The sequence below is a fragment of the Lathyrus oleraceus genome, chromosome 5, assembly GCF_024323335.1.
Source record: "Lathyrus oleraceus cultivar Zhongwan6 chromosome 5, CAAS_Psat_ZW6_1.0, whole genome shotgun sequence".
NCBI classification, from domain to species: domain Eukaryota; kingdom Viridiplantae; phylum Streptophyta; class Magnoliopsida; order Fabales; family Fabaceae; genus Lathyrus; species Lathyrus oleraceus.
The window spans coordinates 500,734,439-500,806,527 of NC_066583.1; the positions used below are offsets into that span (position 1 = coordinate 500,734,439).

At 34.1% G+C, this 72,089-nt stretch overlaps 2 protein-coding genes, 2 long non-coding RNA genes and 1 other non-coding gene across 7 annotated transcripts; 2 read left to right on the forward strand and 3 right to left on the reverse strand.

The window, feature by feature from the left end:
- The first annotated feature begins 5,616 nt into the window (after positions 1-5,616).
- Positions 5,617-5,723, forward strand: LOC127088897 (small nucleolar RNA R71). Its single transcript, XR_007790702.1, has one exon. It is a non-coding gene; the product is annotated as a small nucleolar RNA R71 (small nucleolar RNA).
- Positions 5,724-17,134: 11,411 nt separating this feature from the next.
- Positions 17,135-19,544, reverse strand: LOC127085758 (uncharacterized). The gene is made up of 2 exons (XR_007789259.1): positions 19,222-19,544; positions 17,135-18,688 (listed from the first exon to the last, which is right to left on the reverse strand). It is a non-coding gene; the product is annotated as an uncharacterized LOC127085758 (long non-coding RNA).
- Positions 19,545-23,515: 3,971 nt separating this feature from the next.
- Positions 23,516-26,960, reverse strand: LOC127085759 (G-type lectin S-receptor-like serine/threonine-protein kinase At4g27290). Of its 3 annotated transcripts, none has more exons than XM_051026282.1 (8): positions 26,703-26,952; positions 25,433-26,572; positions 25,221-25,343; positions 24,971-25,125; positions 24,677-24,887; positions 24,344-24,581; positions 24,110-24,260; positions 23,516-24,027 (listed from the first exon to the last, which is right to left on the reverse strand). In XM_051026282.1, the coding sequence occupies exons 2-8, from the start codon at positions 26,226-26,228 to the stop codon at positions 23,728-23,730; spliced, it is 1,974 nt and encodes a 657-aa protein (XP_050882239.1). In that variant the 5' UTR covers positions 26,229-26,572; positions 26,703-26,952; the 3' UTR covers positions 23,516-23,727. The 3 variants fall into 3 exon arrangements, with proteins under 3 accessions (XP_050882239.1, XP_050882240.1, XP_050882238.1); XM_051026283.1 differs by having other exon boundaries at positions 26,682-26,952; XM_051026281.1 differs by having other exon boundaries at positions 25,433-26,960.
- A 2,572-nt stretch (positions 26,961-29,532) lies between these two features.
- On the reverse strand, positions 29,533-29,949 carry LOC127081610 (secreted RxLR effector protein 161-like). The gene has a single exon (XM_051021854.1). It carries the CDS (start codon positions 29,947-29,949, stop codon positions 29,533-29,535), a length of 417 nt encoding a protein of 138 aa, XP_050877811.1.
- Positions 29,950-58,352: 28,403 nt separating this feature from the next.
- LOC127085760 (uncharacterized) lies at positions 58,353-59,093 on the forward strand. Its single transcript, XR_007789260.1, has 3 exons — positions 58,353-58,484; positions 58,730-58,794; positions 59,003-59,093. It is a non-coding gene; the product is annotated as an uncharacterized LOC127085760 (long non-coding RNA).
- Positions 59,094-72,089: the final 12,996 nt, after the last annotated feature.

Genomic DNA, 72,089 nt, shown 5'->3' on the forward strand with positions numbered 1-72,089 from the left:
TTTACTGGACGGTTCTGAGAAGCACAGAATATGATGAAAAGTTCATCACGTGAAACTGAAGTGCTGTTTGGCTTCTCTCCAAATAAGGTGTGGGTCAGGATCCCATGGAAGTAACGGAAAGCCGGGTTATGAATGTTTCCAGAGAGAAACTCATGGTCCTCGGGCTCATCATTCCCAGTCAAACTACCCCAAAAGTGTTCAAGTTCTCTATACTCAAAAAGTTCTTCCTGGCTTACTGTGAATGTGTCAAAGGAGGTAGGGAAACCCAAAAGGTTGGTAAAGTCTCTAATATTAAATTGGTACTCCATGTTGAACATTCTGAACTGGATAAAACCTCTGCTAATTCCTTTTCCATGGCTGGGTAGATAGATTAATGAGCTAAGGAATTCTAGTGTTAGTCTCCGGTAGGTGGCGAAATGTCTTAAGATAGGGGATGTCTCCCATCCTATCTGATTCAGCAAATACAGGACACTTTCTCTTAGTCCAAGGGCAGTCATAGCCCAATCATCAGCATATAAACTAGGTAGCATCTCTCTAGTGGCTAGTTCGTCAAACTTTAGTTTGTGAGCCATTCCTCTGAATTTGATACACATACGATCAATATGTCCCATCTGGTTAGTATTAGCTAGAGAAAAGAAAACATGAGTTTTAGTTAGGATTTGGCCAAATGCCGAAAGAAGAGAAAAGTTTTTAATAAATTAAAATAAATTAAGAATGAATACTAAACAGAAATTAAAAGAATAATTAAGGAAGAAATATAAAAATAATAATAATAATATAAGGAAATAGTAAAATAATTGTGGGTTGTCTCCCACTAAGCGCTTTGTTTAAATGTCGCAAGCTCGACAAAGAAACTGTTAAATATAATCTATTAATCCTGGAGGCATTTCGTCTAAGTATAGGATTTGCGAATCTTCGTTGGTTTCCGCATAGTGATAGTGTTTTAGACGTTGCCCGTTTACGGTGAACGGTTCTGTGGATTTGCCTTTAATTTCTATCGCTCCACTGGGAAAGATGTTAGTGATATGAAAAGGACCTGACCATCTGGATCGTAGTTTTCCCGGGAATAACTTTAGTCTAGAGTTAAATAAAAGGACTGCGTCGCCTTGCTTGAAGATTTTCCTTGATATACGCTTGTCATGCCATTGTTTTGTTCTTTCTTTGTAGATTCTGGCATTTTCATAGGCGTCTCTTCTGAGTTCCTCTAATTCGTTTATGTCAAGGATTCTCTTTTCGCCGGCGGCCTTATAGTTTAAATTCAGATTTCTAATAGCCCAATAGGCTTTATGTTCTAACTCTACCGGGAGGTGACAGGATTTTCCATAAATGAGCTTAAATGGGGTCGTCCCTATGGGGGTTTTATAAGCAGTTCGGTATGCCCACAAAGCTTCTGGTAATTTCAATGACCAGTCTTTCCTTGAAGTGGCGACTGTTTTTTCTAGTATTTGCTTGATTTCACTGTTAGATACTTCCACTTGTCCACTGGTCTGAGGGTGGTAAGGTGTCGCTATCCTATGTCTCACGCCATATTTAAACAATAGTTTTTCGAGTACCTTGGATATAAAGTGCGATCCACCATCACTGACTACTATTCTTGGGGTGCCAAATCTCGGAAATATTATATTCTTAAAGAGTCTAGTTACTACTCGGGTGTCATTTGTTGGAGAAGCTATAGCTTCGATCCATTTTGATACGTAGTCAACTGCCACGAGTATGTATTTGTTACCGAAAGAGGATGGAAAAGGTCCCATGAAGTCTATTCCCCACACGTCGAAAATCTCTACTTCCAAAATACCCTTTTGTGGCATCTCGTCACGTCTAGATATGTTTCCTGTGCGTTGACATCTGTCACATTCCTTAATAGCCGCATGTACGTCCTTCCATATAGTTGGCCAATAAAAGCCGGCTTGTAGGATTTTAGAGCAGGTCTTGGATGTACTTGTGTGTCCACCATAAGGAGCGGAGTGGCAGTGTTGGATTATATTTTCTACCTCTTCTTCGGGTATACATCGACGGAAAATACCATCGGGGCCTCTTTTGAAAAGTAAGGGATCATCCCAGTAATAGTGTTTTATGTCGTAGAAGAATCGTTTCTTCTGCTGGTAAGATAAAGTAGGTGGAACTATTCCGGCAGCTAAATAATTGACGAGATCAGCATACCATGGTGTGACAGATATAGCTAAGGTGGTTTCTACTTGCTTGTCAGAGTTATTTTCTTCCAAAGTAGCTATAAGTTTATCGTACGAGAAATCATCATTAATTGATGTTCTTTCTGGTTCAAGGTTCTCAAGTCTAGAGAGGTGGTCTGCTACTACGTTTTCAGTTCCTTTCTTGTCTTTGATTTCTAAATCGAACTCTTGTAGCAACAAGATCCATCTTAGGAGTCTAGGTTTAGCATCCTTTTTTGTTAAGAGGTATTTGATAGCAGCGTGGTCAGTGTAAACTATTATTTTGGCTCCGACCAAGTAAGAACGAAATTTATCTAGCGCAAATACAACTGCTAGGAGTTCTTTCTCGGTAGTGGCGTAATTCATTTGCGCTTCATCTAGGGTTCTACTTGCGTAATATATAACGTGAAGCTTTTTATCCTTTCGTTGTCCTAAAACAGCACCTACAGCATAATCGCTGGCATCACACATTATTTCGAATGGTTCATCCCAGTCGGGTGTCTGCATTATGGGTGCGGAGATCAATGCTTGCTTAAGCGTTTGAAATGCTTCTAGACAGTTATCGTCGAATATGAATTCAGCATCTTTCATCAATAGTCCGGTTAAAGGTTTAGTTATTTTAGAGAAGTCTTTGATGAATCGTCGGTAAAAACCGGCGTGTCCTAAGAAGCTTCGTACTTCTCTCACGGTTCTTGGGGGTTGAAGGTTTTCGATTACCTCTATTTTGGCTTTGTCTACTTCAATTCCTCTGTTCGAGATGATGTGTCCTAAAAACATTCCTTCTTGTACCATAAAGTGGCATTTCTCCCAGTTAAGTACTAAGTTTACTTTTACACATCGCTCTAGAACTTTTTCTAGGTTCTCAAGGCATTCTTCAAAACTTTGTCCGCATACGGAAAAGTCATCCATAAATACTTCCATGATGTTTTCGAGAAAGTCGGCGAAAATTGCCATCATGCATCTTTGAAAAGTTGCAGGAGCATTACACAGGCCAAACGGCATTCGTCTATAAGCGAAGGTACCAAAAGGGCACGTGAACGTTTTCTTTTCTTGGTCATTAGGGTGAATTGGTATTTGAAAGAAGCCTGAATAACCGTCTAGATAACAGAAATGTGAGTGTTTTGCTAATCGTTCTAACATCTGGTCAATGAACGGTAAAGGGAAATGATCTTTTCGGGTTGCTTTGTTTAGTTTCCTATAGTCAATGCATATTCTCCATCCCGATTCGACTCGTTTAGTTATAGTTTCCCCTTTTTCGTTTTCAATAACGGTTATGCCTCCTTTCTTTGGTACTACGTGTACAGGACTAACCCATTTGCTATCAGATATAGGATATATAATACCTGCTTCTAATAACTTGGTTATTTCCTTCTTCACTACCTCACTCAGGATCGGATTTAGTCTCCTCTGGTGTTCCTTAGAGGTTTTACAGTCTTCTTCTAGCATGATGCGGTGCATACAAATAGAAGGACTTATTCCTTTAAGATCGGTGATGTTGTAACCTAGTGAGGTTGGATACTTTCTTAAGATATGTAGGAGTTTTTCTGTTTCGAGTCTTCCTAGGTCTGCATTAACTATCACAGGTCGTTCAAGTTCTAAGTCTAGGAATTCGTATCTCAGATTTTTGGGAAGTGTTTTCAGGTCTAGGGTCGGTTTGTTAAGACATTGCGTAGGGTCCGGTGTTATTGCTAAACATTGGTTAAATTTGTCTTCTACAAGATAGTCGGATGATTTGTCTTCTCCTAACTCTGCTTCTTTTATGCATTCATCGATGATATCCATGAAGTAACATGTATCTTCTATTGCAGGTGCTTTCAAGAATTGGGAAAGAATGAACTCAATTTTCTCTTCACCTACTTCGAAGGTGAGTCGTCCTCGTTTTACGTCTATGATTGCACCGGCAGTTGCTAAGAACGGTCTTCCCAGTATAATGGGTGTAATATCATCTTCTCTAATGTCCATAATTGTAAAATCAGTTGGAATGTAGAATTGACCTATGCGTACGGGAACGTTTTCAAGAATTCCTACAGGATATTTGATAGAACGATCTGCTAGTTGCACAGACATTTTGGTTGGTCTTAATTCTCCCATTTCCAGTTTCTTACATATGGATAAAGGCATAACACTAATTCCGGCTCCTAAATCGCATAAGGCTTTGTCGATGACAAATTTTCCTATGTGACAGGGTATAGAGAAACTACCCGGATCCTTGAGTTTAGGAGGCATGTTCTGGATTATAGCGCTACACTCGGCAGGGAGTGTAACGGTTTCGCTATCTTCAAGTTTCCTTTTATTAGAAAGAATTTCTTTTAAGAATTTGGCATATGAGGGCATTTGCGTAATAGCTTCTGTAAACGGAATTGTAACGTTTAATTGTTTAAGGAGATCAACAAATTTTTTAAATTGGCCCGCATCTTTGGTTTTAACAAGCCTTTAAGGGTAAGGGATCGGCAGTTTGTAAGGTGGTGGAGATACATAAGGTTCCTTCTTTTCTATGGTTTCCTTATTACTCTCTTCCTTCTCCTTAGGTCTATTTTCTTCCTCAGCTGACTTTTGAGAGTTTTGGTTTTCCATCCTTGGATCAGACGGTCCTTCCACTTCCGTTCCACTTCTTAATATAATTGCATGAGCGTGGCTTCTCGGGTTAGGTTGGGGCTGTCCAGGAAATGTACCAGTTGGGGCAGCAGTAGGCGCTTGTTGTTGAGCTACTTGTGATATTTGTGTTTCCAGCATTTTGTTATGGGTAGCCAGGGCATCTACTTTACTTGTTAGTTGTTTAATTTGTTCGCCAGTGTGTACATTCTGGTTTAAGAAATCTTTATTGGTTTGTTGTTGGGAAGCTATAAAGTTTTCCATCATGATTTCCAAGTTGGATTTCCTAGGGGCGTTATTGTTAGGCATGGATGGGTTCGGTTTCTGATATCCTGGAGGTATAGCTGGGGCTTGATTTGTAGATTGTCCGGGTGCGTATAAAGCATTATTACTCTTATATGAAAAGTTTGGATGGTTCTTCCAATTTGAGTTATAGGTATGCGAGTAGGGGCTTCCTTGAGCGTAGTTTACTTGCTCTGCTTGGATTCCTGTTAAGAGTTGACAATCCGTAGGAGTGTGGCCTTGGATTCCACAGACCTCGCAATTCTGAGTTATAGCAACCACGGCGGCTGGAGGTGATACATTTAAACTTTCAATTTTCTGGACCAGAGCATCCACTTTTGCATTAACATGATCAAGGTTACTTATCTCGTACATGCCAGTTTTCGTTTGAGGTTTTTCCACCATTGTTCGTTCGGTTCCCCACTGATAGTGGTTTTGGGCCATGCTCTCGATAAGCTGGTAAGCATCAGCATAAGGTTTGTTCATTAGTGCACCACCTGCAGCGGCGTCTATTGTTAACCTTGTGTTGTACAAGAGACCATTATAGAATGTGTGAATTACTAACCAGTCTTCCAAACCATGGTGTGGGCAAAGTCTCGTCATGTCTTTGTATCTTTCCCATGCTTCGAAAAGAGACTCGTTGTCTTTCTGTTTAAATCCATTTATCTGGGCTCTTAACATAGCTGTTTTGCTTGGCGGAAAATATCGGGCAAGAAAAACTTTCTTCAACTCGTTCCATGTGGTGACAGAGTTGGAAGGGAGAGACTGAAGCCATCTTCTAGCGCTATCTCTTAATGAGAAAGGAAAAAGACGAAGTCGAATTGCCTATGAAGTGACACCATTAGCTTTAACAGTATCAGCGTATTGGACAAATGAGGATAAATGAAGGTTTGGATCCTCGGTAGGATTTCCAGAGAATTGGTTCTGTTGCACTGCCTGCAACAACGAAGGTTTAAGTTCGAAATTGTTTGCTTCGATTGCGGGTGGAGCAATACTTGAATGCGGCTCATCTTGTGATGGAGCGGCGTAATCTCTAAGAGCACGAGCTGGTTCTGCCATCTCGGGTATCGAAGGAAAAATATTTTTGAAATCAGGAAGTTCTACAGGAGGGAGATTGTTTGCAGCACGATATTCCCGAATTCGTCGTAAGACTCGGAGATATCGTTCGATATCATTGATTCGTAAGTAGAATGGCTCGCCTTGTGAACGAGTATGTGGCATAAAAATCGATGATAGAAAGAATAGAAGAAAAAAAAACCTTAGTCTCTACAGCGTAACAGAAGAGGTACGATATCGACTAAATAAAAGTCCCCGGCAACGGCGCCAAAAACTTGATCGCTCGACTTCGTGAGTCGAGAATGGGGTACAAACTGCAAGTGCACAGTTCTATCGCGTAGTTTTAAAAGATATCGATCCCACAGGGACTTATGAATCGATATACCGTTATCTAAGGTTACTTCGTAAAGCTAAGGTGAATAATGTTTCTATGTTGGGGGAAAAAGCTAAAAACTGAACTAAGATCTAGATTAAATATTAATAAAGCGGATATCGGTATGTAGTTCGTCGTAATTAGGGAATCAATTCTTTGTTGGTTTCTTGGTTTTAAAATAAATCCTTTCAGTTGACACTATTGATTAAAAGTTTTATCTCAAACTCTCGCTCTGTTGAATAAACCATGATTTTATGTTAATGTAGTTGTCACTTATAATTAAGTCAAAAACCATTTTTTGAAAGCAATAAAGTCCGTAGAAACTCTTTTCAAGAAAACACTGACCGTTTAAACACCCTTATCTCAAACTCTCGCTCTGTTGACTTAGGTTATATAATTAAATTCGAATGCTTAACTCTCGTCCTCACATTCAATCTTTAAAAATACTTTTTGGAAAAGATCAGAATTTAATTAACTCTAAAACTTGCTCTCGCCCTGATCTAGAATTAATGTCCAATTTACACTGTCCAGTTAAAATCTCAAACTCTCGCTCTATTGATTTTAACTTCTTTATGTCTTTTACTTTCGTAAAAACCCTTGTTATTAAACCTGTAAATTGAGACCGTAAAAAGAGTGATTCTAATTTTAAATTTAATTAAACCGACTTAGTTTTGATTCCTTATTCCGCTTACTTTACATACCGATATCTAAGCGAATTAGCCAGACATGCTAAACAAACTTAAATACTTATCATGCATAAACAGACTCATCCCAGGCAAATAATATAAATAAATAATAAAACAAAGCATTAAATAATAATTAAAGAACCTGAATAAGTTAAACAGTAGTCTTGAACACTCCACCACAAGCCGGTAGGATTTGTTCTTGGATTCTTCAATTAAACAACAAATTAAAACGAAGGAAATAAAAAAAATCTAGATTCTAACGTAAGGTTAGATCCGGTAAAAAGGTACACAATAGTTTCCGGTGTAGAAACTATTGTGCGAAAAGAATTAACTAAATGCTAAAAAGGGAAAATAGAAATTGCAAGGGAAATAATATAAAACTCGTAAGAATAATAAAGAAACAATGCCTAAGCTGCTGAAAAAGAAAAATGCAAAAGCAAAAACGGCAAAGAAAATATGGAAAGAGCGTGGAACCCTTTTAGGTTTGGAAAATAGCTATTTATAATGGTGTCTTCCGTAACTGCTTCCGCTTCAAAAGGTCTTCAACGTGCAGAATAGTTAGGCGTGGATATAGGGCTCAACTCTCCCTCAACGTCTCTGAAGCGTTCCTTGCGCCAAAAATGTAGGGGAATGGTGTGACGTTCGTCACACCATGTGTGACGTTCGTCACAGGAGTGTGCAAGGCGTGACGCTCGTCACGGCCTCTGTGACGTTCGTCACAGGCACAACACCTGTGTTTTGTGCTTTGGGCTGGGCTTTGATATTTGGTTCATTTTCTCTCCTTTTTGCACCTCCTTTTCTTCCATTTTTACTTGTGCTTCAAATAAACCACCTGAGACAAATAGGAAGAAAATACCGCGTAATATCTAATAAAATGAAGTGAACTGAAATAAATAATAATATAATTTAATTGAATTAAGTCCTAAAATATGATATAATTTCATGTTATCAGTTCCCAACAATGATATACTATTCCTTGTACTAAAGATCACTGCAGCTAACCCTTGAAGTTGTGTTTTTCTTATAAGTCCCTCTTGCTTAGGAAAAAAACCTCTCTCTTTGTTTCCATTGCAGTTAACCCTTGAAAGTGTGTTTGTCTTATAAGTCCATGATGCCTAGGTTAACATCTTTTTGTTTCCACCATTCTATTGGTACAAGTTATAATTTTCATCACTTATCTCTCTCTTTTTTCTCGTGGTTCCACGAACTACGAATGCTTTGACTTTCTCATTGCACAGTGAGAATACATATGCACGAGGGATGCAAATCCTTGGTGAGCACATTCCTATTTATTCCCCCTTCTCCTTCCCTAGGGAACCATCCATATCTTTCATGATCCATCATTTACCTTCAATCATAACCATTCATTAGTGACATACTTTTTCTTTGAAATCAAATACATTTTTCTTTAGAATTCCATATATACCCTTTTAGGACGATATAAAGGCAATCCACATTTGTACATAGAATTGTTTGTCTCGTACACAAACATTTTATTCCTTTTTTTTGCTAATAAGCTTGTTTCCCTTTATGGTACAAATTTCATACCCTCTATGGAGTCTAATATACCTTTACCTATGGTTCCAAATCATACCATCCAGTCACTTTTACCGAAACTTCAAATTCTTTGATCTTTGGTTAATTTTCTCTATCATTCCATCCATATCCATCATGCATCCATTATCTACCTTCAATCATTAAACCATTTACTCCAGGTGATATACTGTTATCTTTGAGCCAAATACACTATCTCTTTGAGCTTCATCTTGTGTCAACTTGTGAACCAAGAATTGTTTGTGCTATGAAACTAAACAAATAATTATCTTTGTTTTCTACCATACCATATAGTGGCACCACGCTTCCGGCTACCCCACATATGGTTCACGCCAGTTTTACTCTTGGGTTCAAATTTCATCCCTTCTTGGAGTTCAAAGAATATTATCCTTTGGTTCAGAATACCTTGATCACTCTTCCTTTCACCTCCCACTATTAGTTCTTTGAACTATGAAGGTCTTAATTCCTTATTGCACTATAAGGATACGTAGGCACGAAGACCCTAATCCTCACCAAGAACTTTATCTATTCTTTTTCTTTTTCATTTATCCTCTCGCAAGTAATCTTTATACATAACACCTATTCGATCAAGAACAATTAAAATGGTTCCCATTGAGTACAACGGATGTTAGGGGTGCTAATACCTTCCCCTTGCATAACCGACTTCCTTACCCAAATATCTCTTTCGCCCGGGTTTTATCGATGTTTTCCCTTTCCTTCAGGAATAAATAAAGTTCGATGGTGACTCTGTTGTATGGTCGAGCCTGCGATGCGTTCGGGTATATTTTCGCTAGCTTCAACCCCGATATCAATAACAAAACCTTATTATTTTAGGATAAATTGAATATTTCTAGGTAAGCCAAATATAATGGTAGGCCCCAACCAATTTGATAGACAGAAGATAATCCTCAGGCCCGATCCAAGATTACAGGAGATGCAATGTGAGAACTACACTTGAATCCTCTAAAATTATTAGAAGTAATTAATGTAGACAACATCGACATAAGTCACACTTTTGTCCATAAACATGGTTATCTAACAAAATGCAAGTAACATGTCTTCAATGCACAATGTTTATGATAAGCGACATGAGCATCATCATCAACATGATTAACATTGGCAGTAAAGTGATATTCATGATTAGTATTTAGAAATGAAAATTATGCATGTGTTCCTCGTGTACTTAAAAAAATCTCTAAAGCCTTACCTGAGCAACCTCCTAAGTTTGTAACTATCAGGTCTAGTGCACTCGGTCTTTGAATTGGAGTGTTACCAATAATTTCTTATGATAGAAAGATGTTGGATGCATGATACATCATCCATATTGATACTCATCTCACTAATGACAATATGAAATGAATGCGTCTTGGAGTTCCATCTCTTAAGAAAGGAAGACATAAGATCATGGTCAATGAAATCAAATCTAGTTCTACAAACATCCCCCAGTCTCAAATCTACTAATACATCCTGAAACCATGGTTCATCTGATTGTTGTAGTTTTATCATCTTTCTAGCAAGGTTAAAACACTTTAGTGTCTCATTGTAATGCAAAAATTAATGTATCAAAAATAGATGATTAATTTTAATATAAACTTATACTCGTCAAAAAGTACAGGTGTACATGTTACCCTAGCAAAGGCAAGGGTACTCAGAGTCCTTGGTATGTTCATACCAATTTGTAAAGATTACAGCTTGCCCATAGTGGCTAGAGGCCTTGTGAGATGGTTTTAAGATGGTTTTGGAAGTCCTACACACATGAAGTGAGAGGCCCTATTCTACAAGTGTTTTTCTTTAGGTATTAAATGTGTAAGTTATGATATGTCCCCTCCCATTTAGGAGAGGAGCATTTCTATATACGCCTTTTGGACTAGGGTTTCTCTGGAACGATCACCACCTATCCAGTTAATGGTTGACCTTTAAATCTCTACTTCCTAGGGGATATGGTCCAACTACTGATCCTGACCTCTCTCTGACCAAGAAACATCATTTCCCATATTTTCATAAAATTGATCACTGGAGGATGTTTAGGGGCAAGGAGATACCTTTAGAAGGACGACACATGGTTGTTGTCTATCCTAGGGGGTGTAAAGCTCCCGCCATTGTTAGGACCTTTACAAATATAACACTACAAAACCTATTAGGATTATGTGTTTAGAGGACATTATTAAGACCACTCATTTTAATATTTGATGTGTTTTAGTGTATATATGGTGCATGTTGTATTAAGGGTTTGTTCATATTGTATTATATGCCCGATGCAAAGGGAGCAATTTCAGAAACTCATAGGGTTTAAGAGAAATATATAAAGTGTAATGAGACATCCCCAAGTATAATGAAACTTCTAGAATAACTTTTTAGCTTATGACATCTAAGAGAAATATAAAAATTAATGTCTTGACAACGACAAATGCACTCTACAATACTTTACTCACACCTTCCAGAAAACCTTTTGTAAGTAACCCTTTTTGAGAGACTGACAATGAGATATCTGTTGTTTATTGATAAGTATCAATTACTTTTAAAAACCCTCTCTTAAAAGTTATCAATCTAAGAGAGAGTATCAATTCACTCAAATAGTTCACAACTATATCGTTAAGTCTTATTAATAAGTAGTTGTACAAAGACATTCGATTACAGATGCACATGATATAAAATTGCAATATCATACTTAGTCATCTTTAAATTATGAATTTCTAAGCATTAAATTTTTATATTGTAACACTATAACTACATGTCTAGAATATAAATTATAATATTAACTTCTAGTACATGATACATTAATGTACAAGTCTGAAATCGAGAATTTTTTTAGAATACAATAGGTCTAACTGATATATAATTTATTGTATATGAATCTTTAACATAATTAAAATATGCTTCTTTGGGTCTTTAGTGTCAAATCCATTAGTTATGAATCCAATCCAAACATATGTTTATGTGAAAAATAATATAAAAATATGGGGGGTGAGATACTAATCTTAGTGGATGCCTATCTGAAACCCCGACCCATCCTAGTTCTCTGTTCTACCCTATACAAATTTTAGAACAGTCAATCCAATACTCTTGAAATTGAACTGATTATAGGGTAAATCGTCATACCCACCAATTGGAGTAAATGAATAAAAAATCAACATATCCCCTTACTTTCCACCCATATCAAGTCATATGCCTTATAATTAAACCATAAGATAAATCAACACTTCTCCATGATCGGATCACCATGGTAAATAGACAAAGCCTCCCATGGATAAATCACTATATTCGTCATTTGAAATATTAGAATAAATTGACATATTCCTCAACTGAGATCGTCTGGATGAGTTATGTTTGAAAATCTAGTTGGTGGCTTTCTGCAAGGAACTTTGTTGCGTCAGTGGTATTTTGAGAAACCAGGTGAAGAAGTGCATTCAAACTCGTTGGTTGGTGGATGCCAAATAAAATGGGAGAGAAATAAAATATTCGGTAAGTAGTGACATGACCTTATCTTCCTCATTCATTTTTTCTTGAACTCCTCCTAATGTTTGCTTTCAGATGTAAGAAGAACGAGGACACGATGCAGTAGATACATAGAGAGATCTGGGCGACTGCTTCTTTGGTTGGAACCCCCAAACACTCATTCTGTTGTGGGAGCTTCTACCTGAGGCATTCATAAGTGCTAAAAATACATAAAATTCATAAGCACTTATTAACTTCTTTTGTAAGTAATCAATTGGGAAAACTCCCTAGTTTATTAAGAAAATATGATAAAACGCTTGTGTGAACTTTTTAATGTGCATTTATCAAGAATAGGCTAAAAGGACAAAAAAGTGCACCAAAATCAGACAAAGCACACCATTCAGGAACCAAAGCTCACTTAGCAAAGGAACATACCTCTCTAAGCAAGAAATAGGCAGCAAATGGCAAAGAAAACCTCGGCCATGCACCAAAACTTGCTAGCAGGTGTAACACCACAATTTTAATTATATGATTTTATTTGAGTTTTGGTGTGTTTTTAAATTGGTTAACTGTTTTATTTAGTTTCATGAGGGTGGGTAGAAATATTATAGATTTTTATTTAATTAATTGAAATAATAGAGAAATTAAAGAATAAGTGCTTGAGGAGAAAATAGAAATTGATGAGAATTGGGGAGGTGAAGTGAATTAATAAGTTTTATTTAAATTAAAGGAATAAGAGTAAACTAGTCAGTATGTGAAATTGAGAGAAAAAAACCAAGAGAGAAGAGAAAAGTCCTAACAGAGCAAAAGTGAAGAGATAGAGAGATAGAGAGAGAGAGAGAGAGTTCCATCGTCAAGATCCAAACTTTTTCACGAATTTGAGGTAGGGGTATGTTCATAATAATGGTGCTTAATCTTGTAGGGTAGAGGGGGATCCTTACCCCATCTTCTTCCCTTTCTCTCTTGTCTCAATTACTGAGGGTTTGTGAATTGTGTGAGGATTATGTAGAACCTCTACAATTGGGTTAATCTATTGTTAATTTTAATAGTGTTAATCATGCTAAGTATTGTTTTGATGTGAATTATGTGATTGGGTGCCATCAGAATATTTGAGATGATGATGTTCATATGTTGATGTTATGTATTTATGAAATGCATAACAAATTAATTGATGATGTTGATTTTGATGTTGTTAAGTGTTGATTACTATATGATTCATGTAACTTAAGCTATGATATGTTTTAGGATTATTAGAAGTCAAATTTAGGGTTTGGGGTGTGATGCAGGGTTGGAAAACAAGAGAATTCAAACAAAATCGTGAAACATAATTTTGGGTTTTAGGAGCTACTACGGGAGGTCGTATCAGCCCTCTTGTTTTTGTACCAGAGGCATGTTAAAGGGGGAGTTTCCTGGGGAATGCTACGGGTCATTTTAGCTAACACGGGCGATCGTAGTAGCTCCCTGGTTTTTGTACCAAGCACGTCGTTTCGTACGTAACTTGAGTTTCGTGACTCCTTTTGAGGCGTTGTTTAAAGTGTTGGGAAGATGATGCGTATTACTACCTCATAATAATGCCTTAGAGGTGTGACATTAGGAATCAAACTTTATAAATGTGTAAAGTGATTTGGTTTATTTGATTTATGGTAAAGTGGTTTGTGACTTTGTCGACTATTGATGAGTAAGGTGAGTTGAGTTGTTATGTTAGGTTTGTATGGAAAAATGAGAAATGTTTAATGTTGATATAATTCATTCATAATTGAGTCGGAGAGCATTGGTGAGTGTCTTACATAATTAATTATTATATATATATATATATATATATATATATATATATATTTGAATTATGATGAGAAGTGTGGTTTAGAGAAGAACTACGATGGTGACTTGATATTGGTGGTGTTTGTGGTTTGAAGAGGAACTAGTAATGATTATTACATTTGTATTTTTTTGTTATATTTCATGCATCATGCATTGTTGTAGATAGGTGTACGAATTTTGGCCATAGACAAATTGTTGGTTGAGAATAGGGGATCAATGACGGGACTGGATTCGAGGAGGAATGAGGTTTGAAGAGGAACCATTGGTGAATGGATGAAATTAGTAACATAACTATGATGTTAAAATTTGGCACCACGTGCATATTGAAATAGAGAAGAAGAGTACATTACATTAATTCTTACATATGTAAATGATTAATATTGTGAGTGATTATTAGCATAAAACATGTATGATTGTTTAGTGTCGGTTCTCTACATATTTTATGAGTAAAGTGTCGGGGTTGTTTAGGGTGTTACATAGAAGGCGTGCTAAACGAGATATGATGTTTCAGGAAGCTTCAAGGTTAAGTTACTTTTGTGTGAAGCAAGGATTAACTCACTAAGCGAGCTAGACACGCACTAAGTGAGAATAAGCTAGCCAAGACCACTTGTAAATGAGTTGAAATTTTTAAGGGGGTAGATTATAGGCAATCTAAGCGAGGCTTAGATCTCGATTGGTGAGAGTGGAATACCATACCATTATAAATAGGGTCTTGGGCAAGTCATTTGGATATCTTATGAAATATCTTGAGTATATTAGAGAAGTCTTGTTAAGGCTTGGTGTATTTCTCTTAGTAGGGATATATATATATATATATATATATATATATATATATATATATATATATATATATATATATATATATATATAATTACACACACAGAGAGAGAGAGAGAGAGAGAGAGAGAGAGAGAGAGAGAGAGAGAGAGAGAGAGAGAGAGAGAGAGAGAGAGAGAGAGAGAGAGAGAGAGAGAGAGAGAGAGAGAGAGAGAGAGAGAGAGAGAGAGAGAGAGAGAGAGAGAGAGAGAGCTTTGTCCGACAATAGATGCTTTTTTACATATTTCTTCGGGGGCTTAATTGTAAATATGCATTGAGTAAGTGAAGTTAATTTTCTCTTATGTTGGGATTAGATGTAGTTTTCCCAGTATTCATGTTTTGATCCTGATCATGGTGTTCTATATAATTCTTCTTAAGCTAAAATATTGATGAATTCTTTGCTCTTAATGCTTATTTTGGATTAGTTATCTAAAATATATTTTCATGGTATAAATTGATATTCAAAAGGTACTATTCACTATTATATCCAAGCTTTTTTTATATTGAATATATACTAAAGTCTAGACATAGATTTATGTTTAGTATTTGTATAAACTGTTGAAACTTATGTGAATGAATTCTCACCCCTGTTTGTGTTTTTCTGTTGTTTTTACACTTATGATGCAGATACTCGGGTAGGGACGGAGAAGCCTTAACAACTGATTGCCTTGGAAGAGGGCGTTAGTGGCCTTCTTCATATTTTATTGTTTATGTCAGTGTTGTTTAGAATTTCCAAGTGTAGCTCTGAATACTTTAACATGGGGATGTGATTGTCGTTGATGTTTATTTTGAGAGTTGTTTAATTTTTAAAACCTTATGGTTATTTGAAGTTGTTTTATGAGTTTTCAAGGATTAACTGAAATATTTTGAGTTTTCATAAATGAATTTCGCTGCTTTATTAAATTGTTGAGAAAGGATGTTTTATGTAGAGAATTGTGACACCCTTGTGAGTGCATTATTTTAATTATAATTTTCGCATGTTTTATGAGTAAAGTGTTAGGGGTTGTTTAAGGTGTTACATAGTTGGTATAAGAGTTTGGTCGGTTCATTTGACCTAGGTTGTGAACTAGTTTATACTCTGGTGTGCGACATGTGTGCAAACATTGTCGATGCTTGAGTTCGTTAACTGTTGTTTGCTTTATTGTTTACAATTGGTTAACTTGTTTTGGGTGGTTGTGCAAAAAGAAATGACGGGTAGAAACATGTATGATTGTTAATGCTTTTGAGGCGATGGCTCAAGTGATGATGCAAGTGGATGAAGCTTTGCAGGAGAATCGGAATCAGAATGGTGGTGCTGATGAGATCTGTGGGCTGAGAAAGTTTCAAAGGAACAATCTGCCTAAGAAGTTATGATTTCGAGGGTGCTAAAACTTAGATTTAGGATATTGAGAATATCTTCGGAGTTATAGCCTGCACTGATGCACATAAGGTGTTGTTCAAAACGCATATGTTATATGAGAAGGTTGAGTATTGATGGGAGAATACACGTCAGAGGATGGAAGTTGCTAATGCAGAGATTACTTGGGATAATTTCAAGACTGAGTTTCTAGAGAAGTACTTTCCAGCTAATGTTTGCAGTAAGAAGGAGATTGAGTTCTTGCAGCTGAAGTAGGGAAATATGAATGTGGCTGACTATGTTGTTAAGTTCAAGGAGATGTCAAGATTTTGTCCCCACTATAATTGTATTGAAGTTGAAGGTTCGAAGTGTGTGAAGTTTGAGAATGACTTACTGTCATACCCCAAAATTTTCCCTATTTTTTTTTCATTTTTTACCTGGCTTACGACTTTATTCATCTGCATGGATTTAGGAAACATTAATATCATTCATCATGTATATGTGGGTTTCATTCATTTCATCAACATATATTGTATATTTCATCATTTCATCTCCATTTGCAATGATTAGGTCAAAGGCTCTTTAACGATGATGCTTTGCTTAAATCAAGAAGTACTTTGAATTTGAAAAATGGAAATTAAAGAAGTGATTGACTTTTGGTCAACAGAGTCGACACTGTTGACCATATGTTTGATCGATATCCTAGATATTCCTAAACCTATTCATCCTCATTCTCTAAGTCGTTACATCGTGTACAAAAAGAACATACCATGTGCATGGCATATCATGATTTTATAAAAAGATAGAATTCGTACTTGCATCTAAAGCATGGTTTTGATTCACTTCGTGTATTTGAATCATACTGTTTAAATTAAACCATCAAGCACGCATTTCGTAATTTTTGCATAACCTGTATTGTAAGCCATCAACCTAACTTTCATTTTCGTTTTTGATACATTTTCAATTTCTAAGTGATTCACTAAGTCACTTTTCACTTCATGGGTAAATTCCCTAAGCATTCATTGGAACTCATTTCCATACATACACTTTGATCCATAATTCCCTTTTATATTCAAGGTCTTTCAATCCATATACATAAGGTCTAAAAGTCAGAAAATATTGTCTTTACATTTACATGATTTCACTTTATATCACTTTATGTCATTACAAGCATATTGCATGATTTCCATACACAAAAGAATAAAAATAATTTCAAGCTCTTCAATAGTCTTCACTCATACTCCATTCTTTACCATGCTTGTTCATACTCCATTCTTGACCATGTTTGTTCATGCTCCATTACCATGTACCATGTTGCAAAGAAAACAATACAAACAAGTTAGAAATTACATTCACTTCTAAAAATTCAGCACTTACATAACAAAATTAAGCATCATGGGCATTTACAAATACACATGAGAAGTCATCTTAAATTCATATCATTCACTTCTAAAATTTAGCACATGCACATACATTCACATCATATGCAAAATCATTAAAAAACAAGTCAAATTCAATGTTAAGTTATAAAAATTCAGCATGTTATACATATACCATAAATACAAATTCCATACTATGCATCATCCCCATTCCATTTCTATACAACAAGTAAAACACCATAAATCATGTGTATTAAAAAAAATACAACATTCATGTAATACATCATTTCATCCATGAACATCATTTTAAATGCATCCATAAGTCATTCATTCATACCATGTAAATACCCAAACATGTATTCAAGTGATGCCATGTAAATTCATTCAATTTCCTTTAACATTCATAAAAAATTCAGCATATACACATACATGTAAAGTCACATACATCCTTTCTTTAACCACCCTAACTACCTTAAACTTCCACTAATTAACTTCTAACCACTTTGGTCAAATTGCCCAAAGTGCCCAAAACGGTCCCAACTAACTTCTAACCAATTCCTAACCTCTAATCATCTCTCACCTAATTTTATATAATCATTAATCATTTACCCATTAAAGAGATTCTTCTTCACTTTTTGATTTCACCCATTCTTCACTTTCTCTCATGTTTTGACTCTCCATTTTCCAACCTTCTCTCACTAGAGCTCGAATCCATGGTTGTTGAAGCTTCTCATTGAAGTTTCAATCAACTTGAGCATAAACATTCACCATACTTCATATTATAGTTTTCCATGATTCACGCATTGAAAAAGTGGCAAAAGAATCAAGAACAACAAGAAAGAAAATGAAAGAAGAGATGAAGAGGAATTGAATCAAGTGAACACAAAGAATCGTTTACCGTATTGAATTTGCACCACTGTTGAAGAGCCATCGGAGAGGCTCAGGTCGGTTTAGCCTCAAACTTTATTTATCACTCCATGAATGCTTGCTTGTTTGTGCCTTCTATGCTTGCTTGATTGTTTGAGTTATCTTTGTATGCTTGTTTGTGTATTTCCCTTGCCTTTCATCTTGTGTGAACGATTACCGTGAGAATCCAAGCCTTGCCATGAACACACACTTAGAAAATCCAACATCTTGCCCATACCTTGACTTCCTTCATCACCAATTTCAACCTTCATCAAATTCACCATAAACTGCAAGAAACCGCCAAAAACTTCATTCCTAAACCAATTTCCCAAACCAAAATCAACTTGAAACTACAAAAAAACCATTCAAGAAACCATTACAAAACTTGACAATCAATTCACAATCCAAAAAAACAGTCCGTAAGGGGACCGAACCAAGGCCAAAAGAGAAGAAACTCAGTTGAAACATTTTACCGAACACTAGGTGTGCAAGCTATGAAACCGTAACTGAAACGCAATAATTCAATTTACGTAGCCTAAACAATTAAATTCCGATTCGAAAAAATCAGAACCACAAAACCAAACCTATATCAAACTAAAACTGAACCAAGAAACCAAAACACAATAATTGAACCGAAACCGCAATAGGACCGTAACCAAAACAAACAACTTCGAACCAACCGGCTTCTGAACCAAGTCATAATTAAACCTAAATTTAGTCATAACCATGAAGTTATAATACAAACACATCTCTTTACACCAATTTCCAAACACATATCTTTACACCAATTTCTAACTAACATGACAATTATCATCTTTACCTGTTCATTCTCAGCCACACCATAAAATGCTACCGGTTGGAGTTGTTGTGCCGACTCATGGTTCTAAGTCATTGTAAGTAATCCTTTTTGAGAGTCTGACAAGGAGATACCTGTTGTCTATTAAGAAGTATCAATTACTTTTAAAAACCCTCTCTTAAAAGTTATCAATCTAAGAGAAAGTACCAATTCACTCAAATAGTTCTTAAGTCTTATTAATAAGTACTTCTACAGAGACATTCGATTAAAGAGGCACGTGCTTTTAAACTCGTATATCATACTTAGTCATCTTTAAATTATGAATTTCAAACCATTGAACTTTTATATTGTAACACCATAACTACATGTCTAGAATAATTATAACATTAACTTCTAGTACATGATACATTAATTTACAAGTCTGAATCAATAATTCTTTTACAATACAAAAGGTCTAACTGATATATAATTTATTGTACATGAATCTTTAACACAATAAAAATATGCTTCTTTGATCTTTAGTTTCAAATCCATTAGTTGTGAATCCAATCCAAACACATGCTTATATGAAAAATAATATAAAAACATGGGGAGTGAGATACTAATCTTAGTGGATTCCTATCTGAAACCTCGGTCATCCTAGTTCTCAGTTCTACCCTATACATATTTTAGAACGGCCGATCCAATACTCATGAAATTGACCTGATTATAGGGTAAATTGGCATACCCACCAATTGGAGTAGCTGAATAAAAAATCAACATATTTCCCTCTTACCACCCATATCAAGTTACATGCCTTATAATTAGACCATAAGATAAATAAAACTTCTCCATTATCGGATCACCATGGTAAATAGACAAAGCCTCCCATGGATAAATCATTATAGTCGTCATTGGGAATATTAGAATAAATTGGCATATTCCTCAACCGAGATCGTCCGGATGAGCCACATGTCTATTGGTCAGATCACCATGGTAAATTGACATACCATCCCATGAATAAATTGACATATCCTTCACCTAGAATATCATAATAAATCACATATTCCACAATCGACATCTTCAGGATAATGCACACATCCTCCAAGTAAGCACCAAGAATAAATACATATCCTTCAATTGGACCCCAGAACAATTACTTCTTCAAAATTTAAATCCACAATCGCATGAGACGTCTATACATATTCACCTTGATATACTGGATGTCATCCTAAAATATTATCATGTCACATTGCTATCTACCTTAAACTATCACTAAAGGGATCTATCTTGATACACAAGTCAAAACTAGTTCACTAGGTATACTTACGATTCAAGGGTTTATTAACCTAGGTCATGCGATCTTTATTTGATCTTGGTTAAATCCAACCCTAAAGAATCCTAGGTCTAAAACCACTGTCTCAATAACCATGATCAATAACTAGACTAAAATACAAAGTTTGAAACATGCAAATTTAGGGTTTTAGGCCATTTTGACTACATGATTCAAATCAAGAAGTTCCTTGATTTGAATCATGCAAACATAATTGAAAATCATTCAAATCAGACACCTTTGATTCGAATCGTGGATCAGATCAGACAACCCTGATTCGAGGAATGGATCAGATCAGACAACCCTGATTAAAATCATGGATCAAATCAGACAAGTAGAATTGCAGAAATCCCCTTTAGATTTAAATCAAGCAATTCCTTGATTCGAAACAAAGCACTAAAATTCCAAATTTCATAGTTTTACAACATAGAAACTCACCATTTAACACATAATAACCTCTTCCTATAACACTCATCATCTAAGCATAATTTTAGAATGAATAACACAGATTCATTTCCCACGTTCCATTCTAAGCATACCAAGGACTCACACTCATAGAAATTACACAATAATCAAATCACAACTCTTGGAACTAGCATGCAATCATTACTTAAGAGAATTAAGAAAGTGTATTATCATATGCAAGATCTATTTCATAATGTTAATCCATGATCATAACCTAGTTAGAAATCTACCTTAGCAAGAAAGGAGAAGATGATGAAGAAAGGAACTAGCATGCAATCATTACTTAAGAGAATTAAGAGAGTGTATTGTCATATGCAAGATCTACTTCATAATGTATTATCAGATGTATTTTTTGCTCTAGGCAAAAATCATTATTATGACATAGATTTCATTTTTTATTATTTTTTGCAGGAATGTTTATGACATTATAAGGATCTCTTCCACAAAATTTGATTTTTTTTACATGAGATAAATTAAATATGAATTTTTTAAGCGCAAATTTTCTATAAAATGGAAACAACGCAAACATTGACCTATATTGAATTTAGATCTCATACTTTTCAGAGACCTGTCTCATAATACATGAAATCGATCTAGAATCTTTTATAGAATTCCCAATAAATTTTCATTTATTTTGAATTTTTTTTATTGAAACACGTATATATATATATATATATATATATATATATATATATATATATTATTTCTTTTTTTCTAGAGATGAAAACCATTATTATGGTCTATAATACGTTTTTTCCATGAATTTTGGCGTTAATCTTTATGACATTATAAGCACATCCCACACAAAATTTGATTTTTTTTACATGATATAAATTAAATATGAATTTTTTAAGCGTCGATTTTTTATGAAACGGAAACGCAAATGTTGACATATGATTGAATTTTAAGCTAATACTTTTTTGAGACCTATATAGTAACACATTAAATTGATCTTCAAATTTTTACGGCATTCCGAATAAGTCACGGTTTATTTTGATTTTTCGATCGAAACATATATATATATATATATATATATATATATATATATATATATATATATATATATATATATATATGTGTGTGTGTGTGTTTCGATCAAAAAATCAAAATAAATCGAAACTTATTTAGAATGCCATGAAACTTCGCATATCCATTTAATGTATTATTAAAATATCATCTCAAAATTCAATCATATATCAATGTTTGCGGTGTTTTCATTTCATGTAAAATCTGCGTTAAAAAAATTTATATTTAATTCATCTCAAATAAAAAAAAATTATATGAAATATCCTTATAATGTTATAAACTTTCCCCAAAAAAACTCATATAAAAAAACAAATTTTAGATCATAGAATGACATGTTTAAATTAGCTATGAATTAGATAAAAATTAACTACAAATTAATTAAAACTTTTGAGTTTATATATGATGTTCATATTAGCGACGATCTTTCTATCGCTATAACTTTAATGAATATGAAAGATAAAAAATGAGAGAAATTGCCACGTAGCATCCACGTCAGTATTTTTTTATCACAATGTCATTACCATGTGTATGCTCAATCATCAAAAAAGTTCCACGTGACATGTCACATCAGGATCTAATAGTGACATTTACCATCAAATTTTTTGGAGGAACCATTATTTGTAGGAAAATTTTAGAAATATTAAAAACAAAAATAGTTAGTTTTATGAGGATAAAAAATTCATTTAACCAAATTTTTTATCTTACTTATCATATCATATAAGATCGTTGAGAATTGATCAAAATATTTTTGTGATAAAATAGCTATTTTACCTTTTATCCTTTTGATTCCATTAACTCACGAGTGAATTCGTAATCCTTTGATTTGAGATATTAGTATTACATATTATGGATATAGTAGGCAGGTTGAAGCATTTGGGACACTTGCACCCCACTCACTCTTTTATTTTGTTTAATATTTTTAAATAATTTTATTTTTTTATTATTAAAAATTCTAAATGTTGCTCCTACAAATATTAGTAAATATTCTTATAAAAAAATAAATATACAATAACATAAAAAAATAAATTATTGAGTGATTATTTCTTCCCATACATTAAAAAAATACATTCGAGTTGGAAAAAAAATTAAGAAACAATGACTTTAGAATATATAATTGGTAGAGAAATATTATTCATAGATATCTAGGTATCTAATATATAAATACTTTTAATATATGATTTTGATCCACTAATTAAAGTTTCTAAATCCCTCTCAATGTATGGATAACGATCCCCTGCCGTCATTGAAAGATAAACTCACCCAGTCACAATCAAACTATTGTTTAATCAAAATCAAACGGTTCATATAATAAAATTAAATACTTTTTATTTTTAAAAAGTCAGATCAACATTAAATCCGAACCATTCTATAATGATCTAACGGCTATAAATAATGTGACTTTGATTGCGACAAATCGGCGAGTGCAGTGGATCCATTTCCTCCATGTATAATGTATAATGTGAGACTTATGACACCATAATACCCAAGTCCCTATCATAAACCTTGTAACATCAATTGGGAGTAAACATGTATATGTATATTCTCGATTTTCCCTTTAAAATTATGTTACATTGCAACAAAAATTGATTTACAATACCTCATATAAATGACATATCCTTTTAGACTGTGTTTAAAACTTGCTCTATCCTCTATCTATCTCTAAATTTGGCAAAACCAATGTTTTTGCACAGTCAAAAAACTGTATTTCATCAAAATCAGTCTACATTCTATCGAGCTTCTAACAATGAGATTGAAGCTTCATTTATTGAACACCCCTTTGAAGAAGATCCTGTGCTATTTGTGTTTTCTCTTCCATCGTAGAACCCCGGTTCGCATGGTTGTGGGAGTAACTTTTCACCCTTTAACATAAAAACCACAGATGACATGTTAGGCCTATTTTCTGGTTTCCGTTGTACACACAATAGACCCACATGAATAAATCTTAATATTTCTGAACATATGGCTTCATTGTATAATATGTCAGCCATGAACTCTTCTGGCCTTTCTTCAATCCATAGTCTCCACGCCTAAAATGACATCAAAGTTACTGCAAGAGTAAGCTCAATCCTTAATCAAAAGATCGAGAAACATATACACTTCAAAACTTACATGACCAAGAAGGTTTAGATGATGTTGAGGGTCGCAAAATCCACGATTCTTCCTCCCACTAATTATCTCAAGTACAACGACTCCAAAGCTAAAAACATCAGATTTGGTTGAGAAATATCCATGTACTGCATATTCTGGAGGCATATATCCGCTGCAGGAAAGAAAGCGAAATATATTAAAAAAGGTTGTGACATTGCAAAACTGAAATTAGGAAGATAAATAAGCCGAGCATACTATGTTCCCATCACTCTATTTGTGTTAGCCTCGGCATGGTCTCCCATGAATGATCTGGCCAAACCAAAATCAGATATCTTCGGGATCATATCAATATCAAGAAGAATATTGCTTGTCTTGAGATCTCTATGTATGATTCTTAGTGTAGAATCCTGATGGAGATACAACAGCCCTCGAGCAATCCCATCAATAATTTCCAAGCGCTTTGTCCAATCTAGTAATTTACTTCGCGTAGTATCTAATGGATTTCACATTCTTAAGTTAGCATGAGAGTTACATTATGGCAAGAGTAAAACCGTGATCAATAAATTTGGTTTGTGTGAAAGTTTATACCAAAAATAAAGTAATCCAAGCTTCTGTTGGGCATGAATTCGTAGATCAACAACTTTTCATCTTGATGAATAGAACAACCAAGAAGTTTCACAAGATTACGGTGCTGAAGTGTTGCCATTAACTTTACTTCATTTTTGAACTCCTTAGTTCCTTGTCCCGATGTTTCAGAAAGCCTCTTAACAGCAATCTCTTGTCCATCTGCCAATACGCCCTAGTAAAAAATTTCGAAATTTTAGTACCTTCACTACTTTCGTGTAAGAAATTAACTCGGTATGGTAGTGATCAAGACTTTACCTTGTATACCGGTCCAAAGCCACCTTCTCCTAACTTGTTTTGGTAAGAGAAGTTATTTGTGACATTAATCATGGTTGAAAAATCAAATACTGTTGGCAACTCTTCTTCTTTCTTCTCCTTCTTGTGGTTCCATTGAATTAACTTTCTTATGCACCCTGAATTATTGTAAGATACATTATAATAGTTATAATATTAGACTATTGTAGTATATCATGAAATTTACTTATCATAGATTTCTCGCTTGGCTTACCAAGCTTCTTCCTAGACATTGATGTCGCGAATAGAAGAGCGGTAAGTCCTATGATGAACGCAATAACCCCTACGAAAATCGCAGCAAGCTTCATATTCAAGTTTCTCTTATTCTTTGTATGATCTGATAAGGGTTGAAGAAAAATTCGGTCAACAAGCAGTTACAAGCATGATAAAAAATAAAAGAAAATAAGGTTAATCATATGAAATTACCTAGTTCGGAAAATGCCAGTCTTATGTAAATGTCTTGTCCTCGGTCTAAGTGTTTTCTCATGTCCACGACGCTATGAAACCAAAGTAAGCAGCCACTTCCACCATATCTGACATCTAAATTTGCGTATGCAACGCAGGAACAGTTTTTCAAACACACTGTCATACATTCCTCAAGGCTCAAGCTTCTGTTATACCAGGACGATGAAGTGTCTGGCAATTTCATGTTTGTGTACTTCAGAAATCCATCTCCATCGAAACAATTCAGTTTCGTTCTCCTTACACACCCGCCAGACCAATCGGAGGACTCCCATTTCGCTTTAAATTTTGGTATAAAACCATTCAAGCATTCACATATTGGAAAGTCGTTAATATTGCAGTTAGAGTTGATGCCACACAAGGCATAATCATCACACTGGTCTGAAGGACGAGTAACCGTCGCCTCCCAATTCTGTGTTTCATCTGACCATAGAAAACGCTGCGAAGTTCCATATGAATCTAGCACCGTTCTAGAAATAATTGAACTGTTCAAAGTTTCGTATTGATAAGAGACTTCCTTGTCAGTGAACACAAATAAGAGATTATAGATTCTATGCATCGGCCACGAAATTCCACTGAAAAGAAATCCATTCCATGAGCCTGATCTATACAGTAACCTTTCCCCCTTCGCAGTAACCAGTTGGGGAAAGCCACGAGTATCTATCTCATACGAAAACTCACCGTCAGAAGGATCATCAGGACTTTTCCATGATCTTATATATTTATACGGACCAGTAACTAAATTACTTCTCAGCTTCATTCCAGCAAGGAAAGTGTTACCGGGATAATCAAAACTTTCCCAAAAAAAGTTCCCAGTGCTGTTCGCATCTTTCACAACAAGGTTTCCTGAATCCAACAACTGCACAAGAGGTGGTTTCACCACAATTCTCGATGAATTGGAGGACCAGACAACGCCTTTCGAGTCGTCAAGAATAACAAGATTTCCCTGATCATTGAGTTTCAGCAATCCTGTTGAGTTATGTACAGGTGTGTCTCTATTGGCAACCCACACAATAGTCCTAGGTGAAATGTTTTTGTACCATATACCGAAGTATTGGCGCTGTGGATCTCCGAAGTTGAAAAATCCTGCTTCAAAGGTTTCACCTGCAGAAACAAGTGTATCACTATATTGGATAAACTGATTTGGAGCAATAGTAGTAAAGGTGTTCTGTTTAGAGAAAGTTGGCATGGAGCAAAAGAAGAAAGTAAACACCATTAGCATTAGCATCAGCACCTTATGGTTCTCCATTGTGCATGTGTTGTTTGTTCTCATCATTTTCATTTTATCAAATTTCTAAATTCAATTGAGATGGCTTTGTCCAAGTCTTCCCGTATGCTCCAAATTCAAAACAAAGTGGGCAAGTTTGTTTTGTGGACTTGTGTATAATCTAGTCCACTCAGCTTAAATGTTGGTTCGTATGTTGACCAAATGTTAACTCACTCATTTTCAACACTTGGGGGATAAATTTTGGAAATTGTTTTCACACATATGGTAGATTTACATTTCTCTCCTCAAATTATAATAAAAAGATGAAAGGTCAATAGTATACCATCAAAGGACTGACAAAATATAGATGTTGCATTACTGATAGTTGTCGTTCACTCATTATAATATGGCCCTCAAGGTGGTTGTGTAAAAAATTTCACTCATTATAATATGGCCCGCGAGGTGGTTGTGTAAAAAGTTTCATGATTTCAGTGTCTTCTGATATCGTATTATCGTGGTCATTTTCGTGGGTGGTGAAGTCCTACTTGTCCGGTTGAAACCGAAGCAAGTGATGTATAAATTGAAGTTTTATTCAACTCTAAAGTCTAATGTGAAGACTTCTGTATTATAATAGTTACTTGTAAAATGGGTTATTCCAACTGAAACACCAACGGTGACTAATCATTCTAGACACAGTTTCTGAGAAGCGTGTGCATTTGTATAAAGACCACAGGGATATGATGATGATTGAATTCATATGTGGTGTGTAACTAAAATCAACGAATTCTCAAACAATACAAATATAAATGATTTATTGATTTATATAAAAAAAATATATTTATTAAAATATATAAATATAATTTCAATTTTCAAAATTAATTTTAAAAGTTACCCCACAATCCTTCATCTTTATTCATTCCCAAACCCTACCATAAACCTGTAGTCATGTCATGTCACTATTTCAAATATAAATGAGTGATCTTTAATTTGTAAACATTTTTAAAAATAAGTGTTATATATATATTTTAAAGTTTTAAAGTAATGAGTGAATTCGTTTTACGTAGACAAAAATTCATAAAATAGTTACATAAATACGAGTTTATTTTATAACCATTTTTTTCTTTCTTTTTTCTTTTTATATGATAATTTAGATTATATCTATAATTAAGATTATATTAAAATATTATATAAAAATAAAAGGCGGACAACCACATTGTTATCCTTAAAAAAAAAAATTACATATATTTAAATTTTATATTAATTAATTATATATATTGAACAAGTGATTTCAAATATAAAAGAAGTGGATTATATGAATTTAAAAAACAATGTTCATTTAAAATTTCTTTAATGAATAAAAGTACAATTTTATAAAACAAACAAAGAATAGACAATAAAATAAATAAAAAAACTAAATCATAGTAAAGAGCGGGGATATAAAGAGATAAGAGTTGAGAAAATTATATCATGAATTTTATACATATTATATCTAATTATTTGGCCTACTCATGTCTACAAAAATTATTTGTTGAGATTTTCCACTATATAAGATGTTAGTTTTTCAGAGGTTATGTCAACGAACTTTTTTACCATCAAATAAGAGTTTTATAATGCATATCCTGTAAACTAAATACGGGATTTTACTGTTAGCAAAATTTTATGTTTTGGATCTTTATATCATGATTTTCACAGTGTTTTAGGTTCTATAAATAAAACCGTAAAAGCGTACCCGGATCCATGACGTCGATTCTTGTCTGATTTATTAATCCTTGTTTGCAATTGTTTTCTCCTCTCTTCCTTCTTCCTTATTTGTGTCTTTGATGATGAAGATACTTTTGTGTATTTGTGAGAAAATGAGAAGGAATGAGAAATTTTTTGTGTTGGTTGCCTAAATGTGTCCTTTTATAGACACTTTATTTCAACAGTCATATTCCACCCCAAGAGTCATGTCCCAACAGTCATGAAGAGAGAGAAGAGGGATTTGTATTTTGAATTTCAAAATAAAACCCCATTGACTTAATTATCCATCTACCAAAATAATCATCACATTTAAGTGTCTTTTATTTAAGCCAAATATTGTTTACATGAGTCACACCTAATTAATAATAAATTAATCCAACAGTCTCCCACTTGACTCATGTGACATCTTGATGTTTCAATCTTATACCATAATTGTGCACCATTCATTGAAAGCACCAAGTTATTATCTCTAATGAATTGAAATGATCGGATCATGGCGGTCACAAATTATTCATCAACTTGATTCCTTCCATGTATCATGAATCAATTCAATTCAAATAACTTTAGGGGATACAATAATGTGTCTCTCATGTCTTTTCAAAGACACCTAGTCATCACATATTACAATAACATGTATAATATAATATGGATGTCAAAACTCAACAGAAACATAACTTTAATTGAATTCACAATTGTCATACAATACGAACATTAAACTATACTTATATATATACCAAAAATAATACAATGTTAACAAGGACTTTTACATAATGCCCATCCTTTCTACATGACCAATAAATGTTGTGGGCGGTAAACCTTTAGTTAACGGATCCGCTATCATTAAATTTGTTCCAATATGTTTAAATGACACCTTTTGTTTCTGCACTTCTTCTTTCACTGATAAGTATTTCAATTCCATGTGTTTAGCACCTTTGGAATATTTATCATTCTTAGAGAAGAACACAGCTGCAGAATTATCACAATAAATCCTTAGCGGCCTAGCTATACTGTCGACAATACCAAACCCTAAGGTGAAGTTCCGCAACCATAATGATTGAATTGTGGCCTCAAAGCATGCCACGAATTCTCCCTCCATAGTAGAAGTAGCAATGATGGACTATTTTCCACTCTTCCATGATATTGCTCCTCCAGCCAGAAGAAAAACATATCCAAATGTGGATTTTCTTGAGTCCACACATCCTGCAAAGTCTGAATCTGAGTAGCCAACCACTTCAAGGTGATCTGACCTTCTATATGTGAGCATGTAATCTTTGGTTCCTTGTAAGTACCTAAGAACTTTCTTTGCAGCTTTCCAGTGATCCATTCCAGGATTACTTTGATATCGACCTAACATACCAACAGCAAAACTAATATCCGGTCGGGTACATGTTTGGACATACATCAAGCTCCCAACCACTGATGCATAGGGAATAGACTCCATTTCTTTTCGCTCTAATTCATTTTTGGGACATTGCATTTGACTAAACTTGTCCCCTTTCTGAATAGGAACTGTCCCTCCAGAGCATTTGTCCATTCTGAATCTCTCTAAAATTTTATTTATATAGCCTTTCTAAGACATTCCCAATAGTCCTTGTGATCTATTACGGAATATTTCTATTCCTATCACATATGATGCCTCACCCATATCCTTCATTTCAAATTTATTGGAGAGAAACTTCTTTACATCATGTAACAAAGCAAAATCATTGGCAGCAAGTAAAATATCATCAACATATAAGACTAAAATTATGAATTTGCTCCCACTGACCTTCATATAGATACACCGATCTACAGTGTTCTCTACAAAACCATATGACAAAATAGTATTGTTAAATTTAAGATACCATTGTCTAGAAGCCTGCTTTAATCCATATATTGACTTCTTTAATTTACACACTAAATTTTCTTTTCCTGCAGTAACAAATCCTTCAGGTTGAGCCATATACACTTCTTCCTCTAAGGCACCATTTAGAAAGGCGGTTTTTACATCCATTTGGTGAAGCTCTAAGTCATAATGAGCCACCAAAGCCAAAACAATTCTCAAATAGTCTTTCTTTGAAACAGGAGAAAAGGTTTCTTTGTAGTCAACACCATCCTTTTGAGTGAAACCTTTGGCGACAAGTCTAGCTTTATATCTTTCAATATTACCTTTCGAGTCTCGTTTGGTCTTAAAGACCCATTTGCAACCAACTCGTTTTGAACCTTTAGGTAACTCAACTAGATCCCATACATTATTGTCACTCATTGATTTTAACTCTTCTTTCATAGCATTGGACCAATTTTTAGAATTGTCACTTTCCATGGCTTGTTTAAATGATACTGGATCCTCATCAATGCTCAAGTCACATTCATGTTCAAGTGAATAAATAACATAATCATTTGAAATAGCTGGTCTCCTTTGCCTTTCAGACCTTCTTACTGCTATTTCTTGTGTTTCTTCAGTCACTTGTTCTTGCTCATTTGTGACTTGTACATTGTCAACTGGTTCATCAACTATATGTTCATTTTGTGGGTTTTGAATATTAATTTGTTGTCTATTTGGGTTGTATGACGGTACCACAACCAGAGGGACAACAACTTGAGAAGATTCTTTAGGTGAAGAAGATTCTCCACGAGTCTCCCTAATATCCACTTTACGTGATTTCTCACTCCCACTAAACTGTCCATTTTCAATAAACCGAGCATTACCAGACTCAATTATTCTCATACTATGATTAGGACAATAAAATCTATACCCTTTTGATTTTTCAGGATACCCGATAAAAAACCCACTAATGGTTCTGGCATCAAGTTTCTTTTCATGTGGATTATACGCCCTTACTTCGGCTTGGCATCCCCAAACATGAAGATGCCTCAGACTAGGTTTCCTTCCCGTCCATAGTTCATAAGGAGTATTAGGAACTGCCTTGCTAGGAATCCTATTAATCAAATACGTAGCGGTCCTTAATGCGTAGATCCACAATGATAAAGGTACATTACTATAAATTAACATTGACCTAACCATATTCATGAGAGTACGATTCCGCCTCTCAGCCACACCATTTTGTTGTGGTGTGCCTGGCATAGTATATTGTGCACATATGCCACGACTTTCGAGGAACTTTGCAAATGGACCTGGACATTGTCCCTTCTCATTATATTTTCCATAATACTCACCACCTCTATCAGACCTCACTATCTTTACCTTTTTATCTAATTGCCTTTCCACCTCATCAATGAATACTTTTAGCATGTCCACTGATTGAGATTTTTCATGCAATAAATACAAGTAACAATAACGTGAGAAGTCATCAATAAAAGTGATGAAATACTTTTCTCCTCCCCAAGAAGGGAAGTCGAAAGGACCACAAATATCAGTGTGTATCAATTCAAGGAGTTCACTGCTTCTTGTAGACGAATTTTTAGATATTTGTTTGGAATGTTTTCCTTTAATGCAATCCAAACATATATTTCAGTCACCAAAATCTAATTGAGGTAATATTTCACCTTTCATTAACCTCATTACTCTTTCTTTAGATATGTGACCTAACCTTTGATGCCACAAATAAGAAGAACTCTCATTATTTGTACTTCGCTTACTACCAACAATATGTTCAATATTAAATAGAGATTCTTTAAAATTAACATCAAGATTAAAACGATATAAACCATCAACTAAAGTACCAGAACCATAATAATATGTATCTTTAAACAAAGTAAATACACCATTTCCAATCTTAAAATTAAAATTCAATTCATCCAACTTTGCAACAGAAACTAAATTCCTAGCACACCCAGGTAAATAAAGACAACTTTTCAGATCTATATGATATCCAGTATCTAAGACCAATCTATACGTCCCAATTCCCTCTATTCGTGCCTTCATTTTGTTTCCCATATAAAGAAACTTTTCACTTCCTTTTATGGTTTGGATCGAAAGGAATCCCTGCATAATATGTGAAACATGAGTAGTCGCACCCGAATCAAGCCACCAAGTATTATTTGGTACTTCAATAAGATTTGATTCGAAATTTATGGAAACATAAAACATACCTTTCTTTTCGAACCACATCTTCCTTTTAGGACAATCCTTTTTGAAGTGTCCGCTCTCCTTACAGAAATAACATTTCTTTTCCTTTTGGACTCCGCCCTCAATAACCTTTAGAGGAGCTTTTCCCTTCTTCTTGTCCTTCTTGCCGGGCTTGACCTTACTGCAACTGGCTCCATCATGAGTCGTGAGATGAACGGAATGATCTTTCATCTTCTTTAGCCTCCCTTCTTCTTGAACCAACATGACCTTAATTTCTTGAAAGTTCCATTTTTCTTTGATGGTGTTGTAATTCACCTGGAACTGTCCAAACTCAAGAGGAAGCGAGTTAATTATAAATTGTACAAGAAAAGATTCACTCACATCCATACCAAAGGACTTCAACTTTGCTGCCAGATTTCCCATTTGAGTTACATGATCATGAATGGGTTGAGACCATTCAAACTTTTTAGTCGTCAACTCACTCATCAAATTTCCCACAACAGATTTGTCAGTGATTTCAGAATTTGAATACTCTTTAACATTTTTCATGAATTCCCTTGCATTTTCAGTGTTGGGTATAGATGGCTTAACATTGTCAGCCATCGTCATCCGCATCAAGTTCAAAGACAACCTGTTGGACCTTTCCCAATCCTCAAGAAGAGCTTTTTCATCTTCCGTACTGTCCTCCGTAATGGCTGCGGGCTTCTCGTCCATTATCAATGCCATATCCAAGTTCATAACACCCAGTTGAAACTGAATCTTTTCAGACCAATCAGCATAGTTTAGCCCATTGAACTTTGTCATTGCGTTGCCCAAGGCAAACATATTAGTAGCAACTGCAAACATTTACACGTGCTCATGCATTAATGCTTTGAATAAACTTCATGGATTCGAACTAATTGTAACTTTAATCATGTATCTAAATTCACCTTTGGGTGATATCTACATACATTTCAATAACATACTCAAAAGAACATGCATGTCTATCTTTGGATATACAAGCAACAAGTATGATAAAAACTTTAATTTTATTAATTATAAGTCATGATACATCTTTGGATGATCTCTATATATCTTATAATAATAAATACTATTATTTAACATAAACATGTTATTTGTATAGCATCGGATTAAAATTATACACTTTAATAAATTTGATCACTTTGGTGATTGCAAATTTTTAATATAATAATTTCAAAACAATAAATTATATCTATTAAAAAAAATAACGATACACAATTTTAAAACAGTAACATTTAAATGAGATTTAGCATGGCAATGTAGCATATATAGGATATTTTGGATTGTCTATTAACACATGCATTGGAAATTCTGGAACATGTATATAAATTCCAGTGCCATCACCGTAACGTCTTTGAAAAAAAATTCAAAAGCAATTTTATGCATAGCATACATACATATCATGATACTTTCTAATATAAACTATAATTCTCATTAAACAATCACTACTTAAAAAAATAAATAAATCATAATATCGATAATCAACACCGAAAAATCATAATACCGGTAACAATGCTCTGATACCAACTGTTAGCAAAATTTTATATTTTGGATCTTGATATCATGATTTTCACAGTGTTTTAGATTCTATAAATAAAAATTTTGCTAACAGTTGGTATCAGAGCATTGTTACCGGTATTATGATTTTTCGGTGTTGATTATCGGTATTATGATTTTTCAGAGCATTTTTACACCATGACAATCTTAAAACAAACAATGCTTTTACACCAAATGGAGACTTTAACGGACAATCTCACAAACTAAATGAGAGTTTTGAAATGGATATCCTCCAAATTAAACATGAGATTTTACACCATGACAATCTTAAAACAAACAATGTTTTTACACCAAATGAAGATTTTAACGGACAATCTCACAAACCAAATGAGAGCTTTTACATTGGGTTGAACTCGCGAACCAAACGAAAATTATCACGGACAATCTCACAAATCAAACACAAGCTTTTAATGGTTTATCTCACGAACCAAACAACAACTTCTCATAAGAGATATTACACAAGAGACAAAGTTTTATTGGATAAATTATAACAATAACCCCAACACCAGAATAAAAGGCATCACCGATATTTTTCATTCTCAAATCACTAAGGCAATTTAGTGAAAACGAAAGAAATTAAATTGAGAGAGTAGAAAGTGAGAAAGTATGTAAAAAAAAGGTTTTCTAGTGTATTTTGAAAGTGAGGATAAACCCTTTATTTATAGAAAAAAATTTGGCTCAAAAATAAAAAAGATATATGAGCTTTTGAATAACATAGTCAACTAAGCCATATCATAAATCGATTATGAACTTCAAAATACGGCAATCTTAATTCTCAAAAAGGAAAGCCTACAACCATTATGTTCCTTAATTGATTAGGATTGTTCTTAATCAATTAATAAGTTTTATGTATTACTCTAAACAATTGGTTAAGATCCCAAAACGATTATGCAGTGTATACAAACTTCCTAAATAATCAGGATCACTATTGGTCAATCTCCTAAGCACCTTGATGGTTCTCAATAGGTTTTAAGGTGTTTTGGAAACTTTAGAGAGGATTAAATATATTTTTAGCTGAGTATGTTCATTGCTTTAATAATTTAAAAATGACTATAATATCTTTTACAATACGATGATCACTCAGACACACATCATGTGAGCTTTCACACTTTCTCTATTTCACCATCTTGAAGCTTCGAGATCCCCTATTTAATTCATCAATGATTTAATACTTCATATGAGAGTTGGCTTCTTCTAACTAATGAGGATTGATAGAGCTTCTTAATAGACACCATCATCAGAGATTGCTTGACCATAGACCATCAAGGATTCCAATGAATGCCCTTTGACATTAGGTGTTGTCCTTGTTGAGATTGACTTTGACATATTGATCTCACAAATTAAAAAATTTGATCTTGATATAACATCTTGATCATCACTTTAGATGAAGACTTCACATCATAATGTTGTCATCATCAAAACCATTATGAGTATCTAACTGCTGAAAATTTTGTACCAGCAAGCAAATAATAGATAAACAAATAAAAAATTGAAGTGAGTGCAAAAGAGGTAAGTCGATCATGACGTTATTTTTAGGCAGCCCTAACCATGCAAGTGGATCTGGTTTGTTATAAATGAGGCAACCCATCAAATACTACAAAGGTTATTGTGAAAAAGAATGAAGTATTTTGACAACTATTTTTACTTGGTTGCTCCTTTAACTAAGGAAGCACACATGAATATTTTCGGTTGGGGTCTGGTTCTCCTTCTAGTTGCTCTGATATAATTCACAAGTATTAGACTCATAAGCACTACCCGGTGGGAGTTGCTTCGTAAACTTATAAGGAAGATGACCTGACCTTGGAGGAGTTATGTTTGAAAATCTAGTTGGTGGTTTTCTGCAAGGAACTTTGTTGCATCGGTCGTATTTCGAGAAACCAGATGAAGAAGTGCATTCAGACTCGCTGGTTGGTGGATGCCAAATCAAATGGGAGAGAAATAAAATATTCGGTAAGTAGTGCCATGACCTTATCTTCCTCATTCATTTTTTCTTGAATTCCTTCTAATGTTTGCTTTCGGATGTAAGAAGAACGAGGACATGATGCAGTAGATGTTGATATATTTGGATGTTATAATATGAATTAGTTTGATGAATTAGGGTTAGAGGACGGGAAAGATGAAATAAATGTGTTAAAAATTGGAATTTTTAAGAAATTAGGTGAAGTCATTCGATCGATTGCACGTGTGAAAAATTAGAAAAATCTGAAAATTAAACTATAACAATCGATTAATTCCCCTACTCAATGAATTGTTCTTAGCCAAAATTTAAAAAATTGGAAAGGCAAAATGGAGGAATCATGAAAATTAATTTCCCCCATATGTCAATCGATTGATGCTAGTTGAATTTTGAAAAATTGCTGAGTTGAGACTTATTATTTTATCTGATTATTTTTTGCATAACTTTAATTATTTAAATCCAAATGAGTTGAGACTTATCATTTTTCCCATATTTTTTCCGGGTATTTTAAAATTTTCATATATTTGATTTTATTTTTAATTTGCATCAGTTGTATAGCATAACATACATTTCATCCTGAATAATACCTAAAATGTTGGCCAGAATAAATTCTTGGATATACGGACAGATCGGTTGAATCATTTTTCAAATACATGTAAAAACAGCGGGTAAAAAATCTCAAAATCAAGCTTGCAAACATCAGTATTATTAATCTATGACTCACGTAGTTTCACCTGATGTGCTCGTTATATTTGTCGATTATTTTTTCAGTCGCGTTTTGATCAGCATATGCTTGTTTAACCGATCAAAGTTTATTTCAAAATTAAATCAAACAGTGTATTTTTTCCGATTGTTTTATTTCATATTGATCATTTTAATGTGTTCAGTTTAACTTTTCGGATACTTTTGCGCTTGACTTTTATTCGTTTTTAGTAGTTTTATTTTATGCTTGCATTTTAAGTTTGCATATGCAATGCAAGAACAGTTTTTCAGACACACTGTCTTACACTCCTCAAGGTTAAAGCTCCTGTCAAACCAGGACGATGAAGTGTCTGGAAATTTCATGTTTGTGTACTTCAGAAATCCATTTCCATCGAGACAATTCAATTTCGTTCTCCTTACACACACGCCAGACCAATCCGACGAGTCCCATTTTGTTTAAAATTTAAGTATAAAACCATCCAAGCATTCACACATTGGGAAGTCATTAATATTGCAGTTAGAGTTGATAGTGATACCACACAAGGCATAATTATCACATTGGTCTGCAGGACGAGTAACTGTCGCCCCCCAATTCTGTGTTTTATCTGACCATAGAAAGCGTTGCGAAGTTCCATATGGATCTAACACCGTTCTAGAAATAATTGAACTGTCCAAAGTTTCGTATTGATAAGAGACTTCCTTGTCAGTGAACACAAATAAGAGATTATAGATTCTATGCATCGGCCACGAAACTCCGCTGAAAAGAAATCCATTCCATGAACCTGATCTATACAGTAACCTTCCTCCCTTTGCAGTAACCAGTTGTGGAAAACCACGAGTATCTATCTGATACGAAAAATCACCGTCAGAAGGATCATCAGGACTTTTCCATGATCTGATATATTTACATGTTTATGGTAGGTTTGATTTGGTTCAATTCGATTTTCTAAGTCCATGAACAACCCTATTCATATTTATGGTAGGTAGATTTACATTTCTCTCCTCAAATTATAATAAGATAAAAGGTGAAACACAAAATCATCAACACCATAAAAAAGGCAAAAGCTATTTTGTTCTAATTTTATTAGAAAGATGTGCATTATTAATGTAGATGAGTCTACTTTTTATCAGAGGAATGTCAAGAGTGTTCGTGCTTCTTAGTGTATGTTAGATTTTTATAATATGGCCACATGCTTCTTGTCAAAATGAAAATGATATAAAGTTCCAAACAAGAAGAAGAAGCAAGTGATGTACAAATTGAAGTCTTATTCAACTTTAAAGTCTACTTCAATGAAGACTTTTGTGTTATATAGTTGCTTGTGAAATGGCTTGTTCCAACTGAAACATCTCCGATGACTATTCATCTATAAAACACGGTCACCGAAAACATGACACTGACTCTGAAACGTTGACATCAAGCACAGATATTGAAAACACAACACAAATTCTGAAACATCCGGATCGAACATAAACATCGAAAACACGACACCAACTCTAAAACATAGAGACTGATAATAATTTAAAAGAAATGAATAAACTAAACCTAATAGAAAATTTCTCATATGCGTGTACATTGTATAAAGACCACAACATATGATGCTGATTGAACTGATATGTGGTGTGTAAAATAAACGGATCTCCAAACATTACAAATATAAATGATTTATATAAAAAAATATATTGATTAAAATATATAAATAGAATTGTAATTTTTTATTAACTCTAAAACTCACCCCAAAATCTTTCATCTTCATGCTAGCATAAACCTGCCACAAACAAACGGTGTCTCGAACACCTTAAATGATTTTTTTAAGGTTGTGTATTTAATTCTTTTAAATTTAAAAATATTATTTATTTTTAAATTATTTAACATAATAATGGTGCATATTATATTTTTTCTCTTATAATATAGGTTTAGACAATAATGGGATGAATTATTATTGAGTTTCTTTTTTCTAGTTACAATCTAATAAATTCTTGATTTTTATACTCCTACTTCTACTACAGCTCTGAATTACAATCTGATAAATTCCTGATTTTTATACTCCTACTTTTACTAATGCAGTGCCTAATTTTAAGTTTTTATTGGGTTTGAGGCTCATTCATAATAAATTTGAGACTTCGGTAAATATGTAATTTGTCGATTGTTAAATATGTAATTTGTCGTGCCGAAGTTGAAATAATGTGTTTGTATTCGACGGGGATCGAAAGATATATTAGTGTGTGTCGAAATATCATACAACAAATTTTGTATTAACTATATTTGACAGAAAGTCAAATACAACTTGTCGAAGCATGCTGTCGAAACATGTAAATGTCGAAGGAGTCGACAGAGTCAAAGAAGATTGACTTAACTTAGTTTTAGTTGAGTTAGAAATTTTGTGATTACTTGAAGTTCGTCATCTATAAATAGAGAGGAGATTTATTTCATTTGTAAGTAAGAATAACAAGTTTTGTAGTAACAGTGTGTAGTTTCAGAAATCACAGTTGTGATTGACACACATTATAGCAAACATTCTTCTTCTTCCTCAAGAATTTCTCTTTTCTCTCATTTTCAATTCTATTCATTGCTTCTTTCAATTCTCTGTGTAGTGTAGAATCACCTTCCAATCAATGAGTGATTGTTTCATCTGGGTAAAGGGTGAAGAATAAGAGGCGTGATCAGTCAGAAAGATTGATTCGACTAACTTCAAGATTGAAGTTTTCCTAACATCTGGTATCTAGAGCACTGACTATGTGATCTTTGGGACGCACTGAATCAAGATGAATCATCCTAACAGACATTTTCAAGCAAATCTTCCAATCTTAAATGGTAAGAATTATGAAAATTCGTGCAAGCATATGAAGGTTGTTTTATGTTATCAAAGTATTTGGAATCTTGTGAATAATGGAGTAACACCAATTCGAGAGAATGCTACAGATAAAGAAAAGATTGCACACAAAGATTTGAAGAAGAAGGATTATAAGGCTCTTTTTTTAATCCATCAATGTATTGATCCATAAAACTTTGAGAAAGTTAATGATGTAGATTTAACAAAGGAGGCATGGGACATCATGTATAAATCATTTGGAGGCACAAAGAATGTGAAGGAAGTTAGGTTACAAATTCACAAAAAATGTATAATTGCTTCAAATGAAAGACAATGAAAATGTGATTGATTTCTTAATAAGAGTAACAAGACTGGTGATTCAAATCAAAACGTGTGGAGGAGTGTTGACATTAAAATATATAGTGTCAAAGATTTTGAGGTCATTACATCTAAAGTTCGATCATGTGGCAGTAGCCATAGAAGAATCGAAGAACTTGTCAAGTATGACAAAAGAAGAGCTTCAAGGGACGCTTAAATATCACGAACAAAGAATGGCTGAAAGAACTACAAGCAAGTCGAAGACTGAAGTGGATTTGCAGACTCGGATGACTAAAGAAAAGAAAGGCAAAGGAAAATGAAATATAGGCAAAGGCAGAGGAAACCATCAAGAAGGTAGTTCATGAAATCAAATATAATCTTCTAACCAAGGAAGTCACAGAGGTGGTACTACAGATAGAAGAGGTGATGTAAGAAAACCTAATAAAATTCATATTCAGTGCTACAATTGTCAAAGATATGACCATTATGGAAACCAATGTCGAGGAGGAAAGAAAGATCAAGAAAGCAGTGCAAAGCTTGCAGAAGACAAAGTGATGATAATGATCACAACAACAAAAAATATTCAAAGATCAATGGTATCTCGACTCAGGATGTTCGTCACACATGACTAGAAGAAAACATTGGTTTATCAACATCAGTCCCTCGTCAAAGAACAAGGTAAAATTTGCAAATATAAATACCTTATCTGCTGAAGGTATTGGTGATGTTCTGATTAGGAGAACGGATGATAACTGATCATTAATTTCTAATATGTTTTACATACCTTGCATGAAGAGTAATCGGCTAAGTATAGGTCATTTGATCGAGAGGAATTACAAAGTATTGATCGAAGATAGAATAATGAGAGTAATCGACTCTAGTAACAGGTTAATCTTGAAGGCTCTTATGTCTTAGAATAGAAGCTTGAGTGCATTTTCCTTTAAAAAATGTTTTGAATGATGACAAAACCAGAAAACTTAGTATTTGTGTATATTTGACCTTATCCTTTATATCTAGATGTGCATTTTCATCTTAGGATACTTAAAATCAGGTTAGAAATATTTTTACAAGTTAAAATTGAGTTTTTATGTGAAAAACTAGGTTAGAGGTTGATACATCCAAGCCATAGGTCGACACATACTGAAGGTTTTACAAAACCAAAGTTGTTGCCTTCTACGTGTCAACACACAAGCCCATTAGATCAACACAAATATGTTTAGGTCGACACGTTATAGCTTGAGGTCAATACATAATGAAGGTTATTATAAAACCAAAGTTGGTGTCTTCTATGTGTCGACACATAAGCTCTTTAGGTCGACACATAACTCGTTTAGGTCGACTCATGCATGCTTGAGGTCGACGCATGTTGAGCCTTTGGCAAAACCAAAGTCTCTTCCTGCTTAAGGTTGACAGCTAGGTTGTCTTAGGTCGACACATAGAAGCTAAAATACCTTTAATTATGGGTTGACACACTCATAACTTAGGTTGACACATACTGCCTTAAATATTCCAAACTTATAATTTTTCTAAAAAAATTTTTGTGTTATTTTTCGTACACACACACACACAACCACACACGCATGCATGCACGCACACGCACACGCACACGCATGTACACACACACACACACACACGCACACATGTGCTCGCACACACACACACACACACGCACATACACACACACACATGCACGCACACATGCACGCGTGCACATACACACACACACACACACACATGCACGCGCACACACGCAGACACACACACACACACACACACACACACACACACACACACACACACACATATATATATATATATATATATATATATATATATATATGCATCCTTTTCAAAACATTGAAACCAAGAATATACTAAGAATTTTTTATCATCATCTTCAACCTTTTTCTAAGCATACACACAACAACTACACATAATCATTTTTGTTGGGTTCCATCTACATACAAGCTTGATAAGGTCCACTTTAGGATTTGTATAATCGAAATGGGTTGAGATTTCTTTGGGGGTTTCATTAATAATATCAATTCGGGTTTTCACTCCAATATCAAGGGTGATTTGGGGTGGGGGGTTGCCACAAGATTTTGAATTTTGAATGCAATTTGTATAATTTAAGAAGTTTTCCACAGTTTGTGGGCAGAGAGAAACTCTGTAGAATTTTAATTCTTTTTCTCCTTCATCGTTCTTTACTTTCTTTCTTTCTCCATTGTTCTTCTCTTTTCATTATTATTGTATGAGTGATAACGATCTTGTTCATCAGGATTGATTGAAATTCTTCATAGGTTGTGGTGGATTTCCAACATCTGGTATCAGAGCTCTGGTTTAAACGATTCATGGGAAGAAAATCACCAAGGAAACAAATCATCCAAACGAGCATTTTCCAAAAAATCTTTTGATTCTCAAGAACAACAATTATTAGAATTGGTGCAAGCAGATAAAGGTTGTGTTCTATTATCAAGATCTTTGGGATCTTGTCAAAGAAGGAGTATCAACGCTTGCAGAAGACATGACAGATGAAGAAAAGGATGCACAAAAAGAATTGAAGAAGAAAGATTATAAATCTCTATTTATAATTCATCAATATGTTGATGCAGATAACTTTGAAAAGGTTAATGATGCAGAGTCAGCGAAAGAAGCATGGGAATTTCTAGAGAAATCGTTTGGAGGTGCAGAGAAGGTGAAAGACGTGAGGTTATAAACTCAGAAAAGGACATATGAATTACTTCAGATGCAAGACAATGAAAGCATAACTGATTTGTTCACAAGGTTACGAAACTGGTAAATCAAATGAAGGTATGTGGAGAAGTGTTGACATCAAGATTTGTTGTTAGAAAGATCTTGAGTGATATGGGTTTGCAGGCGCAATCAACAAAAGAAAGGAAAGGAAAAGGAAGCTGGAATGATAACAAAGGCAGAGGAGGCTATAATAATTCGACTAGTCGAAATCAGCAAGAATGAAACCGATCGAATAAGAGAAAACCCTGAAAGTAAGGCAACCAAAGAGGTGGTGTTGCATGTAGAGGAAGATGTGGTGGTCAAAAGCCAGAGAAGAGTCACATTCAGTGTTACAATTGTCAGAAGTATGGTCACTATTCTAGTGATTGTCCAGAAAAGCAGAAGAATCAAGAAACTTATGCAAAGCTGGCGAAACATGAAGAAGAAAAGACGTTGCTGATGGTTACAACAAGAGATGAAAAGAGATTCAAGGACCAATGATACTTGGACTCGGGATGCTCATCACACATGTCTGGAAGGAAAGGTTTGTTTGTCAGCATAAATACCTCAACGAAGAACACGGTGAAATTTGTAAATGACAACACTCTAGCAGCTGAAGGTGTTGGCAATGTTCTGATTATGAGGAAAGATGACAAGAGGTCAGTAATTTCAAATGTGTTGTAGATACCGGGCATGAAGAGAAATTTGCTCAGCATAGGGCAATTAGTAGAAAAGAATTACAAGGTGTCGATCAAAGACAAGATGATGAGAGTTCTCAACTCAAATAGAAGGTTGATCTTGAAGGATCCAATATCTCAGAATAAAACCTTCAAGATTGAACTAAATATGATGGAGCATAAGTGCCTTGCAACAACAGCTAGCAGAGATGAATGAATATGGCATTATAGACTTCACCATCTCAATTTCAAAGGCATCAGAGATTTGAAGAGAAGAAATATGGTTTTAAGATTACCAGAAATCGACATTCCAAATGAAGTGTGTCAAGAATGTGTGCATGCGAAGCAACATAAGAACAACTTAAGTAAGGATGCAGGAAGCAGGTCGAAGAAAATTCTTGAAGTCATATACTCTGATGTATGTGGTCCTCTCCAGGTGGATTCGATTGGAGGTAACAAATACTTTGTGACATTCATAGATGATTTCAGTCGAAAACTGTGGTCTTACCTGATCAAGAAGAAAAGTGAAGTGATCGAGGTATTTGCCAAGTTTAAATCTATGGTCGAAAGATCAAGATTTTGAGGATTGATGGTGGTGAAGAATATGTGTCGAAAGACTTCAATGCATTATGTATGAAAGAAAGGATTATGCATGACGTGGTGCCACCCTATTTTCCACAGCAGAATGGAGTCGCAGAAAGGAAGAATAAAACCATCATGAATATGATTATAAGTATATTGAAAGGAAAGCATCTACCCAAATAATTATGGGGATAAGCTGTGTCGACTGCAACATATATCCTGAACATATGTCCAACAAAGAAGCTAGAAGGAATCACGCCAAAAGATTATTGGTCTGGTGTCAAGCCTAGCTTGAGTCATCTGAAGGTGTTTGGGTCTATAACACATAGACATATGTCAGATCAGTTGAGAAGAAAACTTGATGACAAGTCGAGTCAGATGATCCTGATAGGATATCATTCGACTGGAGGATACAAGTTGTTTGACCCAGTGAATAAGCAAGTGGTGATCAGCAGGGACGTGATCATAAATGAGCTTAGAGAATGGGATTGGACTGAGAATGTTAAGAAGGATTCAGTGAGAATCTTTTATGATGAACCAGCTAGTGAAGTCGAAAGAGAAGTTCGACAAGAAGAAGTCAGAGGTGAAGCAGGCCCAAGCAGACCTCAAACAACAAGACACATGCTTGCAAGGCTGCAAGAATGTGTGATTACATCAGATGATGTGTTCAATGAAGAAGATGAGCTGGTACATTATGCTTTCTACGCAGTTGTCGAACCAGTCAATGCAGCTGAGGCATTGAAAGATTCAAAATGGATAAAAGTAATGGACGAAGAACTGAAGTCAATCGAAGTCAACAACACTTGGTCACTTGTCGAATTTCCCCAAGACAAGAAGACAATCGATGTGAAATGCGTATACAAGGTAAAGTTGAATCCCAAAGGAGAAGTGACTCGACACAAGGCGAGACTTGTGGCGAAAGGATTTCTTCAGAAAGAAGGAACCGACTTAGATGAAGTTTTTGCACCTGTTGCTAGGATCGAAACAATCAGGTTGGTTGTTGGTCTACCAAACATAAACAATTGGCAGATGTGCCAGATGGATGTGAAATGTGCATTCCTGAATGACCACTTAGAAGAAGAATTTTATGTTATACAACCATCTGGGTTTGTGAAACAAGGCGAAGAAAGAAAGGTGTACAGGCTGCATAAAGCCCCGTACAGACTTAAACAAGCTCCAAGAGCTTGCAACAAGAAGATAGATGTGAAGGTGAGAAAAACAAGAAAGGGGGGTTTGAATTGTTTGGAAAAATAAGCGCTTTTTCAAAATGAAAACCACACAATGATTTTATACTGGTTCGCTTATAACACAAAGCTACTCCAGTCCACCCGGCCAAGGTGATTTCGCCTTCAACAAGGACTTAATCCACTAATCTTGAAAGATTACAAACAACGTCTAAGAGAAAGATCTCTTAGTCCTCTCAAGTATACAAACTTCACAGAGTCACTTGAGGAAATAAATAAACAATAGATAAAAGATTTATGTAATCTAGAGTGCTTCTAAGAAAGCAAATATTACAGTATTAAGAACAAGAGTTTTTCACGTTATAAGCAAAAGCTTCGTGAAGATCTTTAGAGAGCAAGAGTGTTTTTCTTGAGCGTTGATGTTTCAGTATAATTTTGGCTTGTTGGCTTACTTGTGTTTCAAAGTTGATTGCAGCCCATTTTATATATCAGTTGAAGTAGTAGTTGAAACTGGTGGATATTAAAATGAATTTACGCCATCACTTAAATAGCTTCTACAGGATAACTTTCTCTCCTTGAAATGACTACTTACCACAAGTAGTATCTTCTTTATTGAAATTGGAGATTAACGTCTCTTTCTTAATTAGGAAAACCATTTGCAAATCTTTACTTGACTTTAACGTTACTCTTTCATGATTAGCAATCCATGCTCAGAGTATTTGTGTTTCTGGAGAATCTTGGAATCTTGCTTCTGATGTTAATCTCTTGTGAGTTCAGATGGTTTCTTCAAATAGCGCTGATAACTTCTGGAAGTTAGAGATAGCGTTGTTCAGAGTCAGAACATCTAGAGCTTACTTCTTGTTCAGATGCTTCTGATACTTTGCTGTTTTGCTCAGAGTTAGACTTTCTTGAACGTGTTCCACTTCAGATGCTTCTGATCATATGATAATATGCTTCTGATCTGGTTCTGTATCTGATGACATCATCAGATTTCTTCCTTCTTTCTTTAGAATCCTGCACACTTAGAAACTTTTCGTTAGGGTGCCATTTTTGGTTTCATCCTTTGTTATCATCAAAATCAAGGAATCTGTTGTAGAACAATTTTTGTTCTTACAATCTCCCCCTTTTTGATGATGACAAAACAAACTTAATTAGCAGATGAAACATGAATAATATCAGATCAGATAGACAGAAGCTCCCCCTGAGATAGTGCTAGGGAGTTCAGAAGTTCTTACCAGAGCTTCTAAGTAAAGAGGTTTCTTGATACCTTCTGCAATTTCTTAAGTCCAGGTTAGATAAAATTATTTTTAAGAAAAATATGTTGCAGAATGCTTAAGGTATTAGACAATATTTTCATCAGAGCTATTAATGACTTCTCCCCCTTTTTGTCAGAATCAAAAAGACATAGCAAAAAATAAATAAATTAAGAGAAAAACTTGTATTCAGATAAAAGCACAAAGGCAACAAGAACTAGAAAACATCAGATTCAGAGAAAATAAAACAACAGGCAAGCAAAAATAAATCCTAAGTGCCTAAGGGTTCGGAGGCGGAGGCATTCTCTGAAGCAACATAGCAAGCATGTTCTGGATGTTGTCGTTGACAGTATCTTGCTTGTCCATTCTGGCCCGGAGTTCATTCTGATCTTGCTTAAGTTCTTTCAGAGTCTGAAGAACCATAGGGATAACAGAAGAGGACTCTCCCAGAGTCAGAGCCTGTTGTGCTTCAGCTTCAGCAGCAGCTTGTGCTTCTTCCTTCTTTCTTTAGAATCCTGCACACTTAGAAACTTTTCGTTAGGGTGCCATTTTTGGTTTCATCCTTTGTTATCATCAAAATCAAGGAATCTGTTGTAGAACAATTTTTGTTCTTACAAGATGGTTTTCTAAGGGAGAAGGAAATTGTGAAGTGCAAATTTAAACATGGAGTATATGTAAGAAGAAGCAAGAGTGAATTACTTATACTATGTCTCTATGTCGATGACTTGTTGATAACAGGTAGCTGCAAGAAGGAGATCGAAGACTTCAAAGGTGATCTTAATAAGGAATTCAAAATGTCAAATTTGAGTGACATTTCATATTTCCTTGGCATCGAATTCTACACGAGTGATAGAGGTTTGATGATGCATCAAAGAAGGTATGCATGTGAAATACTCAAGAGACTTGAGATGCAAGACTACAACCCAATTTCGACTCCAACTGAGCCCAGATTACAACTGTCGAAAGATTCAGATGAAGATGATGTCGACCTAACCCAATATAGAAGACTTATTGGATCACTTCGATACCTTTGTCATACAAGTCCTGGCTTAGCATATAGTGTAGGTATGATGAGTAGGTTCATGCAAAAGCCAAAGGTATCATATCTAGCAGCGCCGAAGAGGATACTAAGGTATCTGAAAGGAACTCTCGACTATGACATTTTGTTTCCTACAACCGATGAAGGAAAATAATGCAAATTAGTGGGATACACCGACTCAAGTTGGTGTAGTGATGCTGAGGATCGAAAATCCACAGTTGGCTATGTGTTTATGTTAGGTGGTGCACCAGTTGCTTGGAGTTCGAGAAAGGAGCCAGTAGTGGCATTATCGTCGTGTGAAGCAGAATACAAAGCTGATTCTCTTTGTGAATGTCAAGCAACGTGGATGGTGAATCTGGTCGAAGAGATAACAACGAAGAGTCATGGAGCAATTACCATGAAGATCGACAACATGTCAACTATCAATTTGGCGAAGAATCTGATAACACATGATTGAAGCAAGCACATCGAAATGAGTTTCCATTATCTTCGATAGCAGATAGAAAATGGGAAGATGAATGTGGAACACTACAAAACTGAGAATCAGATTGTAGACATCATGGCGAAAATAGTGCAGGTTGAAGTGTTCAGAAGACTAAGAGCTATGATGAATGTAGATAACTTAAACACAATGAATTATGTGATATGTTGAATTGTAATTCCTTGTGTCGAAGCAGATTGCTCAACAGGAACAAGGAAGTGTCGAACCACCTAGTGTGTTGAAGTGTCGAACCATGTTGCTTCACACAGGATTTCGACTTAGGCCTATTTTAGTAGTGTTAACTATTTTGGGCTTTTATAGTTTTGGGCTTTGACTTGAGGTCCAAGTTAACCTAAATCTATAAATAGAGAGAGTAACCCTTATTCTTGTGATGAAGTGAATATAATATTCATAACATTGTAATTCACAGTATTTTTCAGTTGCAAAGTGAATAAGAAGTTTTTCACAGTTTGTGGGCAGAGAGAAACTCTGTAAAATTTTAATTCTTCTTCTCCTTCATCGTTCTTTACTTTCTTTCTTTCTCCATTATTCTTCTATTTTCATATTATTGTATGGGTGATAACAATGTTGTTCATTAAGATTGATTAAAATTCTCCATAGATTATGATGGATTCTAACATATTTATCTCTATTAACTAGCTTTAAAATAAGATTAAAATAATAATTAGGAATTGGTTTCTAAGTGTATGACCATTTGCCTTCTATTTATAACCTTTGCAAAAGCAACTCTGACTCCTCTGGGCACATATTCTCAACTGTCCCTTTAATCTTCAAATTTAGAATTGGTTAGCCTGCATCCTCCATTTGATCATCAATTGTGGCTCTTTTATGGATATCCTCAAGATAGCTAACAAAGACTGATTCCCTAAATGCAAGCTCATCGTTGCTACAACTATCATCAACATTTAAACATTATTTGAAATCATAGAGTTTTACTATTTCAACATCAACATTTCAACACCAAAACATTATTAGAAACAACATCAAATTCTTTAGGAAGACCGATGGTCAGCATCTAGGAAGTTTTGCTATATCTTTTGGACACACTAATGCATTTATTGCTGAGCTGAATGGTATAATGTATACCAATAAGCCAGTTTATTTTATTTTTTTAAAAAAATATTATTTATAGGATTACATATTTTGATGTAAAATAAATTTATATAAAATTTTAAATAAAAATTTGATTTGAATAATTATTCTTTAAATGTTATTTTAACTATTTCATCATTTTATCAAAAAGAAATTTGGATATTAAAATTTCAAAAAATTATTTAATTTTGAAGCTATTTCAAAGAATTTTTCATAAAAATTATTTTCGAGTTACAATTTTTTGAAAAATTATTATTTTGACTATATTTTGATCTTCAATAATGTATACTTACGTGAATAACAAATTTAGTCTTTTAATTTATAAAAGATAAATTTTAAAAACACTCATAATATTTTAAAAAACATTTTTGTAGAATTTTTATTTAAAAATAAAATAAAAATCCATTTTTTTTAAAGTCAAAATAAATTAATTGACGCTTGTAACGCTTTCTCTCGGAATAAATTAGGATTTCCTATCTATTATTTCTATTTAGAGGAGGTTATTGGTCGATTCCCTTCATTGTATGATTTTTTCTATTTTAATCTTATGTATTTAAAAAAAAATCTTTTTTTATAAAGAAAGATTTGATGTGTCACTAATACACTACTAAATTTTATAAAAATAAATAAATTTTATAAAAAAATAAATAAATTTTAGTAGTGTACTGGAAACCTTAGATTATCACTCAATCAATTTTTTTTTTTGTTGAGAACCGATTTATTTTGCTTTTTTTAAATGATTTTTATAGGATTATATATTTTGTTGTAAAAGAAATTTACAAAGAAATTTTTTATAAAATGTTTAGATGAAAATTTGATATAAATAATTATTTTTAAAATGTTATTTTAACTATTTCATCATTTTATCGATTTTTTTTATATCAAAATTTTAAAAAATCATTTAATTTTAAAACTATTTTATAAATAGTTTTTCATAAAAGTCATTTTTGAGATATAATTTTTTGAAAAAATGATGATTTTGAGTATGTTTTGATCTTCAATAATTTATATTAATATTTTCAATAATGTATATTTATGTTATAGAATGACAAATTTAGTCTTTTAATTTATAAAAAATAAATTTATAATATTTTAAAAAATATTTTATGTAGAATTCATTTTTAAAAATACAAAAAAAAATCATTTTTTTAAAGTCAAAATAAACTGCCCACAATTCCAATTGAAGTTGGTAATGCTTTCTCTTAGGCTTTCCTAACTATGGTTTATATTTATAGGAGGTTATTGGTTGATTTCCTTCCTTGTATGGTTTCTTCTATTTTAATCTTATCTATTTAAAAAAAAATCTTTTTTTTTATAAAGAAAAATTTGATGTTTCACTAATACACTACTAAAATTTAAAAATATTATAAAAATATGAATTTAAATTATCAAAAATTAAATTTTGTAGTTTACAATTTTTTTCCATGTAGAACTCTTCTAGACCCTTTTTACAACTTACAATAATAAAAATTGCACATGCTGTGAAAAATATATTAGAATAAAATATTAAAGAAAAGATAATTGACAAATGATTTAATTGTAAATCTTTTAAGATCTATATATTTAAAAAAAAACAATCATGTAAAAAGATCATCTAATTGCTCTACGCATGGCATTAAGCATCCTTAAACTTACTACTTTCCTAAGACATGACTTTAACTCCATTGTTGATGTGGATTGTAAGAAGAAGGGAAGAGCTGAAAGGCGAAAACGGTGAGAAGGGTGAAAAGTGCCGGCGGGGAAATGTGGCGGAGTTGTTTACTGTGAAAAAGAAGGTCAGAGATGATGGAGAACGGAAATGGAGGTAAAGAACAACTAACCTTTTTCTTAAATATGTTATTTATGTCTTTTACTTAACAAAATTTTAATTAATTTCAAAATTATATTCACAAATTGAAAATTAATTATGTGAATAGTTACAATGTATAAATTTAAGAGATGATGATAGTTTAGAAATTATTTTAAAGTTTTACCATATGTACGAACCAATAGATTGAACCGCCCCAAATTAAAAGGGTTATGATTTTCTTTTAGAATTCAAATCATCTTATTTAATTAATTTAATAATTATTCAATTTTATTATAGAAATTGATTTATTTTATTAAATTATTGGATTTAATTTCGACCAACCAATAATTTTGTGTACTACATAACTGCTTCACATAAAAAAAACAATGAGTATTAAAAAAACAATGAGTATTGGTAGTTTAATGTTTCAATTGTCATGTTTGAATGTTTAAACCCTTCAAGGGAACATTGTGATATTTATGGCATGTTTGAAACACTTTTGAGTTTTCATTCTTAAAATTTGTTTTTGAAATTTAATTTTAAAGAGTGTTTTTAGAAAGAGAATTCTCAAAAATATTTGTTTGATAGATTAGTTTTTAAAAATTATTTTTGAAATGTGAAAATTGAAAAAAATTATTTGGTAGTTTAATTTTCAATACTATTTTTAATAAGAGATTAAAAATATATTTAAATAAATAATTTTTTAATTAATAATAAAATATATTTCGTTATCTATAAATATAAATATAATTTAGTCACTAATTATTTATTAGGAGATCTAAGAATGCATGTCAACTATTTTTTTAATATTAATTATATAATTAATAAAATATTATTTTAATAATAAAAGATTGACACATAACTTCAAACAAATGATTTAAATCATTTTCATGACATTCATCATTACTATTTTTGTTTATAATTAATCACTTTCTCTTCCTCAATTTTATAAGAAATATAAATTATTATACTATAATATGATTGAAAATTTTAATTCTTATTAATTTTTCTTATTAAATTAGTTTTATTGTTTAAGTATTATTAAAATTACAATTTTGCTAAGAAATATTGTAAGAGTATTTTTAGTTAGAAGCATTTTATTTTTTAAATATTCATGTTTATTATCTCCTCCAATTGGAAAATAAGTGATAGATTTTAAAAATCGGATTGAATCATCGGATCAAATTGATTGAATTGAGAATCGGATGAGTCACCGATATAGTTTGATTGTTGGATTTATTAATGTATTGTATTTGTGGGAATAGATAAGAATCGACCAAAACTGATAAAAATTGAGAATCAATTGTTTAAATTTTTGCTTTTTTTTCCTCCGACAAAATGTCGTCATTTTGATAATTCTTTTTTTAAATAAAATTAAAATATAAAGAGATTTTGTTCAAAATTTATTTAGAACAACTTTTCCACCTTAAAATTAAATTTATTAGACGATACATTTATTTTGTTATTGAACTTCTGTTTTCATTAGACTTTGTTCAAAATTTATAAAGATTTGTATTTTGTACTATTTTGTTAGGTGTATATTTACAATTTTAATTTAAAGAATGAATTCTTAAAATTATAATATTTTGAAAATTTGAAATTTTAAAAAAATTTAGCAGTCGTGATTTTTTTAGAGATCGGATCACTCGATTCGACGATTTAATAACTATATAATTTTGTTATAGATACCGATTTATTCAACCAAATTATCTGATTTAATCCGATTATGTTATGCGATTCGACTAATGATCAAATGGTTCAAACAATGAACCAGTACACTCTCACCGATTTGATGACCGGTCAATTTTCTTAAACAATTATTATTAATAAAAAACATTTATTATTTTTGAAATGAAAAAAAATATAATTTTATAAAAGGTCAAGTTGTTATAAAAAATTGAGAGGAAATCTAAATTTGTCAAAGTTTTTTTAAAAAAATTATTAATATTTATAAATTATAAATATTTTTTTTAAAAAAATGCTAATAAAAATATTTTCAAAATTAAATAAACATAGTTATTTTATTTGTATTTGGTATAACAGCTTATTATTATATGGATGATAATATATTACTTTGTTTTATATATGTCTGAAAAGTATTAAAAAAAAATTAATTATAGAGATTAATAAAATTATGGTTATAATTATGAAAACTGCCATTAATAAAAATTATAGAAAAAATCTATTTCTCGTATGTATTCAATTTAATGGTAGGATTTGGAAAGTGAAAAGCAAAATAAAAACTAAAACATATCAAAAACTATTTTTGTTTTTTAGATTTAAAAACTGAAAAACTAAAAAGAGTTTTAGAAAATAATTTTTAAAAATTAGCTTTCCAAATAGATTTTTTAATTTTTAATTTTTAAAAACTAAAAAACTATTTTTAAAAAGGAATTCAAACATGTCCTTAATGTTTGGCCTCGACTTAAGCATTATGAACTTTCTTGTTATATTACATGGATAAGTTATGGCTCTGCTGTCCTGCACAAAACACCACTATCACATTTAACAATTAATGTGTTGTTCTTAAATTTCTCTATCTCTTTAGTGAAGGGGACTGAGAATGATGCCCATGAATTTCTTTTGTATGTGTTGCAACATTTTCAAACGTGTTTACTTGCTCAAAAGAATAATCTGATTGGTGACCTATTTGGGAGATCTTTTGTCAATGGTATGGATATTAAATAGTTTTGCAGCTTAGTGTCTATCTGTAAAAATGGTACTATTTGATTAGTCTCTTCATCATTTATGTTTGCACGTGTTTGGCATGTGCCCATGTTAACGAAATACCACATACCTTTAACCACATAACTTTGTCGGTGGAAAACAAGAGTTCTATTTCAAAAATGCTGAAGTTATATACCAACAAGGAAAAGCTCGACACCAAGGTTAAATGTAACGGTTGTCGCAAGATATTTCAAAAATGCTGAAGTTATATACCAACAAGGAAAAGCTCGACACCAAGGTTAAATGTAACGGTTGTCGCAAGATGCAGTGGATGGAGACACGTCGAAAGTACCAGAGTTACTGGTCCTTCATATAAACAGCTTTATAATCAAAGGAGATATTACTGAAAAAATCAATGGGGATTTTGTTTTTAGAACTAGGTTGAACATTGGAAATTATACTTTAGACGGTGTAAGTTAAGTTCAATAATAATCACTATTTATGCTTTGTTATTTTCATAAATCTACGATTTTAACTCATTTTATATAAATACAAGTGTGTTCCAACATGACAAATGGTGGAAGTGAGTTAATGCTAATAAATGCATGAGATAACTCTTCATGAATTTTGAATTTTGAATTTTGAATTTTGAATTTTGAATTCGGAGATTGTAACTCTTCATGAGATGTTGCAAAGGCGAAACCATGCAACTGTTGGTGAAACATGCTGCAGGCAAACCATTATGATTATTGGAAAAGGACATTGCTTCACCAAGGGTCGCTATCTTGTGAAACAATATCAACATGACCTATAAAAGCATAAATCCAGATTCAGAATATAACACACAAAATCCAAAAATCCTCTAAATAATTCCAGACGCTCTTCGCTGCATTCGGGTTTTCGCCGGTCTTGTGCAAATTCGATAAGGCTGAATTATCCTGGGTATTCCTGCATCAGAACTCTAAGACAATCGAGAGTGCTTCAAATACTATAAGGAAAGTGTTGCGTTCACGATTCAAGCCTGAATCCCTTTAATCTTTCCGAAATTTCTAACAGTCTTATAGTATCTCAAATCATGGCCACCGACGCTTCTGTTTCAAGCATCAAACTGATGGATCAGGACCTTGTTAAGTTAGATCGTTTTGATGGAACAAACTATACCCGTTGGCAAGATAAAATGACATTTCTCCTGAACGCCCTGAAAATTCAATATGTCTTGGATCCTGATCTGGAGACAATTCCAGAACCAACTGAGAATGATACTGATGCAATTGGATGTCTAATGTACTTAATGAAATGCACCAGACCTGACATAGCTTTTGCAGTTAGTAAGATGAGTAGATTTACTAGCAATCCAAATGATGAACATTGGAAGGCCATAACTAGGATTTTCGGATATTTGTTAAGGACCAAAAATCTTGGCCTTCATTATGGTAAGTTTCCTGCCGTACTAGAAGGATATACCAACGCAAGTTGGATATCAAGTGTTGGAGATTATAAATCTACAACTGGGTGGATATTCACATTAGCTGGAGGTGCGATTTCTTGGAAAAGCAAGAAACAAACATGCATTACTCTCTCAACCATGGAATCAGAGTTTATGGCTCTTGCGTCTGCTGGACAAGAAGCAGAATGGTTGAGGGACCTCTTATTGGAGGTTCCGTTAGCTAAAGACAATGTTTCAAAAGTATTGATACATTGTGATAGTCAAGCCACCCTGACTAGAGCGTTCAGTGAAGTGTACAATGGAAAGTCTAGACACATAGGTCTTAGACACTCTCTCGTGAGAAAAATGATAAAGGATGGGATCATTTCACTAATATATATACAAACAAGCTATAATTTGGCTGATCCATTTACTAAACCACTAGCCAGAGATTTAGTAAAGACTACCTCGAAAGGTATGGGATTAAAACTCCTTGAATAAGGGTTCCGACAATGATAGCAACCCAATCTGAAGTTAACACATCTTAACCTAAGATTCAATGGGTAACAACAAGTCGTTGATTCGGAAGGTTATGCAACATTCCGCGATAATGTTGATGATTACAAACTGAGGGTTGAGTTTTCAAAGAAACTCTTAATGAAGTTCTATATCAAGGAGGATACGTATCTCAAGAAATAGATACGAATTGAACTTCACCTATATGAACTTCAAGATGGTGCCGTCTTAAGGTGAGAGTTGGAGTTTCTCTCATGAAAAATTCATGAAAACAGGAAAAGCACATGGCCATAAATAGTGCTAGGCGAGATATGTAGGCGAAGAACCTCTAAAATTTTGTGTATAGCAACGCCGGTCTGATCACATGGGATAATGGTTCAAAGCACAGCTACTTAACGTTCCGATTAGGCTTTGCATTGTCTTTACTAAGGTTAAGTTCAAATCGAAAGATACCTAACTGTATTAACACTTTTTGCTTTCTATATTCTGGAATTGGATTTGTCATTATTAGAACAAGTGGGGGATTATTGTAATTTATTAAATACAAGTGTGTTCCAAAATGACAAATGGTGGAAGTAAGTTAATGCTAATAAATGCATGAGATAACTCTTCATGAATTTTGAATTTTAAAATTTGAATTTTGAATTCGGAGATTGTAACTCTTCATGAGATGTTGCAAAGACGAAACCATGCAACTGTTGGTGAAACATGCTGCAGGCCAACCATTATGATTATTGGAAAAGGACATTGCTTCACCAAGGGTCGCTACCTTGTGAAACAATATCAACATTGCCTATAAAAGCATAAATCCGGATTCAGAATACAACACACAAAATCCAAAAATCCTCTAAATAATTCCAGACGCTCTTCGCTGCATTCGGGTTTTCGCCGGTCTTGCGCAAACTCGATAAGGCTGAATTATCCTGGGTATTCCTGCATCAGAACTCTAAGACAATCGAGAGTGCTTGAAATACTATAAGAAAAGTGTTGCGTTCACGATTAAAGCCTGGATCCCTTTAATCTTTCCGAAATTTCTAACACCTATTTTACAACCTCTATGGGTTTATTGAGCACATAGGTGCTACCACAAACAGAGGACACTATGTTGCCTACATTCAGAATGCCAAAGGCGAATGGTTTCAATGTAACGATCACAAGGTAAACATATTCTTACAACTTCTATAAATAAAATGAAATCTTGGCTAATTCTTTTCTCATCAACACAAATTCAGGTGGCTAGCATATCTGTACTTGAGGTGATGACTAAAAAACCTTACGTTTTGTTTTATCAAAATAAGTCTGTAGCTCTCTTCTCAGACGATGTGATGAAGGAAGACCAAACTCCAAAACTCAAAACACATGGTGGAATAGCCAGCAATCGTCAAAAGTCTTGAACAATACCTTTACTTGTTTCTTACATTTGCAAGGCTTGATTTTTTCGATGACACTGCTGTAACCATTTTAACATGTTAATGGTTTTTGTTATGTGTTTTGCTACATATTGGTTGGTTTTGCTACATATTGGTTGGTTTTGCTGCATAGTGCTGTCAAAGAAATAAAAATGTATAATACATTGTTTTGATTCTTTGGAACTTTATTGTAATAGAGATTTTCAGTAAAATTATCAAAAGGCACGTTACAGGGAAAAAACTTACGACAAAATGGTATTAGAAAGTACCGATACCGATACTACTTTTACCATTTTTACAATGAAAGCGACGATTGCAAACGTATCGATCGAAATTGCAAAAATCTTTATTGAGGTCGCTTTATTTAAAACCCTGGCGAGTATCAAAGTAAGGAAAAAGTCGTAAAAGCTTAAACATGACAGAAATTTAGTTTTTGTCTATTACTTTCTTTCTCTTTATTTTCTTCATCAATTACATAAATTGTAAGGACTAAATTGTTAATTTTAACAATGACTAAAAGTTATTTTTAATTTTTTAAACGACTAAATTGAATATAAGCATTTTTCTAAAAGATTAAAATAGATTTTCACGTTTTAATTTAATATTTAGTGTTAAACTAAATATGATTTAAACAATAAATAGAGTTTTTATGATAACAATATAATTAAAAATAGTTAATACTCTAAGGTGTTTGTTTTTATGGTACAAATTTTATGCAATCATCTACAAGAAATAGAGTAATGGTGGTTTGAAAGCAAGGGATCATTTGCACTAAAGTCAATAAGTTTAATCAAATGATCATGTGCAAACAGTTATAAAAAATTATCATATGCCCTCAAACAAAAGGAATGATCATATATGCTCGGTTAGCAAGGTTAACCGTATGTATCAAAGATTAACACAACCATTTATACCTAAAAGACAAAATAATCGTATGTACCATGACAAAAATAATCATTTGTATTCAATGCTTTTCATTGACCACATGTGCTTTATCATTTGTATTCAATGCTTTTCATTGACCACATGTACTCAAATGAGGAGGACTGACTTTGCTATGTCACAAAAGAGAATGTTCTCAACAATCCTATCATGACAACTATGTCAATACAAGGAATAAGAAGATGGAGTATGTATTAGTAAAGGGTAGGGGTGGACATAAACCGACCACCCGGCCCAACCCGGTGAAATCCGGAAAAAAAAAAAGAATTTGGGCGAGTTGGACCGGGCCAACGGGTCAACCGGGTTACCAAACCGGGTTAAAGGGGGTTCAAAAGAACGGGTCGGGTACCAAAAATGGACCCACGGGTACCCAGATCCGCCCATCTACGAAACGCAACGTTTTTCCTTTCCAGACTCTCTCACTCTCTCGTTCCCTCACTCTCGTTTTTCCTTTCCAGACTCTCTCACTCTCTCATTCCCTCACTCCACCCGTTCCAGATCTTTCACTCCCCTCACTCCACTCGTTCCAGATCTTTCATTCCAGTTAGTAACTCTTAGTTTCACACACTCTCCGTTAAATCACTCTTAGTTAGGATTTTTTAATTAGGGTTTCTGAATCTAAGGTTTTTAATTTAGGGTTTATGATGATTGTTGTTGTTACAGGTGATTAAAGGCTTTGGACCAGTTCTCTCACTCTACATGTGATTAGAGTTTGTGTTTTATTTGCTTATATTGTTGTTGTTTCGGTGGATCTCTTTGTTCTCTCTAACTCTCTAACTTAAAAACTTGATTTGTGCATAATATTTGATTACTTTGGGTTGATCTTTGGAAACTGGAATGTGACTTTTGCTACCCCTGCATGAACCGTGATTTTTGGAACTTAGGTAAAGACACAACTCATGATTTTGCTCTGTTTTCACTCTGTTCCTTCATCTCTTTCCCGCAACATAAGCTACTATACATTATGCGTTGTTAGTTGTTTGAAATATTGAGTTTTATGTCGGTTTCTTTTTTGGTTTATGTTATAAATATTGAGTTTTATGTCAGTTTTTTTCCTGCTATGTTATCTGATATTTCATGTATCCGGTTTTCTGCGATCCGCTATTAATAACAATTAAACTGGTTGTAGTTGCAGGTGATATTTCAGTTCTCATATCAGTGGCTAGTCTTGCCTTGGCAAATTAAACAAATAAGGTATCATAGTCTTACATGTTTCTACCAAAAATCATACATGTTTCTTTTTAAGTCTTACATGTATTATTGTGTGCAAAATATGTTTTAAAATAGTTTAGTATTATAACCCTTCCATTAATTGTTTATAAATTTTACATTAATACATTGATGGCAACAATATGTATTACCTAATGATGTTATTGATGTTATTGATATTTGATTTGGATAGATGGATCAACGTCAAAGTAGCACGGAAAGAGTCTTAGAGCAAGAGCAATGCAATTGTAAGTGTATTTGACTTCGTGTCTTTGAAATATGAGGAATTGAGGATATGCATGATTAGATGGTATAAGATAAACTGCCATCAAAAACTGCTAAACCAATAATTCTGTAGAAAATAGAAGCATGTTCCTTACATCGCATTTAAGTTCTAAACTCTAAGCCTTGTTCCGAGTGACTACACAATTTGACGACAGTTCTCAATACTTTTTTTAACGCATATCGGAGTAGACTGTGCACCTGTAAAGCAACCTTAGTAATTCAATCCACAGCAGTTTAATTTAGACAAAAACACATTAAGTCATTTTTAGCTTACTTCACTTAAGTTTCAAGCTTATACCTGTTGTGTGCAATTAAAATCTTAGCAATTCAGCTTCAAGTTTAACTAACATTCTGAAACATTAAGACTAGAATTGAATAGATAGTCCTAAACCATAACCTATGGGAAGATATCACTGTCCAACAACATTCCGAAACATTAAGACTAAAATTGAAATGATTTTTTTATCATATAAAGCATCGAGCTATTATGCAGATCAACACTTCTAAAGACAATAATGTAATTACAATATTTTACCCATTTGCTTCAAATTTGGAACTCGCCGATCTATAATTTTGTGAAGTACAAACAAAAAAAACAGATTATCTTTTTTCCATTAGCTGAAGCAACTACATTAATGAAAAGATGAAAAAAAATAATGCTGAAACATAAATTCAAAATGATAATGTTTAAATAGAAATGAGGATATGCATGATTAGATTTGAAATTTAAAACATGAGATAACTGCTATGTATACTGTTCTGTTATGTTACTGTTATGCATGATTAGAAATGTGGATTCATGTGGATATTGTTCTGTTATGTATACTGCTATGTATACTGTTGGGTCCGTTTTTGCAGTATCAGACGGATTTTTAAAACTGTGGTTTTAGCTAAATGAGTTAATTAATGATGCTGGTAGAAAAATAGTTTTATGAATTTGTTAGTCTCTTCTTTGCTGTTCAGAAACTAAGGATTTAATATGAAGGTCTGTACTGCAGGAATACCGATCATGCTCCGGAAGATGTACCGCCAGCATTGGATAGGACTTTAACAGACTTATAGCTTGATTATGTTGATTTGTATCTTGTATGTTATAACATATCACTCATTCTTTGCATATTCTCCAATTTCTTGCTTGGTTATCTTGTATGCTGCATTACTTAGGGGCTTTTATCTTATTCATTCATCTTTTTATTTTTTATGTTTTCTTTTAGATGCATGTAGGATTTATTTAATCTAATTTCAAAGTCTGGTGGTTTAATAGTTTATTTGGAACATGCTTGATTGAATAAATGGTAACTGTTGACTCTTCCTTTTCAGATCCACTGGCCTGCTCCGATGAAGAAAGGATCAGTAGGTTTCAAGCCTGAAAATCTTGTGCAACCTAATATTGCCAGCACATGGAGGGCGATGGAATCACTCTATGACTATGGCAAGGCACGGGCTATAGGTGTAAGCAATTTCTCCACCAAGAAGTTGGGGGATTTGCTGGAGATTGCTCGCATTCCACCTGCTGTCAATCAAGTCGAGTGTCATCCTTCTTGGAGGCAGGACAAGCTGCAGGATTTTTGCAATTCCAAAGGTGTCCACCTCTCTGTGAGTTTTGAAATCCTGAATGATCATTATTTTGTTTCTGCATATTAAATTGGCCTTTTTCAAGAAGCCTTTCTGTTAATTGAAAGTACAAACTTGAAATGAACCTTTTGTTCAGCTTTTGCAGGAGTTAAGAACTCGGAACATTCCTAAGGTAGTATTTCTTTTGCTGCAAATGTCAGTTAATACTGCTGTTTGATAATTTTAGATTAACTCATGGGCAGCAGCATGGCCATCAATGAACACATATAAAAGCTGAATTAAATTTTTACTGCTGTTATGTAAAATTTTTAGATTAACTCATGTTTGATAATACTGCTGTTTGATAACTTTAAATTACATTAATACTGTTGTTTGATAATTTTAAATTACATTAATACTGCTGTTTGATAATTTTAGATTAACTCATGTTTGATAATTTTTGCCCTGTTATGTTTGAAGATGTTCTGAAATTTTTTACTCCAGATGTGTCAAATAGCATTTCAGGAAGACCAAGGTTGGTGACAAATTGATTTTTAATTTAATATAATTTAAAGTTACTCTTCCCTGCCCTAGAAGAAGAATTTTCAAATATGTACATTCCCTAAACAGTTTTTTCATCAAATCATTGAATTTATTGACTACAATCAGTATATTTCTGGTCATGTCTTGAAAACCTACGTGTATGCTAAATTTTAAATACTGAGTTGCTGCCTGCTTATGCGAATAATGATCTGTCAAGTGTTTGTACATGGGTTGATCGCGTCAAGTTTGCTCTTCGTTGGACGTCTGCTTTGCATTTCGCTGACACTCCTCCTTAGCTTTGCAATTTCCAATATGCCAGTATGTTTCTTTTTCATTCTTATTCTGTTGATTCATTGTTTACTATATCATGTCACAATCCGACATCTCAACCTGCCGGATTTGTTAGATCAATGGATTTAAATTCAATGACTCTTGAAGTTTATGATATGATGCACATCTCAACCTGCCGGATCATGTCACAATCCGACATCTCAACTTGCCGGATTTGCAGGAGTTAAGAACTCGGAACATTCCTAAGGTAGTATTTCTTTTGCTGCAAATATCAGTTAATACTGCTGTTTGATAATTTTAGATTAACTCATGGGCAGCAGCATGGACATCAATGAACACATATAAAAGCTGAATTAAAAATGTTATATTTAGAATATGAATTTTCTTATAGACATTGGATCGATCTATGTGTTTTGACTTCCCTTGTAACTAGAAAATATCAGAAATTGATACTGCAAGCTTATTACCGTGTAACTTTTTAGGTTGGCTATCCCACGCTTAAAGCATTTGCTGAGTTTGTAACTCAATTTGACATGCCAAGTGGAATAAAATTAAAGAAGAAAGATACAGATTCTTTTGAGTTTGGACGGGCCTTTTGCCCTGTTATGTTTGAAGATCACGGTATTTCATTCAAAACCACTTTAATTTTCTCTACATCTTTATAATCTTGTACAAGTTTTTTTACTCAAATTATTCTGATGCAGAAAACATGGTCAGATGAAGTGGCAGATTGGGAAGCATGCAGTTCTGATGAGACGACATGTCCAAATGTTTATGCATCTGAAGGTGTTAAGGATGCTTGTCAATACGCATATAAAGACGCCCTTGAAGATGCTACACTAGAAGGTAGTACTAGTAGTACTCTCTACCACTTCTGCATAAAACTAGATTTATTAGATTTTCTTACTGTCATGAAACAATGTCTTGCAGATGATTACTTTCTATCATGTTTGCCTATCATCAGTTTGCGATTAGCTCAAGGAGGAGTTCGATTGGCGGCAACCCTCAATCGTATTTTTCAGTGATGCAATGCAACAACATTTTCTATTGTAATCTTTTGAATGCATGGTTTTATAGCTTAATAGAACTGGAAGTTTGACGACACTTTGATGGGCTTTATGTAGTTGGTTTGTGTGTTTTGCAACATCACTTTGTTTGCTATTATGCTTGAAGTTAAAGCTTGTTCATGCGAAGGTGTAACTGAATTTGCTTTGTCAGAGGTCTTGAATATATAGCTTATATTATCTGAAACTTCTTTTTGTAGCCATTTTGCCAAGAGGTTGGCTTATGACAAACCCGAATAAACCGCTAAAACAAACCCGCAATCCGCACAAACCGAACCCGTCCAAACCGTGTTGATATTGGGCGGAAATGGACCTTCATATTTGAACCGTGGGTTGGACTGGGTGAGGGTTTTGGGCCCAATACCGCCCGGCCCGGCCCATTGTCCAGCCCTAGTAAAGGGAATGAATGGACGAGAATTCATACATATAGTACAATTCTAATGGCTTCATTCCCAATAGTTAAATGATTGGCAATTCATAATTTCTGAGTCCTATATAAAGGACAACTTTAGATGTTGAATGTTACTCACTCCCATAATTAACATATCTCTCCGTCTCACAATGAGTGATCAATTTGGAATAAAATAATGTCCCAAAATGAATGATCCATTTCAATTTTCAATACATTTTTTCCAATTCTACCCTCTAATTCATATCACTTTTATCATTCTCAATACTTGACAATGACACTTAAAATATCATTCTCTCTCTCTTCCATTTATTTATTTTTCTTAATCTGTGTAAAATGATCAACTGAATAACTCATTATAGGACGAAGAGAATAATAAACTGCTATCGAGTCAATAGTATTATGAATATTTGTAACGTATTTTGTAATTAAGTTTTGCAATTCACTATCAAATTAGCAAATAACAAAAACTTGGACACAAGTTCCTTTTTAGTTATTATTAATTATTAGGAAACTGAAACACTTGTAAACAAAATTTATTGAGTTAATCATTTGAGTTGTTGTAAACAAAACACTTTTGTAATTTTTCAAGTTTTAAGTGTGAGGCAAACAATTCCTCAAGTGCGTGGAAAGAAAGTTCTCAAGTGTGAGACAAGAAAGTTTTTAAAGATTTAAAGCAAGGAAATGCTCTCTAGCGTGAGGCAAGTAAATCTAAGACTAGGTTGTCTTAGTAGTTGTATCTAATCGCATATGGTTATAATCAATAGTACAAAAATAACATTAGAATTATTGATATAATACATACTTTATTAAAAAAGATATAAGATTTATATACAGTGACAATTTTGTAATTAAAATTCTAATTCTAATTTTAATGTTAATCATTAATACCTCATTTTTAGAAAATCTAATGTCTAATGTACGCTACTTTTATTATAAATACATTTTTTAATGTAAGATATCTGCTTTTAAGAAAAAATGTTTGACACGCTATAACTAGATTGTGCTTATTCTTTAATGATGTGTGTAGTAAAGTGATTGAACCTGAGAAATTGGACAAGTTAGAAAACGAGTCTATTATTATCTTATGTCAATTGGAGATGTTCTTTCCACCGTCATTTTTTGACATCTTTGTTCATTTAATAGTTCATCTAGTGAGAGAGATTATAATATGTGAACCTGTTTATCTAAGGTGGATGTATCCTTTTGAACGATACATGAAAATCTTGAAAGGCTATGTGGAGAATCAATATTGTCCTAAAGCATCTATTATTGAAAGACACATCACAGAAGAAACAACTGAGTTTTGTACAGATTATTTGCCAAATGCGAAACCCGTAGAACTTCCTAAGTCACATCATGATGGAAGGTATGATGGTAAGGGTACACGTCTAAAGGTTAAGCACATAGCTCATGCAAATTTCAAGCACACTTGTATATTTTGAATAACACCATTGAGGTTGAGTCATATTTGTCTAGACATAAAACCATTGTCAAAGACATATATCCTCGAATGGACATAAATGTTGTTGAATAAACATAACAAGAAATTCCTAAAGTGGTTAAAAATTGAGATTATGAATGATCATACTGCTTATGATATATTAAAAAGGTTAGCAAATGAGCCTAGCTTTAACGTCTTATGTTAGAGTGGATATGATATAAATAGTTTTTGCTTTTGTACCAAGTCACAAGATGACAAAAGTACCATGTAAAATAGTGGAGTCATGGTTATGACTTCCTCAATGCACTTTTCTAGTTCAAAAGATAAAACCATATTTTGACATCTATAGCTTATTTTGGCGTCATTGAAGAGATTTGGGAGATAAACTATTGTAAGTTTAAAGTGCTTATTTTTAAATGTAAGTGAGTTAATAGTAACACTAGCGTAAAAACCGACGGATTAGGACTTACACTAGTTGACCTTGATAAGGTAGGTTATAAGGATAAACCTTTCATTATGGAAGTCCATGCAAGAGAAGTGTTTTATGTCAAGGATCCCTCGAACAACAAGTGGTCAGTCGTCCTCCAAAGAAGAAACATGCATCAGAGTGATGAAAATGAAGATTCAACTCTTGATATTGATGACACTACTACCTTTTCAACATAAAGACCATCTTTCATTGATGAAAATGAAGTGGATGATGTGTATGCCACTCGTTATGACCATCAAGAAAGGATATTGGAGGATAATAACAAATGAAAACATAGAATATTCTTATAGGTTTATATTTGGTAGTTTTTATCCACTTTTATATTGTTAATTTGTATTTTTATTTATTTGATGATTTATATTGATAAGCTAACTGACACATTCATTTATTATGTTAAAAAATAAAAAATATGGTTGATTCACCAGACTCACTTCCACCAAAGAAAAAGACTAGAGGTGCCACGACCATGTCAGGATTTATTAGCACTATAGAAGTTGGTAAAAAGTGTGAGGTTAATTTTGATGAAGTTACATTTGTACCTAGTGGAAACAGTGCTGCATAATTCATTAGTTTGAAGGTTTGAAGAATTGAGGGTTATTCAACAAAGGGGCTGGAATCGGAGGTCTATCAACAACAATCGAAGGACTTGATTCACCTTGAATCAAGGAACAAGGAGTGGAAGCAACTGTTGAAAGAGTATGTCTTTGGCAAATATTTTTGTATCGTATCCACAGAGATTGGGTAATATTACCGCCGTTCTATAATTCAAATGTTATAAGTTAGAAATTAACAGGGTTGTTTTGTTTGGAAAAATATTTTGTAAGTGAAAGTTAACAAAAACTATAAAGTGGTTTAGTCAAATATAAAAGCTTGGCAAGATTGGAGTTCACTATTTCAAATATCTATGATTCCCTATGATAAATAATTAGATTCAAGATTATTGATGATGTTCAAATATCCTCTCAAAGTCATTTATGTCTAAATGATATCGTGATAGTTACTATATTGATCCTTAGACGATCTCTCCACCTAACTATCAATATAGCAACCGTTAATGTTCAATATCAAAGAATAGTAATGAATAAATCTATCTCTACAACTTATTCACTACTTGAAAATCTGTTTTATGTCTAAACTCGAGTAATCTCTCTCGACAACTACTCAAATCTGGTTTTCAACTTAAAGCAAAAACAGTAATCAATACATCAACAATCTCTATCTCATATATAAATCAAAATGAATACATAGACAGATGAGAATAGCTACTACCTCCAATCTTGACAAAAGGGAGTTTAGCTCCTCATCACCATTGTTACAAAGCAGAAGGATTTAGAAGAAAAACTCTGTTTTTCTCTATTACAAAAGCTCTCCAGCACAATGTGTGAATGAATGGAATAATGTTTCAATACCTAGGTTAAACTATTTTGTCTCTACCAAAAAGGTTGACATTTCCCTAATTGGACATTGTCATCTGCAGCAGAAAAGCACTTCCCAGGCAGACATCAAAATGGCAATTACTTTTTCTGCACAACAGCACTTTTGACCCTTGGTCAGCTTGCTGGATTCGCAGCCTTCGCGGCGGGAACTGTTGCTTCCCCAGCTTCCTTGTTTGGCAAGCTTCCTCCAAAATGCCATGTTGAAACCAAGGTCTTGCTTATCCATAATTCTACACAACTAACAAAAAATGTGAAATAACTATTCAAAACAAAATAAATTAAACCTAATTGCATTTATACAAATTAGTGAAGATAAAAGTGTGTAATTAAATCAAAACTTGGTAAAAGGGACCAATAAAATGGTATAAAAATAGTACTAATTGGTCCCTAACAACTCTCCCCAACTTAGCATTTTGTTTGTCCCTAAACAAAAGTTTCCACCCTTACAACCAAAGTCATAACACAAAAGATTTAAACAAGAATTCATCAAGGACATTCAAATGGTTCAAAAGCGTTTGGCGTTTTCTCAATTCACTTATCTCAACTCTACACAAAACATAAATAAGGGAAATGGTAAAGTGCAAAAATCATTTCAAGGATTTCAAAGTCATACATGTCAAAATTGAATCAAACTTACACACACATCAATATTGATGAATAACATGAAGGGTTACTTTCACTCATCCAAGCAGTTAAATCAACAACAACTCAAATCATGCGGTTATCACAACAACTACCAAGTTATGTGAAAAATGAGAATCAAGAGGTCTTTCAAGGGTTGTAATGTGGTTTAGGTTACAAGAAAGGATAAGATTAAAGGAATTCAACCAAATTGCCTATCCTAAGGGAGCATTCCCAAAGATTCAACTCTACACAATTTCCTTTTCCTTGGTCCCTATCTTTTTCTTTTTCTTTTTCTTTTCAAAACCACACAACCATGAGCAATTTTTTTTTTCTCTATGGTTTCAAGGGTGATTTCTATTTCTTGTTTCTTTTCATATTCTTACCCTTTCATAGAAACTCACTTTTCCAAGTTTCTAATCAACTTTTCACTTTACTCTCCCCAACTTTAGATTCCAAAACCAAATTTATTCAATAATGCTCCCTACTTAAACATAAGCAAAAGGCAAAAATTTTTCAACAACTCGGTTTGAGGTTTCAACTGATACGAAAGAATTTAGGATTCATTTATTCCACAATTTTCAATTGATTTTACAATGATCAATCAAATGAATCCTAAAATAAGCTCAAAGGAGGTTAACTAAGGATTACTCCTCACAAGGTTAGTTGATTTAAGCTTTTTGGTCAAGTGGTTTTTCTCACAAACAATGCCTCTATCATTTTCAAAAACTTCACACAACATTGGATTGATGCATGATTTAGCATGATAAGAATGAGTCAAAATAATGCTCGGCTTCCCGCTTTTATAGTGCACAATGGAAAGCTTCCTCACAAATGGTTAAGTCCTATTTTGATTCACACTGACATATACTTCAATGAAATTATGAACTGAAATTTGCACAACCATTAAACTACTCATGTTAAGTCTAGAAAGCAATAAAGTGTACCTTGAAATGCCGACACTAATTCTTATCATCACCACTCGAAGTATCCTATGCTTCTTTCTTTGCGAATAATTCTTGGTTGCTTTAGGCTTGACTTAAGCGTAAGAACGATTAAATAGAACTGTTGGTAAACCAATTTGATTAAAAACACACTTAAATTTCAAAAAGTACTCATGCAATTATAAAAATACTAAAGAAAAATTAAAGTGCTAAGATAAAGTCATGGTGAACTAGAGCCACCAAAAAGTACATTACAAAATTCCCAAAAATAAAAACAGGATTAGCAAAAAGAAACTCAAACAAACAATACTCTCAAAACTCCACAAATTCAATCCTCCTCCTCTTCATCACCACCTACACTTCCGAGAACATCTTCCATCTCCTCATTTGGGTCAGCACTACCTCCTGCACCCCCCATAAAATTTGGCCTGCCCACAGGCCAATTAGCATAAGCTGCATAGTCAGCTTGCGATGGAAAAGTTCGGGCCTCTGGTGCCAGAAACGTGTTCTGGAACTGCTGCTGCATGGCATCAAAAAGAAATGATTGAGACCTCCTGGAGGCCTCAAAGTTCTCACAGCAGTAGTTGGCAAAAGCCATCTGATCAAAACCTGGGGTACTTTGAGGTTGAGGTTGAGATCGGGATCTGGATCGGGCTCGAGAGGAAGAAGTACCAGATGCATCAGTCTTTTCATTCGGGTTTTGCAAAAACCTGTTCAAATAAGCGTCACTGATCACACTGGTGATCGAGAAGTGTACTTCCTCAGGGATGGGAACATTGGCCCTATGGCACAGTCCCATGATGAGTCCTGGATAGGCTAGCACACCAGCTTTGCCCCCGAAATTGGTTCCGCTTAACACTATCTTCCTCAATTCTCCTGAAATGAGGGCTGCAACATCCACTGTCTTCCCGATCATGATGCAGTACAAAAGACACCCGACATCCATAGGAATTGTGGTGGTGTGGCTTCTTGGTCTGATATTGGTTAACAGTAGCACCAAAAAAGCCCTAGCTTCCAAATTGAAATTTTCCCTCTTCCACAATTTTGGATGCCCTTGGTCATTCACTTCAAAAGATTTTCCTCTGAGACAAAGGGTGGCATTGACCGCTTCCAGATTCCACCTGTTGGCTACCTCCATGACACTGTACTCACAACTCTCACCCTCTCCAAGAGTTAAGGGATGACCTAGATAAGAATTAATGTCATCCCTTCCAAATGACACAATCTTTCCCCTTACCCTGGACCGGTAAATGAAGGTCGTACCCTCCTCGCGATGCATCGCATTCGCATAGAATTCTCGGACAAGGTCGTAGTTGATTGCGGCTTCCGGCTCGCATAACTTCATCCATTTTCTTTGCTCAAAAGCCTCAACCACTCTGTGATACACCCCAGTTGGAGCCAGGCGGATAAACCTTTCAGGTAGAATGGTTCTCTTGACAAGGCTTTCAAATCGGGCTTCGTGTTCCTCACTGATGAACCTTCGGATAGCACGGGCCTGAGGAGGTGCCATGGTCTTAGTTCTCTTAGACATCTGCAATCAAAACCAGCACAACCACAGAACACATATGACAGCATTAGTCAACAATTAACAAAAAGAAAATGGCTGCTGGAATTCACAGTTCGCGGCGCGAAGGGTAGTTCGCGGCGCGAACCCTGCGAATTCAGGAAATCCCCAAAGCTTCCTAGGGTTTCACCATTGAGGGATTAAACACACCCAACCAGCCAAAATGCTCAACCCTAACCTAATCCTATTCTAATTCACACATGCATAGCGATTCCAAACAGTATTCACAGAGAAATTCGATTTCTAACCAACCCTAACTTGAAAAACCCAAAAAGGGATTGGAAAAGAGAAAATGAAGATTACATACCTTTTGAATCTCTACACTTGCTAAAAGAAGAAGATTGGAAGAGTGGAAAACTGAAAAATGTTGAGAAATGGTGGGATTTTGAGATTGGGGTGAATGCGCGGCAAAGGGATTTGAAATGAAGAAGGTTTGAAATGAAAAGGAATTGACCTAAACAGTATTTAAATGATTTCTGTCACGCAAAGTTCGCGGCGCGAACAGGGGGTCGCGGCGCGAACTGCATAAAACAGAACCAATTAAAAATTTTTCATTCAGTTCGCGGCGCGAACTGGAGATCGCGGCGCGAACTGCAAAAAACAGAACCCACTCAAATTTATTCATTCAGTTCGCGGCGCGAACAGGATGTCGCGGCGCGAACTGCCAAAAACAGAACTTCAAAATTTTAAAACTTCAACAGAGCTAAAAATCACAAAACAGAGAAATTTAAAATGCACACTAACAACGTTGGGTTGCCTCCCAACCAGCGCTTTGTTCAACGTCGTTAAGAGCTCGACGGTACCTCAATTAGCTTGATCCAGATAAGGAAAGGACACACACATCACGATTTATGTCACCGCTATGATAGACTTTCAGTCTTTGACCATTGACAGTCCAGCTTTCTTGCGACTTTGGATCCTCTATCACAATGGCTCCATAATTCCGTACTTCCTTGACAACAAATGGTCCTGACCATTTAGACTTCAATTTACCCGGAAACAACTTCAACCTTGAGTTAAAAAGCAATACCATCTGTCCAACATGAAACTCTTTATGGCGGACCTTCCCATCATGGTATGCTTTTGTCTTCTCCTTGTACAGCTTATTAGAATGGTAAGCATCGTTCCTTAGTTCCTCTAACTCATGGAGTTGACCTTTCCTTCTCTCTCCAGCTAGAGTGGAGTCGAAGTTCAAGAACTTAAGAGCCCATAATGCTCTATGCTCCATTTCGACTGGAAGATGACAAGTCTTCCCATACACCAGTTGAAACGGAGTCAACCCAATAGGTGCTTTGTAAGCAGTGCGATACGCCCACAAAGCCTCATCTAGTTTTAAGGACCAGTCCTTTCTTGAGTTCGAAACTGTTTTCTCAAGGATCCGTTTAATTTCCCGGTTTGAAACCTCAGTTTGACCGTTCGCTTGTGGGTGGTAGGGAGTGGTCACTTTATGCTTTACACCATAATGTTGCAGAACTTTTTCTAAGGGTGTATTGCAGAAGTGTGAGCCTCCATCACTCACCAACACTCGAGGCACACCAAAACGTGAGAATATGTTCTTCATTAAAAATTTGATCACAGTTTTGGCGTCGGCCTTGGGTGAGGCAATTGCTTCCACCCACTTCGAAACATAATCGACAGCTACTAAGATGTACTCATTAGAGAAAGAAGAGGGGAATGGGCCAACGAAATCAATACCCCAACAATCAAAAACTTCTACTTCTAGCATGTTGGTTAGAGGCATTTCATCCCGTTTTCCTATTCCACCACTCCGTTGGCATGCATCACAACTCTTTGCATGTTCGTGCGCATCTTTGAATAAAGATGGCCAATAAAAACCCGATTGGAGTACTTTAGTGGCTGTTCTCAAACCACTATAGTGACCTCCATACGGAGAGTTGTGACAGTGCCACAGAATGTCTCTTGATTCTTCCATTGTTACACACCTTCTCAAAATATTGTCTGCCCCTACTTTAAAAAGGTAAGGGTCATCCCAGACATAATATTTTGCATCAGCTAAGAATTTCCTTCTTTGATTGCAAGTGAGGTCTTCTGGGGTTAAACCAGTTGCTTTGTAGTTAGCAAAATCAGCAAACCAAGGCCTCACTTGAATCGCATAGAGTTTTTCATCTGGAAATTCTTCTCTCACCTCTTCTTCTTTGTTTGTAATTTCTACATTGACCAATCGAGACAAATGATCTGCTACCAAGTTCTCGGAACCTTTTTTATCCCGAATCTCTAGATCAAACTCTTGTAATAAAAGGATCCAACGAATAAGCCTTTGTTTTGAATCCGGCTTGGTAAGCAGATATTTTATTGCAGAATGGTCAGTGTAGATTACAACTCTTGAACCAATCAAATAAGCTCTAAATTTTTCCAGTGCATATACTATGGCTAGCAATTCTTTTTCAGTTGTTGCGTAATTAACTTGCGCGTCATTCAACACCTTACTAGCATAGTGTATGGCATGGAAAACTTTATCGCTTCTTTGTCCTAACACCGCACCCACTGCATAATCGCTAGCATCACACATGAGTTCAAAATCAAGGTTCCAGTTTGGTGCTACGATTATTGGTGCGGTGATCAACTTTTTTTTCAAATCTAAGAAGGCTTTAAGACATGACTCATCAAAAAGAAA

What these genes read in the sequence shown, in the direction of transcription:
- LOC127081610 (XM_051021854.1), bottom strand. Translation starts at nt 29,949, where the DNA reads ATGGACAAATGCTCTGGAGGGACAGTTCCTATTCAGAAAGGGGACAAG.
- LOC127085759 (XM_051026281.1), bottom strand. Translation starts at nt 26,750, where the DNA reads ATGAAAATGATGAGAACAAACAACACATGCACAATGGAGAACCATAAG. An exon ending in AATGTCTAGGAAGAAGCTTG is followed by an intron (nt 25,126 to 25,220) that starts GTAAGCCAAGCG and finishes ACAATAATTCAG; the next exon opens with GGTGCATAAGAAAGTTAATT. An exon ending in GCTTTGGACCGGTATACAAG is followed by an intron (nt 24,888 to 24,970) that starts GTAAAGTCTTGA and finishes ATTTTTTACTAG; the next exon opens with GGCGTATTGGCAGATGGACA.